This window comes from Gordionus sp. m RMFG-2023, chromosome 1 (genome assembly GCF_954871325.1).
Source record: "Gordionus sp. m RMFG-2023 chromosome 1, tfGorSpeb1-WG-v2, whole genome shotgun sequence".
NCBI lineage: Eukaryota > Metazoa > Nematomorpha > Gordioida > Chordodea > Parachordodidae > Gordionus > Gordionus sp. m RMFG-2023.
Window position 1 is genome coordinate 39,835,831 of NC_088775.1, and position 72,089 is coordinate 39,907,919.

The following is a 72,089-nucleotide window of genomic DNA, read 5'->3' on the forward strand; positions in this document are numbered from 1 at the left end:
TTAGTTAAATATTTTTAAAAGTATATTTATTAAGTAAAAGTTTTATAATCACTTTCTTAATTTTGTTCTTCTCCCTGCCAACCTTTAACATGGTGGCAGCGGAATTTATAATTTTAAAATCTTTTAAATTTTTTTTCCCTACAAAATATAATTTAGATCAAATGGATAAATCAACAATGAGGAAAATTAATAAACTTAATATCAAATGTTGTTATAAATGGAAATTATTACCAAAATTGGTTATATGAACTTATAAGAACCAATATGATAGTTAGACAATAGTTTATGAATTCTATAGAGTAAAACCAATGACGATTTACAAAATATTCTAAATCCAAGTAAAAAGAAAAGAAAAATAAGAGTTGTATAAGATAACTTAATAAATTAAATATAAATCAGTAATAATGTAGATAACCTTAAAAAATATTTGCTTAATAATGAATTAACAGTTAAATTTCTTGATGACCTTGATATTTTTCGTATTTTTGATTTCTGGGATTATGACCAAATGTGGGAATTTGTAGCGTGATTAATTAACTCCCCTTATCACATACCTCTGAGTTAAGAAATCACTATAATAGATTAACTCCCCATTTGATAAATAGATTTAAGGAGGGAGTTGATTAATAACAAAGATCTTAATTACAATGTAAATTGATAGGGAGAGTTATATGATCATGCAGTTTTTTTTTAATATTACTGAAATTCTTGTAAATTTAATTTTTGATATTAAATTTGATTTTCGAATTTAAATTTTGAATTGAATTTTAATTTTCTAATTTGTGAAAACATACATCCTAATTCAAAAAACTCTTTAGCCAACAACAAAAACTTTAACTCTCATTGCATGGAGGATGTGAGACAAATCTCACAGAAATGTCATTATCAGGTCACTTTGGAATCAATATGACATATGATAAACTAGTTGAAAGGTATATTTACACTTGTTTCTAAATTTTTATAAATATTACTGATAAATACAAAGTTCACTTTTGAAGTGTACAAAAGGCAATCAGAAAGATTGGCCTGGAGTTTTCCCTGGTATCGTATTTGCCTACAATGCATCAAGGCACGAATCCTCAAAATTTACGCCATATGAGATGATGTATGGCAGGAAAGCTTTACTGCCGTATGAGGTATGATATATATAAATTATTATACATAATAAATATTTATTTTTATTATTTAAGGATGATAGAGAACCAGAAACAGATCTTGATTATGCTTCTGATACAGACTATGACTGCAATTCCCAAAGAAGGGCAGACAATATGAAAGGCATATTCAAGACTGCAGCAAAAAATATTATAAAGGCTCAGATTAAGCAGCAACGAGATTATAAAACTCATAATGCTGCTAAGAATGCACTTTATCACATAAATGATAAAGTGCTTGTGTGGAATAATCGTCAGGCTGACAGGAAAGGAGGGAAAATGTTGCAGCCTTGGGTAGGTCCTTATACAATTGTTAAAATTGTTAATTGTAAATTTATTATTTTTAACAAAATATTTATACATATTTAGGCAATGTCGAATTATCCTCTTCAACAAGAAAATTTTTACATATTAAGGCTAATATATGTAATTTAAAGCACTATATAGAGGGGAACAAAGGTATTATTTTTTAAATATATGAATATAACTTTTTTTAATGGTAAAGATACAGTCAAAAAAATTGCACATTGTTAAACTATAGAGGGTGTTCAAGATCAAGGTAATATAACCAGTTTATTCATAAGATAAATTCAACAAATAATTAAGTTTGTAGGCTTCTTAAAACTATAGTTGGAGAAGGAGAAGGTAAACAAATGCATTTGAAAAAAAGGAAAATATATTTTTAATTATTATATTTCCATTAGAAGAAGCACTATTTCAAGAAATGTCCTGTGGAATAAAAGTTTCGGGGAAAAGTTGTTTTTTTCAAAAATTGGAAAAATTTTATTTTTAATAAATCTAAAAATAAAATTATTTAATATATTTTTTTGGATACAGATACATTTAGTGAATATCCAATAAGAGCTTTTAAAAGTATAGTGAGAGAGGAAGGATATATAGGTGTACAAGATCAGGGTAGTAATATTTTTTAAAAATATGTTATTATTTAATTATCAAATTTAGATGATGAAATTATTGTGGAAGCAATACCAAAGAAAATTGGTGAACTTTTTCTGCGCACAACAAGGAACTGGAGGGTATACCACTCTAAACGGTTCAATTTCAAAGTAATTTGACGTTATCCCAAGATAAAATGTGGTATATTAAAAGAGATTTTCACAACCGATCATATTGTGGGTGATGGGAACTGTTTTTAGTATCTTTATATAATATTTAATTATTTACCATGTTTATAGGTGTATAAGTCAAGAGATATCAAATAGCCAGAAAAATTATAATTACCTGAGGGAGAAATGCGTTTTTTTTATGAGGAGCGAAGATTCCAAATTGGAAATGGGAAAATTTATAGATCTTGTAGAGGAATACCTAGTTAACAGAAATGTTATGGGAAACGGTGTCTGGGCAACAGAGATAGAAATATTATCAATGGCCACATTGTTTCAGACAAATATATTAATCTATATTATTCGCCCATGAAATTTTTTAATAATAATAAAATATTTAAAGAAAATATTTATTTATGCAATGTAAATAACAATCATTTTGTTAGAATTATATCAATGTGATTATCTATTCTAATATTTTTATTCCATTATATTTATTGCAATTTAGTTGAAAGATGATAATCGGTAAGTATCTTTTTGTTAAATGTTATTGTACTCTATATTTTTATTAATAATTATTTTTATAAAAAGTACAATAGTTTGACATCCTTTTTATAAGTTGAATTCTATTCAATTGCAATTTAAATTATATTTATTGCATTTTATATATTTTTTTTAATACTTCATCTTTTTCTTAAATGTTATTCAATCGCGAATTTATACAATATATTTATTGCATTTATATTTTTTATTAATAGTTATTTTTATAAAAAAAACAACAATAGTTAGCCATCTTCTTGATGAGTTAAGTTCTATTCAATTGCTTATTTATATATATAGCTTTTTATATTTTTTATTAATAGATATTTTTATAAAAAGTACGATATTGAATCATTTGATGAATGATATGTCATTTATGTTATGAATAAATCTAACCTACCATGTGTATATAGATTTCGATCAAACTTTTTTAAAATTAAGCTATTACGTTTTCGACGTTAAATTATTTATAGGTATAAAAAATTTAACAGAATAAAACTTGGATGTTAATATAATTAAATATCAGAAATTAAAATATTATCTATCTCATAAATTACAATATTAGAAAATTTTAATTATTTATCACTCATAAGTGTCAATATGCTAAGCATATAAACTTTAAGCATCACCTGTCAGTCATAAGTGTTAATATTGCAATATATAAACTTTTAACAGTCGACGTCAGTCATTAATGTCAGTATTACTAAATAATAGAAACTTTTTAACATCAATTTATTAAATTAAATAACTGCAAAAAGTCCATTAAAAAACTCTTTAGGATAAAGGAAAGATATTTCAAATGAAATAATATTTAATCACCAAAATCAACTAAGGGACGCTTTTCCAAATTAGGACAGCAAGCTGGATTGGTATGTACTTTATTTCATCTTAATATAAATCTTAACTAAAAATAAGCCATAACCCACCCTTAAAGTAATTAACTTAAACTGTAGTTCTTGGGCATAGGCTCTTTTTTTGTCCCGCTTCTTTTGTTTCTAAGCCTATGGACGTCTGCAAATTCTTCGGAATGTTGAGCGTACAAGTACGTGCGGCTTGCCCGCAAACGTGTGGAGGGCTCCTCATATTTTATTTTTAATTACCCAAATTAACTTTGTTTCCAATTATATGGAATGAGGAAAACCTAGCGTAGCTCTGTTGATACTCAACGTTAGAGGGCATATGTGCTATATATCACGTATCACGTAATTTCACTTAATAGTTTCATTTAAATTATTTAATAGATTTTATTTATATATAAAGAATAAATTTATTGTATTTTTTAGTTAAATATTTTTAAAAATATATTTATTAAATAAAAGTTTTAAAATCACTTTCTTAATTTTGTTCTTCTCCCTGCCAACCCTAACAAGAAATAAAATATCTCACAATAATTTTCTCAATTACTTATCTAGCTTCCATCATATCATTTAAAGAAGCTTTATGGATTGGACTTTTATATTCTCTTCTTAAAGAATTGTGTTAGGCCTATAAATTTTTCCTTATTAATCTATTCTGTAAACATTGTGTAAAAAGGTAACTGAGAGTTATATTAGTTTCATGACCTTTTGTCGTAAGTTGATTTATATTGTCTTATGTGGTTTTCAAAAACCATTATCAATTGTGGCATAATTAACCTTTTTTATCACTTCTAATTATTTAGACGCAAAATTTTTTTATATCAATGAAAATATTTTATACTGTAATAAATAGATTTTGTATTAAAGAATATTATATTTCGAAATGTCCTGTATTGTTCTAATTATTTATATGCTAATTTATTTAGTATTCATAATATGATAAATAACAAAATATGAAATCTATATTACAATTTTCCGATGTCCTCACTACGTCATCGTGACGTTATGTCATCGCTACGTCATGTCATCGCTACGTCATGTCATCGGTACTACAACTTTTTTTTTTATTTGTTGATTTTATTTTATTTTATTCATTCAGATGAATGGAATTGATGGTGTACACTAACCTAACATGGAAGAATTGATAAAAACAATATTCCCTCAAATTTGTAAATATGAATGAAACTTTTTATTTCACTTAATCCTTTCTTTATTTTTTAGATTACCTTATCAATTTTCATCTCATATTATCAATTACACATTAATGAAATATTTTTATACTCATCCTTATAAATAACTCTTTCTTTATTTTTTTCCCCTCCTTTAATGAATTTATTTATCACTAAATTTTATTATCTCATTCTTTTCTTTCTATCTCTATTATCTATTAATATTAACCACTATTTCTCAAAACCTTATCAATTCCTTTAATTTAATTTTTATTATTTTTATAATATAATAATTTATACCTTCTTTTTCCCCCCTTTTTTAATCTTATTTTTTAATTACCTTACAATTAATTAACCTTAATCTTAATAACATTACATTCATCATATTATTTTTTAACTTTTAGAATATGATAATAAGCTTGATAAGTCCCCTAAAAATTTTTTTCTGATGATAGCCAAACCTTATCAATTCCTTTAATTTAATTTTTTTTATTTTTATAATATAATTTATACCTTCCTTTTCCCCCCTTTTTTAATCTTATTTTTTAATTACCTTACAATTAATTAACCTTAATCTTTAACATTACATTCATTATGTTAATTTTTAACTATTAGAATATCATAATAGGCTTGATAAGTCCCCCCAAAATTTTTTTTAATGATAGTCCTCCAACTACTAGAAATATGCATATAATATTGACCCATCTACCGGTTTTACATTATTTTAATGTTTGTTTAATTTCAACAATAGTTTATTTATATTTTTGCCTGATTTCTTTATTTGTCTAGGCTAACCCTAATCCCTCACATTGCTACAAAACATGATGAATCTATTATTAAAGATAAGCAAAGAAAATAATGACGATTAAACAAACGCCTTACTCGTTCTAGAATTACTGGTAGACAAAATAATAAAGAACTACGCTTGAAATGAACTCATCTGGAGGTTTATTTTGTTTTTTTTAATCTTATGTTTTATATCTATGTTTATTTTATTTTCACCCATTTCTCCAAAAGATATTTCTATGACCACTACCACAATTCCTATGCCACCTCCGCCTATTTTTTTAACAAATATAAATATTTAATTCTGTACTATCATTCACTTCACTAGGAGATAATATAAATATTACTTTATCCGATTCTCTGAGAAACTTTCATAAATATTTAGAGGAATGTTCAAACTTGAATGTACAGTACGGCCAATTTCATTATTGTAAAATATGCAGTATTTCTGTCGTGGCCTTTATAACAATACTTACGACCATTTTATGGTTGAGTTAACATTGTTGTTCATGATTATATTTTAGAAGGGGATACCAATTCTGACACTGACAGAAATATCGTTTTGCGTGTTAAAACTTGGATGTACAGTACAGCCAATTTCATGAACTTTATTAATGGAAAAATATGCAGTAGTTCTGTCGTGGCCTTTATAACAATACTTACTACCGTTTTGTGGTTTAGTTAACATTTTCGTTCATGATTCTATTTTAGAGTGCGGACATTGACAGAAATATCGTTTTGCGTTCATAGGCATATCATCTTTATCAGGACGTATTGTGTTTTGTACACTGCTTTGGTAATCCGTCATTACTTTCATCTACAACCCTAAATGAAATGATATAAAATTATACATTAATTATTTCCTCTCAAGACGACCGCTCAGATTATTGTCACTTTTTCCATCAAAAATTAAAATGTCAACAAGGATTTGCTCTTAATTTTATCAAATACATTATAAATATTCCTCATTATTTTTTAAAAAAATTATCCTAAATTTATATGTCAATAAAAAAAAATATCTAGTGTTTAATGGCATTTTTGTAATTTAAATAGACAGCATTTTTTTTACTTAACATAAAAAAATATATAATAAAATTCTTTGACAAATAATTTCAGAAATGCAAGACATACATTAAATTTATATGAAAAACAACAATAACCTTATATAATAAACAACATTTTTTTTAGATATAATTTTAAATGATCATATTACAAAAAGTATAGTCTGTTATTTTTATTTTATTTGTCATGATTCTCTAATAAGTGGTTGCCCAGGCCTTCCCAGTTTCCCTTAATACGGAATTTACATGTTTTTTTTCCATAATAGACTTTGGTAAATCAGATATTTCGCGTTCATGTGATGATATTAAAAATTTAACTATCTCCGAGGCGGGGAAAAATTTTCAAAATTATTATGGGTAGGACTGGACTTGGAACCTCAAAATTAATATTAGCTTGCACCAATGACATATAATTATATGTCATTGGCTTGCATCTGACTTGGGAATATCTTTTACAAATTATTAAGGGTTGAGCTGGGCTTGATAAACTTTTTTAAAATGATAAGATTTTGGATGCTTCCTAATATTGTCAGCTTGAACCTGGCATGAAATATATCGTAAATAATGAATAAAAATCTCATTCCCTGTCATTTTTGACGGGCTTTCTACTAGTTTAGAATAATTGTTCAAGTTATCAAATCTTAAAATGTATTATATATTAATATAAAACCCAGCCCTTAAATTGGTGGTTGGGGGAGTATGGAGGCGAAGTCCCCTTAAAATATTTTTTAGTTGAGCCCCCTGAGATTGTATAGGCTAGCAAGGTATCTAAAATAGAGGTCCAAACCTACACTACTTATATTCCAAAAATATGCAACAACATAATATAAATGCGTTAATCTTGATTTTACATCATCGTACACATACATAAGTAATAATTTTCTATCTTCAGACAGGAATTCCGCCCATGTAATTATAAATGATTTTATAATTTCCTGGATCACTTTACCCCAGTAATAAGAATTTAGATATTTAACTTTCTGTCCGTAGGAAGACGCCGTTAGAATCGTTTAACAAATTTCTCATATGAAATGGCTCTTTTTTGTTTGTCCATAGGTGGGCGCCATTTGATTTGTTTCGTGAATAGGAATAAAAAATGCGGCATTCAATTCATATGCGGACAACATTGAATTAGTTACAAGAATTTCCCAAAAAATGCAGCTTTACAACGAGTTATCATATTTCAGCAAAATGATTAATACATTAGAATAAGAAAAATATATAAACTTATCATATTTCGGAAAAAATTTTATCCTATATGATTTTATTTCATTCCAAATTATATTTTTTCTCGAAAAAACGATTTTGAATAATTTAATGAATATCTTATATTTCGCTATTCCAATAATAATATCCCCAAATATTAGCACTTGAAAGCCTATATGATTTTCCTCTGAATAATATAAAATCGTAATGTAGAAACACGAATTAGCATATCTCAGATGAATGATTATGATTTATTTGAATAATTTCCTATATGAATTTATTTTCCTAGGAAAAAATATATTTGATAATATAGTATTTCCAAATTATGAGATATTTAATTTTTTCCGTTATCCTCTTCTTTATAATTCAAAATTTGTATAATATTTTATACATTTGGATATCATTATAATTTACCTTTGAATAATTTTGATATCAATAATATGAATATCCGTAAAATAACTATTATATCATAGAATAATTTCTTTTCTCAGATTAAATCCTAGTTTTTTTATAAAATCAATGCCATTATTAAATTTTGTTACGAATATGTGAAAAATATAATCGTATCAATTTATATAATGCAACCTCTCTATAGGTATCAGATTTGATCATTTAAAAACAAGATAAACGATACAATAGATGTAATTTAAGATCCAAAATATTAATCAATTAAAAGTTTGTAAAAGAAATGTGATACCGATCACGAACCAGCCTGTCTAATAACAAGGAAACATGACTGGAATTATTAATCCTACATGAGATTTCTTATGATATTTATTAAATTAAAAATAATTATTGTCTTATTAAAACTGTTTAAATAAATGTCTAATCATATTCTTGTTAATAACATAAATTTATTTTATATTGGTGGGAGGGGGGGGGCTGTTTTGTCTACTTCTTCATGAGAGAAATAATATTTCTGCCAACATACCCAGATATGTTCTAAAATTTCCTATTCTATTTTTACACATAAAAGATATGGGGAGTAAGAAGCATTTCTATTTTCAGTTATCTAGCTTTGCTGGGGGAAATCATAAAACTGCGTATGCTTAATTTTACCGAAAAATATTTAATCTTCGTTTCTGTAAAAATATTGACCTAATCTAATTGTGCTCTTAATCACAGATTTAGAAAACTAATTAAATTAAGTAGTTTAACTTGCCCTATGGTCTCTATTTCTTGTTTTATCAAAAATATGATTATATAGCAACGAAATATCATTTAGTACATTTTTCATAATTTTCTTCCTATTAAGGCATTATGTAAGGCATTCGTTCATTCAAATTCCTTGGAATATTCATAGACATAACATGATAATTTAAGCTAGGCCTGGGACGATATCGCGAAGACCGAAACAGCGAAAATCAGGGCATTTTTAAAAATGTTCCCAATATGGCGAAAATTTTTGATATGAGAAAAGTATATAATTAGTTTTAATGAAATATTAATAATTTAATGTGATACAGTAAATAAATTTAATAATTTAGGAACAAATTCAATTCAGTTTACAAGCAACTTTCTCATAAGAGATACTAATGAAAGTATAAATTTTTTAGCAATTGATTTTGAAATTTAGATGATTTTAGTCCCAAATTTAATTCAGCCAGCCTAAAATGCAAAAAGAAGATACAGAGGTCAGGCTTACTTCTGCTGAAGGTATAGATTTTTTTTTTTTATTATATTAAATTAAATTTCTTAGTGGCAAATAATTCAGCTTGCAAATGATGATAAATCAGCAGGAAAAGCAGCTATTGAAGATTATTATTATATGAATATAATATTCCTTTTTTCAACCCTTTAAATAAACATAATCAATAAATCTATTTTAGATGATTGTCATTTTCCAATAGATATACTGTTAATATTTTATGAATGCATATTGTATTATGATTGTGTTATTATAATATATATTATTCAGTGCAAATATAAATGATCAATCTCTCTATGCAGTGTACACTTAAAATTGAATGTAAAAGTTATTATTTAAAATATAAATAATTAAAAAAAACCCTTTATTTACTAATATTATTTAAATTTCTTAGTGGCAAATATTTTAGCTTGCAATAAATATAATATTCCTTTTTTTCAACCCTTTAAATAAACATAATCAATAAATCTATTTTAGATGATTGTCATTTTCCAATAGATATACTGTTAATATTTTATGAATGCATATTGTATTATGATTGTGTTATTATAATATATATTATTCAGTGCAAATATAAATGATCAATCTGTCTATGCAGTGTATACTTAAAATTGAATGTAAAAGTTATTATTTAAAATATAAATAATTAAAAAAAAACCCTTTATTTACATGAATAAATTTTTATAAGAAAGAAAGATATTTTGTTTGCCATGATTTTAAATTAAAATTACAAAAAATCAGTATTTATAAATTGAAAATATATAAATACCATATTTAGGATTTAAAAATGATTCATATTATATTAGGCAAGGCAATAACAATTGTGAAAAAATTAATAACATATTTATTGGTCTATAAGTTATTTTATTTTTATAATATAATTTAAAAAATTAATATTAAACATTTTTTTTTCCTTTATATTCGTCGGGAAGACCCATATTTAATTAAAAATACAATAAATATACAAAATATTAGAATTTTATTGATAATATTTAAAGATAGAGTTTATGTAATAGTCATACATTATTAATGTCATATAAAATTAATATTAAACATTATATTTAATTAAAAATACACTAAATAAACAAAATATTAGTATTTTATAGATAATATTTAAAGAAGATAGAGTTCATATAATGGCCATACATTATTAATGTCATATACAAAAAATTAGTATTTATAAAGGGACAATATATAAATACCATGATAATAAATTAATTTATTTGGAAAAAAATAACATATTTAATCTATATATATTAATAATAGATATAATATTATTTTATGACTTTTTAGTGAAGTTATATATAATGGGAACATTTTTTTATTTTTCGCTATTCTGATTTTCGCTGTTTCGTACCGAATTCATGTCCATGGTAACAATTCTATACCGATTTTTATTTTTAAATTTTTATATTAATATTTGTATTTTTTTATTAAATAAAGATAATTTGATTATATATTATTGAGTTCAAATCTCTTGATTTTAGTTTTATATTTCTTTCCAAAATGGATAATATCTTGTATTAATTATTTATATTCTGGGATATAACTACCTAATATTTTGCACTAACATTACCTCTTTAATTAATACTAATGTGGTACAAACCGATATCACAGATAACCAATACTTGTACCAAAATTAATAATTTAGTAGATTTATATTGAAAGAAGGTAAAGTTATAAAATTGCCAATTTTTTTTTTAAAGTTTTCAAACTTTGTTTATAAATTTTTAAATTCATAAAAATGTAAAGTGTAAGAATTAGCTCAAAATTAGGAATATCAGTAGTATCTTTATTTAATCATATAATGGTAAGATTCCATAACATAATTTTGAAGGTAAAAATTGTAAAATAATTATATTTATATAGTATGTTTAACAAGAAAAAATTTAATATAAGTATTTTCCATTATATTAACAAGAAGTATCTTTATTAACCCTTCAATACTCTGGTGGGGTATATGAAACCCCAGGCATGCTAGAAATGATATTGCATAAAAACAGTTAAATATTATCTGGATTTTTCAATAGCTTCATCAAATATATCTTAGAATCTACATTCCAAATTTCATACATTTCGGTTGAGTAGTTTTTAAGATATAAGCATTTTGTGACTGATTGGGTTTTTGAGACCCCACCAGAGTAAATTTGTATGTTCTATATTTTTTTATATTTGAATGTATTAGTGTAATTTTTTTTTATATCGAAGAATAAAGATCCATGTAATGAATTATCATGATTATATGATATATAAGTTAATTTTTTGATTTAATATTTTAAATTTAAAAAAAGTTAGCTTTTTTTTGAAAATTTTGGGACAAATATATTTCATCATTTTTAATTTAAACTTAAGAAATAAAGATAAATTATTTTACCAGGTTTAAGGTTAGTTCTATCTTATATTCAAATATTAAATCTAAATAATGAATATTGGAGATATATGCATTTGAAATTGGGGTCTATTAAACCCCACCCAAGTATTAACTTGATTTTTTTCACCGGAGTATTGAAGGGTTAAATTTAAATTCAAATAACATAATTTTGAAAGTAAAAATTATATCTCTAATGATGTAAAATAATATCATTTATATAGTATGTTTAATTATTTAACAAGAAGAAAGTTAATATATAAATTTTCCTTTATATTAACTTTTACATTTATTAATTTAAATATGTTTAAATATTTTATTTATAGCCACAAAACAATATAAAATAAATAATGTAAAATTATAATTTTTATATTGTTTTGTGGCTATAAATAAAATATTTAAATTAATAAATGTAAAAGTTAATATAAAAATATAAAATAAATAATGTAAAATTATAATTTTTATATTGTTTTGTGGCTATAAATAAAATATTTAAATTAATAAATGTAAAAGTTAATATAAAGAATTAAACATACTATATAAATGATATTATTTTACATCATTAGAGATATAATTTTTACTTTCAAAATTATGTTATTTGAATTTTAATTTAACCCTTCAATACTCCGGTGAAAAAAATCAAGTTAATACTTGGGTGGGGTTTAATAGACCCCAATTTCAAATGCATATATCTCCAGTTATATTCATTATTTAGATTTAATATTTGGATATAAGATAGAACTAACCTTAAACCTGATAAAATAATTATTTATTTTTATTTCTTAAGTTTAAATTAAAAATGAGGAGTAATATATTTGTCCCAAAATTTTCTAAAAAAAGCTAACTTTTTTTAAATTTAAAATATTAAATCAAAAAGTTAACTTATATATCATATAATCATGATAATTCATTACATGGATCTTTATTCTTCGATATAAAAAAAATTACACTAATACATTCAAATATAAAAAAATATAGAACATACAAATTTACTCTGGTGGGGTCTCACAAACCCCAATCAGTCACAAAATGCTTATATCTTAAAAACTACTCAACCGAAATGTATGAAATTTGGAATGTAGATTCTAAGATATATTTGATGAAGCTATTGAAAAATCCAGATAATATTTAACTGTTTTTATGCAATATCATTTCTAGCATGCCTGGGGTTTCATATACCCCACCAGAGTATTTAAGGGTTAATAAAGATACTTCTTGTTAATATAATGGAAAATACTTATATTAAATTTTTTCTTGTTAAACATACTATATAAATATAATTATTTTACACCATTAGAGATTCCCTTCTTTTAATTATATGTTTTTATATTGATTTTTTTGTTTTTAATATATATTTTTAATTCAATAGTGTATATAAATGTTCATGTTTTAATTTTTTTACCGAATAAAGTTTATCAATTTCAAAAAAAAAAAATTTTTGAGTATCATTTACTGATATGATTACAATCCAATACAGTACATTTCTAGAAAAATATATATACAGGGCTCTAGTCCTAAAATTTTGATAGAGGGCATGTTATTACTCTAGAAATTAGGAGAGGCTAGCTAAAATTGCTAAAAATAGAAATGAATTTTTTTTGTGAGATTTTAGTTAAAATATTTTTTTGGAAATTTTTAATGCATTTTTTAGTTTGTATCTACTAAGCATTTCAGAAAAAATACATTATATTATTTGAAATAGCTATTTAAAAAGTTATATAAAATTGGAATTAGAGATAGAATTCATAACCTACTTACTCTCAGATTTTCTATAATTTTACATGAAATAAAATATTAAGAATTCACTAATCAAGTCACATTTATAAATCATAATATTTATTTTAAAAAATGAAAAATACCAATATTTTTTTAAAATTTTAATTGCATTCGTCTTTCCTTTATTAAATGATTATTCACTATAGAAAATAATTGTTTCACTATAAGCTGAATTGAATTGGCTGGGGTTGACAAATTTTTTCTAATTTCTTGAAAAAAAGGAAGGATTCAAAATTTACAAAATTCAAAAACTTTTATAAATATTTTTTTGTTAAGTTTATGAAAATTATTAAATTAAAAAAAAAGAAATCTGTTTTGAATATAAACTTCTAAAGTAGTTTTATAGGAAAAATTCTTGTTATAATGTAAGGAAAGAGGCCAGGTTTTTAAAGATATTATTTTCTTAACTTTTCTGCTAATCGTGCAAAATTTCCTGTGGTTTTTTGGAAGGGTCCATCATGCCCAATCACTGTTCAAAATTAATCCCACTTATGGGCAGGGATTTTCACAGCCCCCACTCACTTCTAATTGAAATGCATTGCAAAAGTATATATTGCAATTATTATATTGCATAAATGATTTTTAAAATGCATTTCTTAATTATATGGAAATAATTATGATATGATACACAATTCGGATTTGATCAAAAAATTGGCTAAAAACTTAAAATAAAATAAAGAATGATTAAATAAAAGGATGACTTCTAGAATATTCTTCATAGCAAATCTTTTTTAATATTTTAATAACCATAACTAAACGTTTCCTTAATATTTATCATAAGCAGACCTATGACTTGTTTGCCATTTTTTTAATAGGAAAAGAATTCTATTTTACGGGATGAGGCCCATTGATATATATAATCATTAAATTGGAAATATGTTTTATTATAAGACGTATGAAAATTTGACAGTATGCTACATGGAATTGTTAACACAATTTTAAATCATGGTTGCATTTATTACTCTTATTATTATCATCAATATATTCTTGCGAGATCCACATCAAGCTTTAGTTTGCAATAAAGTGGTTATATTTGCTCCCATATCTTATATGATAACTAGATAAAACTGTATAATTTGATATAATATTTTTAATTATAGGAATTAGCATTATTAACTTATTTTTATTTCCTTTGATGCCATAGCATCTTCTTTAATATTATTAATTCAAAATTATTTCCCTAACATCTTGAACTTCATATTTTCTCCTAAATAAATATTTATTTAGAAATTATAAAAGTGATTTAGAACCTAGTGGGCATATCCACCACTGTACAACACGAATTGTTTGCTTTGTTATTTTTTCAGTTTTAGGCAAACTGATTGTTCTTGCCTGAAAGATAGATTAGAAAACTCAAATAGATCATCATACATTGAGGTGAAAATTCACATATCTCTATTCGATTGGATTGCCCATTAAATGGAAAAATATTAAATTCACTTGAACTCAAAATATGTATAAAGAGCCTCATAATTATTTTTACAATATAAAAGCTGATACAACCATCATACATTGAGTACTCTTTCAACCTTTAACAACTGAAATTCAGAAGCTCCCAAAGTTTTTAAATTTTTGTTAGATGAGCTATAAAACTAGATATCATGTCAATATATCTTGAGAGTGCTTAATGCCACTAAAACTTTATAGCATTGGGCACAGCTAATTATAAGACAATTTAAACAATGCCATTATATAATCTTTGGATATAGTACGCATAGGTAAGTTGCCCCAACTTTTTTCATTGATTTTGTTCTCTTGTAAAAATATACAGCTAATTAAAATTGATATAATATCATTCCCTATTTATTTTGGATCCTCTTTTTTTAAGAACCAAGACATTGGGAAAAATTAGATATAGACATTAAAAATATGCTGGTCATAAAATTCGTTTAAAATTTAAAGGGCCACCTAACCTGACTGTAAATTAAAATATCATCACAACAATTTATTTATGTAATAATTTTTTGATCTGAGTTAGAAATTATTTTTTTAACAAATCTGTTTCATCCTATTTTTTAAAATCTGACTTGTTTATGCTGAAGAAATAAAAAAAATCATACATAAAACTCTAAGATAGATTCCAATTCAATAGACTATTTTTTATGAACATATTAAGATGTTTCTAAGATACATTTTACAGAATATCTGGAACAACCTTCAAATTCTCTAAAAGTGGCATAACCATATTAGAGGGAATTTTTTTAAAATATATCAATAATAAAGTAAATCATAATTCAACCTGCTCTCAACTAAAAAATTGAGCTCTTTTATCCTCTTCTTTTATCCTCTTCTTTTATACTCATTTAAATATAAATAATTATCAGGGAGGGGGAGGGAGATGCATTTGATATGCTTAATAACACCACTGTTTGTGATGTTTACTTTACTTTTTAAAGCAAAAAATCAATGAATTACTCATAAATGTTTTAATTTTTTCTTCCAATTTCTCATATGTCTTCATTTATTTTATTAGCCAAGTGATGTAGTAATGTATATCTGACCTTCTCAGTAAATATAATATCTCAATTTATCATCAGATTCATCATGTGATAATAAATTAAAATTCTAATTATCTGCACTGCATGGTACAATTATTTTATTTCAATATATTGATGTTCTTCTATGAATAATTGCAATTTTATATAACTTATTTCTTATTTATTTAATGATGGATGAATAATAAATTTTCCTATTTTTACACAAAACTCATCTAGCAAGAATATATTTTTTATATTATAAATTACAAATACAAATTAATAAAAATTTAGTTTAAAAGATTTTTTATTGTGCACATAAATTTATATAATAACCATATACTTCATAAACAAAATTTATAAAAGTATAAGGAAATTTTTAGAATAACTCCTCATATAAATAAAAATAAATTTTTGAATCACATCTCATAAGATAGGAAAATTTCTGATTCATTCATCATCAAACAAAGGAAAATTTATTATTCATCTATCATTGAATAAAGAAGAAAATCTGATTCCCCATCATTCTTGATAGGCAATCAGCTAGTAACTTATATTTTTGATAACGGGTTCTTAGAAGAAAAATATATGTAAAAGGAAAGGTCGGCATTATTTTTTTTATTAAAAAAGGATTAATATTTCTTCCATTTATACACTTCACAATGGCTTTCTTTATTTCCTTGTATACAACAATTTCTTGAATCCAGCAATTATCAGAAATTTTTTGCAAATGATTAATGATTAAGGCATATCTTTGGTTTGAGTTTTCCTTTAAGTTCAAATAAAGTCAGATGGAAAATGAAATAATTCAGTTATTGAAATTAGAGACCTTTACGGGACTTGATTTTCATCAGCCTCCAGCCCAGGTCAGCAGTAAAAATAATTTGCAGGCCCAGTCCATATTTAATAAAATATTCAAACCCAAGCTCATCATAAGTTTCAAAAATTTTGACCAAGCCTATATCCGAAAATTTAATTTATTGTTTTAAATGAATAAATAAACAATATTTAAGTTTATTTAGGCAATCACTTTGTTTGCAATAATGACATTTAGACATTTAGACATTTATTATTATTAGAAGAAAAAAAATTCAATATATTTTTAAGTTAGGAACAGTTTAATAGGCTAAATTTAAATGAAAAATATTTAGTCTTTTTATCAAAAACCCTGTCCTGCCCCAGGCACGTTAGTAAATATATACCTGACATCCCTCATTGAAATATTTTGTCACCTGAGTTAGAGATTATTCTTTTGTCTATTTTTTTTGATTGATTGATTATTTAAGAATATATTAATCTATTTACATAAAAAAATCTAAGAATTTTAACTTATAAATAAATTATAGCTAGTAATAGATTATTCTATATCCCTATTTTTTCTTACTGATAAGAATATATTATTCTGATTCTTTAAAACATTTTCAAGTATTGAATTAAGAGTTTTTTAACTGATGTATGGTTTCATATAAAGATCCTGATATTACTGGTTCAAAAAACAAAAAATTAAAAAGAATATTATTTGATATTATTTTATAAAATTTTTGGATTTAAAGAGAAGTTGTTTGGAAAATAGAATAATATTTCTTAAAATAAAAAATAAAATTTGGTATTTATTCTATCTCCAATTTTAGAATAATAATAAAAATGATTTTTTTAGAAATATATCATAATCATGGTATTTTATATAATTAAGTGATGAGTAACTATTAAATATACACATGAATTTCATATAAAACCTTCTCTTATCTCAAAAAATCATTTAAATGCTTTTAAGACCTTCATAAATACTTTTTTAAATAAAGACCTCCTAACATAGATTTGAATCAAATATGGGGTCAACCTGATTATATCACAAAAACTATGTGGTGGTATTCATACCATTAGCTATTTAGAAGATTATTAACAAAAATAATTGCTATGGGTCAAAATCCAGAGTCTTAATTTATTAAGTATACATAGCAATTAGGATTGAGTGTTAAGGGAGAAGTCAAAATAGCATGCCATTCGTATTATATTCAGAATCCTCATCCTAACATGGATATTATCAAAGTCTACTTTAAAATGTTTTGATAACAAATTTCAAGAACATTTCATTAATTGTTTTACTCCTAAATTCCTAGAGATATACATAGTAAAATGTGTTAGAGGTAGCTTGTCTTGTCCTTCACTGCGGAAACACACAATTAAGTGGCTTCCTCCACCCAAAAGGGGGCATATGCAGTGCAGTGATCTGCATCCACTCTATGGCAGTAAAATTTACCCTTACCATCAAATATTTTGTTACAATTATGGATTCATGTAATCATTCAAAAATTCACTAATCTATTGAAACAAATACTAAATATTCTATTCTTACCAATGTAATTACTGTCGGGCCCTGACAGTAGGGTAAATTACTGTCAATTATAGGATAAGGTATGATCATCCTTCTTTAATTAAATGGGCCCTGATAGTAGGGTAAATTTTGATGCAAATTCACTGCACTGATGATTAGATGCAATGATATACCTAATTAAATTTTTTATAATCATTCATTAATGTTATTTCTAGATTTACCATCAAATATTTTGTTACAATTATGGATTCATATAATCATTAAAAATTCACTAATCTATTGAAACCAATACTCTAAAAAGATCTTATTTTTAAATTTTTACCAATGTAAATTACTACCGGGCCCTGACAGTAGGGTAAATTACTGTCAATTAGTGGATCAGTTGCCATCATCCTTCTTTAATCAAAGGCTCTGACAGTAGGGCAAATTTTACTCCCAAACAGTGGATGAAAATTCACTTCACTGGATATGCCCCCTTTTGGGTGATAGAAGCCACTTAATTGAGTTTTATTAAATGCAATGACATACCTTAAATTTTTTTATTAAATATTAACAGTTGAGTCTTTAAATCTTCCATCAAGTTTATTCTGAAATCTAGATATTTGAGTCATAATAATATTTTCAGAGTTTCCATATGATTTATAAATAGAACTGACTGAATGAATGTTTAGTTTGTAAGGTGATTACTATTGGACAGATTATGCTACATTTTTATGAACAAATAAATTTTAAAAGAACACTATTGGCTAAATTTGATTGACAGTTTTTGAGGATTATTATAATAGATTATTTTACATATTGTAATTGTAATTTTTCTTGTATTTCCTAGTTAAAGGTTAAATATGAGAAATCTAGTTGGTATATTATATAAAAAGTATTAGTCAAACTATTTTTATTTAAATCGAAAATTTTTTGAAGGTGATATATATATTTATTCGTTTATAAATAAATATTATTTAATAAAAAATTTTTGATAGATACTTTATATTGTGGTAATATAATCATGGTATCGTTATGTTACACTCCCACTTTCTAAAAATTTACCAAACCTGAACCGGGGTCTACCTGGCCCAAAAGTGTTTTAAAAATATCCAAGCCACGACTTTTACCTAACCTTCCCGGGTCTTGGTATACTGTTTTTGTTATTTTATTGTATACTATGTTTTTTTAAAAAAAATTTGATTATATATATTTGGTTAAACGATATATTAGGGCTGCACTGATCTACCTTTTAGCCAACGCTAAAACCGATCCGATAGCAATTTTTACTAATTTATATTCTTATCTTATTTTATGAGAAGCCCCCTCCCTCTCCTTGTTTACACCAATATAGTGAAATATTTTATAAAAATTATATTCCATTATACTACCTTTCATGGTATGTTTTGTAATTAAACATAGTTTATAATTAAGAAGTCCATCGAGCCATCAACATTTAAAAAAAAACTATTTCCACTAGGGGTATACCGATACAACTTTTTGGAGGCCGATCCGATCCGATATTCTCGATATTAAATTGATATCAAGCTTACCGGCGATCCGATATCATATTTAATTATGTATTCTGTAAAGATACAAATGGTTTTAATTTTTTATATACTTTTTATTAGTATAACATCTATTTTGTTAAAAACGCCATTTTTTATAGGGTCGGATTGGAAATTTTATAATATTGGCCGATAACCGATTTTAAAATGGGTGAAATATCGGCCCGATCCGATAAAAAATATAGGTACATCCCTAATTTCTACTCTGCCTTTAAAGAAAAGTGAGCCCACCAGCCGATTCAGACAAGGCTATTAATTTTAATTGGCTTTTATTGCTCTAGCTAAATATTTATTAAAAATGTTGAGATCTCATACAAATTTCTTTGAACACATAAATTAGTTCGGATAAAAATAATTTTATACAAAAATTTATGTGAATTAGCATATTTTTTTTGGCAGGGGCCCGAAATATATACATATAATTATGAAATCATCAAAAATGAGGAAAACGAATATACCAGTATTTATTAAGAAATTTTGATATAATTTTTAAAAAATAGCAAACTAGCTTAAGGGTTTTATGATTTAAATATATTTGCATGATGAAGTAAAATGTTGTTCCCAACCTGCTCACGTTTATGTTAAACTGTTAACTAAGATTAATTCGCGTTTTTTAAAATATTTAGAGCACTTTAAACCTTTAATGTTGTTAAAAGTTTAAAATGATCTTATTAGTTCAATCATGATAACCTCTTTCTTTATATCAAATTAATTTTATACCATAAAAAAAATTATATGTCCATTTGTCCAGCTTTTTATCTAATTTATTTTACGGCATAAATTATTATGAATTATTCTTGTATTTTTTATATCCTTTTTAAATTTTTATATCTTTTTTTTATCTCTTCGTAAACTAAATTGTTGGCATTGACACTTTTTCAAAGATCACCTAAGATAATTATATTTTTTAAGAATTGGCTTAAACCCGAAATTCTATATTTATCTAATATAAAATTAATTTATCAATTGATCTTTAAAATCTTATTTAATTGATCTTTGAAATCTTATTTAGAGGCGTAATAAAAAATCCAAATTTATCTTAATCTTGAATAAGGGAGTGCACTCTCGAGATTAGTTTTTCACGAATTTTATGTAATTCTTATATAATTATAAATTGAAAATCTACTCCCCCCCCCTTATATCTTTTTGACAAAAATGACTAATTTTTCAAATACGTTAAAGTGAGAGCACTAGTAAATTTTCTATCCGGAATAATCTATGAATTTCTTCCTTTTGCCTCTATTTATTAATAAAGATTCTTTAAGAACTAGTAAAATTTTTCTCGGATTTAGCGTTTGGTTACATATATGTAAATATTGGGCTTTTAAGTTATGATATCTTGAAAATAAGTTAATATCTTAAGTAAAGATTTAACCTTTATTTTATTAGGACTTGTTGAATGTTTAACAAGACCACGTCAACAATAATTTGATTTTAAAAAATTTTCTTAAAAATTTTTTTTTACCTTTTTAAATAAAAAAATATATATTATATTTAATCCTATTTTTATTTTTTACAAAACGGGAATAGCTTAAATAATAAATAATAAAAAAATATTAATTCTCAGAATTTTAAATTTAACATCTTAAATTACTTCTTAAGTTTGTGTCATAAATAAAATAAAATCTTTAGAACTTCCGAAAGCTATGAAACATGTTTAAAATCTTCTAATAAAAAATTTTGAAAGTTTTGTTAATGTTGGAATTAATATTGTTTACATTTACATATTATTTTACAAAATAGTTTTGATTTCATTCTTATAAGTAATTAGATATAGAAAGCAAGAAATTTAAAAATTGCAACATTTTAAAGTTGTTAATTTTTTATTTTAATTTTTTTACATTAAAAATGGCTTATTTCTTTTTTCCCATTAAAATTATGTTTCCGAATTCCATTTTTTGATATTTAGGACATATACAGCCTTATTAAATGATAGGTGATGACCAAGGTGATAATAAAATATAAATTTTTTTTTAGTACTTTGATGATAAAAAGAAAAATATGTACTTACCACCTAGAAAAAAAGTTAAAAAAAGAGTCTGATATATTTCTTGTTAAACATTGTGTCTTTAGGTTATTTTACCTTTAACTAAATGAAATCAATAAACAAATTTTTGAATTCAAAATTAAATTTACAGAAATTTTAGCATCATTTTATAATTTTTAAAATATCGGTTTAACTAAACTACAAAATGCCTAGGTAAACTACAAATGTTTAGGTAAAATTTTTTGATATATTCTCTATTAATTGGATTGAGATTCATTCTTTTATGATATAAATAACTTATAAAAATTAAATTATTATATATATTCAATAATAAGGAATATACATTAAAATTATATTAAAAGATTTCAACTATTTATTATAAGATTAAAGGATTTCAACTATTTATTATATCCTAATAATTTAATTTTTATAAGTTATTTATATCATAAGAAAATGAATCTCACTTAAATTAATAGAGTATATATATCAAAAAATTTTACATAGGCATTTGCAGTTTAGTCAAGCCCTATTATTTTCATATATTTTTATATGTTTTTATTGAAAATTTTTAATATAATCAGATATATTTTATAGTATCAAAAACAATTGATTATCTTTCAACATAAAAGTTGTTAATTTATAATGAAAATTAAATGTAAATATAAATTATTAATTATATTTTTACAACTTAAAGTTTCTTAACTTTTTATTTCTAGTTATAGTTATTCATTAAGAATAATTAATTCAAGATATTTTATTAGGTAATAAAAATTAAGTTACAAAATAAATTATTAACTTTATTTGCAACTTTTAATTTTCTAATTTTCTTTATCTAATTATAATTATTTATAATGAAATCAAAACTATTTATGTAAAGTGATATGCTAAATGTAAACTATATAAAAATTTTACATATATATATATAACTGAATCGAATACAAAATTATTATTCATTATATACATATAAATTAAATATATCTCCAACATTACTTGAGGTCTCATGGGATTATGTAAAATTTGGAAGAGGGCGTTATCATGTGAATTAGGGTTGGCCGATTTAAATAATTTTGATTTAAAACGCGATTTAAAACACCCCGATTTTTTTAAAAAAATCATTGATATAATTTAAAATTGAATGATAAGGATTTAGATAAGCAAAATCTAAATTAAATAACCAAATTGCACTAGTAATCATCACTTGTTAGACAAAAAAGTTTATTTTTTATTTCAATTTTTTACATAGTATATAAAAATAACTGCAGATCCTAATCACAATAGTGAAAAATTATTTATATTCTAAATATTAAACGAAACTAATATAAAAAATCTACACATATTTAAAAATTTTTTATATATCTTTATAATAAAATAAATAATCAATTAGTTTGTTAAATTAAGAAAATAACATTATTAAAGATCACAAATAATATCTATCGTCCACATTAGTATTAGAATTTAATTGCTTAAATAAAAAACTAATTCTCCTGCCTTTTCTGTTCCTAACCGATTCCTAAGCTTCGAGTGAGCATCCAAACGATGAAAATACTCTCTCAACTGAAGCTGATGATGAAGATGTAGTTAATAGTTGTTTTATTATTTTTAGAATATTTACATCCTTCATCAAATTTCCTTGGGCCATCCACCATTCAATTGTGTTTCCTTTATTTACTATATTATCCGAAAGAATTTTAGTAAATGGCTCTGATCTTGCTTGAATACCAAGATAGACAAAATGTCAGTGTTTGGATACAGAAGCCCCCCGCATTCCATTGCCGGTTCCACTTTATTGGTTGTTAAATTTGAATGATATTTTGGATTTAATAGGTAGGATGAAAGTGTTAAGGAGTTAAAGCTTAATTGTATCTTTTAGTAAAGGTAGGTTGATTACTACTTATTTTTTTATTAGCAAATAAGGTGGTGAATCCATCAATATACTGTATCTAAAATATTTGATTTATTTATTTCTAAAATTTTTAAACATTTCTCAATTGGTTTTAGGATTTCAATATCTTTAGCACCTCTGTAATATTTTCAATTTTTTTTCTATTTGCAATTATTTTGATTGCTTTCACATATTTTAAATAATTTTGACCTTTCAGTTATATAGACATCGAAACTATCTACAACTGAGTTCCAACGAATATCTTGTGGAGTGACAAGAGATCGCCCTCCCTCTTGTTTGAAATTTGCAAACTGATTATTTTTGAAAAACTTTACCACGCTAACTATTTGTTTTCAGATACTTTTATTTAGTTATTATATAATTTTCATTATTCCTTTTCAAATCATCCGTCATTTTTGTCATATTAGCTGCATTGATCGGCTCTTTATTTGAAAAAAATATCAAATTACAACGTATATCATTTAATTTTTAACAATTTTCTGACGTGTTCCCTTGAGCATTAGTCCACTTGCAAGATAACATTAAACTGAAATATTAAAAAAAACGATATTTTACAATCTTAGCCCAAAATTATTTAATAAAAATTTGAATTATTTATATTTGGTTTAAATCACGATTTAAATCAAAAATACTTATCTTGATTTTTAAAAAAAAATGCAACCATAATGTGAATTGAGTTATACATTTTGAATGACCTCAATATCTATCATAATATTATGTAAAACAGTCTGCATTAACTATTTGTACTGTATTAATAATCAGTCTCTGTACATTAATGTAAGTGCCTAAATTTGGCATTGATTTAGTCATGTTTCATTTCCTTCCAAAATTTACAAAGCTTTAAAAAAAATTATTTGAAGATTTTGGACATGTTTTAAACGAAACTTTTAAAACTTTCGAGCTTTTTTTATTTTATTTAGGACATAGCTAAAAACATAAATAATTTTTAACGAACATAAAATATCCCCCCCCCCTCCCCCTATCTTCATTCGTAAAATTTTATAAAGGTTGTGTTTGCCCCTGTCCAAATTTCATTTTTTTATATAAAATATGGTTAATAAAAAATTGGCTTTGGTGACAAGTAGGGAATTTGGCCGCCCACTAAAATTTAAACATTAAGTTGGTTAAAGGGCGGGTTAGAAAATATTTTAAAACAATGGGTGGATGAGTTTGAAATATTTTTCTAGCTAAGTGTGAGGAATAGACTTATTTCTTAAAAATCATATTTTTATTTCATAAAAATGAACCAAAAATACATCAAAATGAAATAAGTAAGGAGCAAAACCCCATTAAAATAATTTTTAAACATGGGGGGGGGGCGGGTTAAACCAAATCTTTAAACAAATGCGCGGGCGAGTGATTGAATTAAAAAAAACTATGGGAGGGCAGAAGAGTAAGCAGTTAAATTTTTTAAAATAATGGACGAACTGGTGTTTGGGTTAAAACCAAGGTAGCCAGACCTCTCAATTTTGGCCTAATCTTTCGATTTTTTACTTTAATTTACGACGAAATATGCCATCTCTTTAAATTTTCTCCCAATTTTTTTATTAATTTTTTAAAATATGAAATTTATAAAAAGAACTTATATAGAAATTTTTTTTATTCATTTTGATCTTCAAAACTTTCCAATATAAAATATAATATAATATTTAATATCTTTTAATTTTAAAACAAATTATTATGATAAATAATATAATAATTATTACCTCTGATTCTGAAGATAAAAATGATTATTATGCGAATATGATGTGTTTTTTATAACTTTTAAAAATCAATCTAATATAAAATGCTATTTATGGGTCAGAGAAGATAAAGAAATTAGTTAAAATGTAATTTGTATAATTTGCAATACAAAATTTTATATCCATGGAGTGATAAGACGTTCAACAAAGAAAAAACATATATCCAATTTAAAAAAAGGAATTATCATATCCAACCGTGATGATAATACTGCACTAGCCGAAACGACATTCATCTATCACACGATAAACGCTTAGTTATGATTGTACTACAAACTTATTGCCTATTCTCTTACTGATAAAAAAAATAGCCAAAACACATAATGTAAAAGAACAAAATCTTTTAAAAATAGTGTTAAATATATTACGTCATGAAACTAAAAAATTTAGAGGTTTTGAATGAATATAATGTATTTTCTCTATTAATTTATGCATCAAATAATAGAAATACTAAAACATTCTTAATAATGCTGAACTATTTTAATAAAGAAAGAGATTTTTCAAATAAACTTCTAAAATTTTTTTTATCAGACTTGGAGAAATCCAAGGATATTACATCTATGCTTGTGTAGATTGAAAATTCTAACCTTTCACTATCAAATGTAATAGCTGTGATTGCCGATAACGCAAGTGTTAATTTCGGAAAAAGATAAAGTATCACCGAATTATTAGTTTTGAATAAATACTTTATTCACATTAGGGGTGTACCGATACCACTTTTTGGAGGCCGATCCAATCCGATATTTCCGGTATAAAATTGGTATCGGCCGATTACCGATCCGATATCATATCTAATTTTGTATTCTGTAAAGATACCAATGGTTTTAATTTTTAATATACTTTTTATTAGTATAACATCTATAATTTAACTTTACCATAACTTATGTCATTTAAATATATTATAATGATCAGTTAAAGTTAGACCTGTGCGCCGACAAATTATCGGCGGCCGGCGCAATTTTCAAAAAATCCTATAGACGGCCGGCGGCGCCCCGATTTTTAGCCGCCGTCAACAAAATCGGCGTAAATCGGCGCAGTTATAATTTTTTATAACTTAAATATTTTTTAATTGCTTATTATTTAAAAAAAAACGAATATACATTACTCTACAGATATCTCGGCATATTTTTTAAAATTTATTTAATAGAAAACTCATTATAAATCCAAAATCGATTTCGTAATTTTATAATTATCATGTATAAAAATTATTTTATTTAAATTTTCGGGATAATAATGATCCCCTTGAATTTAACGTCAATCCAGCGGTAGAAAAAACTCTTTCAATAGGTGTGCTAGTCACCCAAATGCAAAGAATTTTTTGGCTAGCCTGGAAAGATTGGGAAGTTTACTCTTCTTTTCTCTCTTTAGAACGTCCATATCTTGTGAATATCGTTTTCCAAGAAAACTGTGGCATTCTTGTTCTAAGTCACCTAACTTGGAATCATAATTTATATTTGTTGAATGTTTACTTGTCAATTTTGTCAAATAACTTAAATTTAATAATTCATCTTGATCCTCATTAGCTATATTTACTACCTGATTATCATCATTCTCTATAAGTTTAAGATGTTTTATTATAAATTCTGAAGCTGAACAATTTTTCTCTATTAAATACTTTGACACAATTGTCAATTTTTGAAATCTTTCATCTAAAAGAGAGGCCAATACCTAGATAATTTTAAATAAAAAAAAAGGGAATATACTTATATATTATTACTTGCAGATGATTACACACCGAAAATCGTAACGCAAGTTTTTTTAGCATATTTTCCTTAAGTGAAATGATTTCAGAACTATCACTATCATTTACTATTCAATTTGTTTCAATTTCATTTCTAAAAAGCAACGCCAAGTTTAAAGTAGGCCCTTTTTGTACTGAAAGAAATTCGACAGTTTCTTTAAATTTTGAAAGAAATGCTAATCGTTCTTCTACCTGCTTAGATTCATAATTTGATAATTTGAGAAAGTGCTTCCCAATTCTTTTCAAAACATTATTAATTAAATTCTTACTTAATCCTGATATGCTTTCTAGCTAAATTAATATACTATGCGTGGAATTATTGTTATTATTATCATTGAAATTGCCAATTTGAAAACGGGTACCCGGGTATGGATTAATAATCTAACATGTCTGATGTTAAATCTATTGTACTTAGACATTTTTTTGATCTTCCTCGAATTCAAATTCAACCTCTGCAGTTTTATATCTTAGAGCAGTAATAATTTCTCTAATTCTTTTGCAAAAAAATTTCCAGACTATGGATTTTTTCAGAGTTGTCTAGATACAAGTAGCTATATATAAAAATGTGGTATCTGTATCTAGATAAATTTTTGATTAAAGTATCTGTATCTAGATATTATTTTAGAGGTATCTATATCTGTTTTTAGATACTTTTTAAGATACATTTTGATATACTTCTATTTAACGCTTTTTATATTATAAATAAAAATACTTGAATGTAAAATTTATTTTATTTCATATGAGCATATAACTTAATATTAATATATATTAAAAAATTATATATATATGTAAAATATTAAAACTTATATATGAAAAAGAATATATAAATATTAATTAAATGTTATGTCCAAGTTATCAATAACAAGCAAATTCTGATATTACAATCCATCTCAAGGAATTTGCCATTTTAAATTACAATGGAATTGGTATTTTATTTTATTCTATTATATTAATTATTATATTAATTTTTAAGATTAATATTGATGCGAAAATGACAACATTCTTCCATGGCCAATTTATAGAGCATATTTTAAAATAATATCTCAAAATAAAGAAAACAAATCTCTGTTAGTAAAATTTTTGCCATGTCTACCAAAAAATATGCAAATTTTAGTTAGCATTACCTCAACTTGCTACATTGTAAAACATTTAAGGGTATACATACTAAATAAATGTTTACAATTTTAAATTTTAAGAGAAAACATCAAACACTCTTAATCCAAATAAAAAAGGGGAAGGAGAAAAAATCTATTAAAGAATATTGGACTAGGCTCATCGTCCATTGATTTTTTTCCAAGAGACCTCAGACTTTAACCCAAACCACTTTAGATGATTTAATAACTGATTTTATTATAGATAGCATTCAGCCATTTTCAATTGTTGAAAATACTTCATTTATAAAAATGATCAAAACATTATCTCCACAAAAAAATATAATTTGCCAACAGACAGGGGTTTTACTGAAATCTAATAATTATTTATAATCATTTAATCAATTATATTATTTTATTAATGATATATAATAATTATTTATATTAATCATATATTATATTACAGGGTTTCCCATCCAAAAAAGGAAAATTCCCAATCAAAAAAGGAAAAGGTTCAATCAAGAAAAGAAAAGTGTCAAACAAAAAAGGAAGTGTCAAACAAAAAAGGAAAAAGTTCAATCAAAAAAGGAAAGGGTCCGATCAAAAAAGGAAAATTGTCAATCAAAAAAGGAAAAGTCCCAAAGGTTAAGGAAAAAGTCCATTCAAAAAAGGAAAAGTGTCAAACAAAAAAGGAAAAGGTTCAATCAAAAAAGGAAAAGTGTCAAACAAAAAAGGAAAAGGTCCAATCAAAAAAGAAAAAGTGTCAATCGAAAAAGGAAAATTCCCAAAAGAAAAGGAAAAGGGTCAATCAAAAAAGGAAAATTCCCATTCAAAAAAGGAAAATCGTAATTTTTTTTATAAACTTTTCAATTTTTCTTAAATTTATTTATTTTTGTCATTACTTCTTATTTTATTTCTAACTTTTTGCGATTTCTTTATTTTATTTGTATCTTTTCTTAGTTTTCTTAGTTTTCTTACTATATCTTTTCTCTATTTCTTTTCTTCTCATTTTTGTTAATTCTTTTTTAAAATTATACTATTTTTTTTGGCAGACTATTTTTTACATACATATTTATAATTACAATATTAAATTAATCGTTTGGTTATAATAAATAAGTTTGAACTGTAATACCAAACGATATGTAAATTAATAAAATATTATCATTTTAAAATTCTTATATTTTTAAAATTCTTATATTTTTAAAATTTTAATATATTCAAAACGCATTTATTCTTTTTAGCAAGTAAATAATTATTTTGTAATTTAATTATCTTTTAAACTATTTTGATTTATGAAAAATTAAACGCAAATGAGGTAAATTTTATAATCTTTTTCACTTCCATTTGTTGAGTATATACTTGAAAAATAAATTTTTTTGTTTTAAAAAATAAAATTATGAAGATATGGTAAAAAGGGGAAAAAATATTAACAGTGAAACAAAAGCTCTAATAATTGACGCGTTAAATATAGCATCATGTTTTAAAGTAAGCTATAAGACAGTGACAAATATTAAATACTCTCATTTCAAAAATGGAATAAAATATAGCTTACCCAAAGGAGGTTCACGCGCACACAAGAAATTAAATAAAGAGCAGGAAGAATATATATTAAATTGTATAAATTTGGATTGCACTTTATCCTTAAAAAGGTTATGTGAAATCATTAAAGAAAGATATGATGTGGAAATATCAAAAAATACGGTATCAAGGTTACTCTCAGGATTTAGGTGCAGCTTTAAAAGAGTATCATTACGTTTAGTTAGAGAAAATAACGAATCAAATATAGAGATTCGCAAAGAATACGCGAATTGGTTTGTAGATGTAGCATATATGAAGGAAAAATTTATATTTATCGATGAGAGCGGATTTTCAATATCAATGAGGCGATTATATGGGTATTCCCAAATAAATAAAAAGGCAATTAAAAATGTTCAAGGAATAAAGACAATAAATTACACTATCATTGCGGCTCTCACAATTGCAGGAATATTTTGATTCGAAGTTCTTGATGGCCCTTGCAATGCTATATATTTTAGCAACTTTATAAATGAAATATTAAATCATTTTAAAGAATCTAATATGATTTTTGTGATGAATGTTCCATTTCATCACAATCATTCAATTAGGGAATCGATCGAAAGAAAAGGACATACATTGAAATATTTACCACCCTACAGTCCGTATCTTAATCCTATAGAGAATGTGTTTTTTCAATGGAAGGATTTTGTCAGAAATAAAAATCCTAGTAACGAGGAAGAATTAATTCGTTGTATAGAACATGGAGAAAGAGAAATATCTGAAGAAAATGCAAAAAATTATTTTAGAAATATGGAGACATATATCCCATGTAGAAGGGGAGAAATTATTATTGATTAATATAAATTTTTGTTTTGTACTATATTAAATATATATCGTAATTGTAATTAAATAATTTCATATGTAAAAAATTATAATAAAAAAGTTGTCTGCCAAAAATTTAGTGAAAATTAAATATACTTAAAAGAATTATCAAAAATAAGAAGAAAAAAAATTGAGAAAAGATATAGTGAGAAAAGATACAAATAAAATAAAGAAATGGCAAAAAGTTAGAAATAAAATAAGAAGGAATGACAAAAATAAATAAATTTAAGAAAAATTGTAAAGTTTATATATTTTTTTTAAAAAATTACGATTTTCCTTTTTTGAATGGGAATTTTCCTTTTTTGAATGGGAATTTTCCTTTTTTGATTGACCCTTTTCTTTTGAGAATTTTCCTTTTTCGATTGACACTTTTCCTTTTTTGATTGGACCTTTTCCTTTTTTGTTTGACACTTTTCCTTTTTTGATTGAACCTATTCCTTTTTTGTTTGACACTTTTCCTTTTTTGATTGGACTTTTTCCTTAACCTTTGGGACTTTTCCTTTTTTGATTGACAATTTTCCTTTTTTGATTGGACCCTTTCCTTTTTTGATTGAACTTTTTCCTTTTTTGTTTGACACTTTTCCTTTTTTGTTTGACACTTTTCCTTTTTTTATTGAACCTTTTACTTTTTTGGTTGGGACTTTTCCTTTTTTGGATGGGAAACCCTGTAATATCTAAAAATCATTATTTTAGTTACATTTTGATAAATGTGATACGAGTCAATAAATTTTTTAGATCATTTCATGAATTTTTACAATAGAATCCTAATTTAGGTTTGTTCAAACCTTATCTAGAGTATAATAAAAAATATATCTGTACATAGATACATTTTAAGTTGTATCTGTATCAAGATAACTTTTTAGAAGCTGTATCTAGATAAATTTTTAGACGATGTATCTGTATCTGTATCTAGATCCATTTGAAAAGTATCTTTTAACAACTCTGGATTTTTTATTATCCAGAGTTAGGATACTAAAATTATTTATAGAATTATTAAACGTAGATGCATCCATTTTAAAAACATGTAAAATTATGGTAACTTTTGGAATTTTAGATTTTTGATTGATTGAATTCTATAATGACGTCAATATAATTATGATTTAAAAATAGTAGAAAATAAAAATTCATCAAAATCCTGATTGACATTAAAAAAATTACAACAGTGATGTTGACCAATTATTAGAATAAAAAGGTATGAAATATGAAAGAAATTTCTGCGCCGGCCGTGCGCCGCCAATATGAAAATTGGTGGCGCGCCGGCGTGATTTTCTTAAGCGGCGCACAGGTCTAGTTATAGTTTATATTCAATTCAATTGTAATTCTGAAAGTATATAAAATATTTTTATTGTTAAATTACTATTATATAATAAGTAATAACATTAATCTATAATATACATAATAAGTAATAAACAAATATATTATGAAATTTGAAATAAATATTTAAAATAATATTTAACATTAATATATCGAAGATTAGAAATATTAAATTTCCAATTTATCAGAGGTCAGCCTGCGACGATGGCAACTATCAATATCACCAGCTTCACTAAAAACAGATTCTGAAGAGATTATCGCACACTTTTATAGACAGAATGCGCAAAAAAATAACAATGTGGCAGAATCTTTATTAATTAATTATTATTATAAAAATATTAGCTAATAACCCGTCAAGAATGACGGGGTTGAGGGGTAATTAGTTAGTTTGTGTATATGGTACTAAATATGCTTTATATAAAAATTTAAGGGAAAAAAAGAGGTAAAATTGTTGCAATGTAACCCGTGAGCATTTAAGGTATTAGAAATATCAAAATTTAAATTTGTGATAAGAATCATATTGGGTAAAGTTAAAATTAGAGATTCTTCAAAATTTTTTAATTTTTAATATGGGCTAGACATTGGCCACAAAATTTTGTTTTGCAGACACAGCTAGGCCTGATCAAAAAACCACGTCCCATGCAACTTTCCCAAAATTTTGCCAGTTATTTCTATTGTAATTTAATAATAATAAATCATATTGAATAAAATTTAAAATAGAGATGCTTGGAAATTTTTTAATTTTAAATATGGGGTAAACATTGGCCTGAAATTTTTTTTTGCAGACATAGCCAAGCCTGATCAAAAAACCAATTCCCATGCAACTTTCATAAAATTTTGCCATTTATTTCTATTGTAATTTAATAACAATGTCTTAAACTTAATTTTATATTCCATTTATTTCTATTGTAATTTAATAACAATATCTTAAATTTAATTTTATATTTAGAATAAAATTTAAATTTGTGATAGAAATTATATTGGGTAAAATTTAAAAAAAATATGCTTGAAAATTTTTTAATTTTAAATATGGACCAGACATTGGCCTGAAATTTTTTTTCTCAAACCTGACCAACCCATAATAATTTTGTAATTTTTTCCCAAGCCTGGAGATAGGTAAATATCTGAAAACCATATTGTTGGGAAAATTTTCTCAAGCCCACCAAAGACCATAATAATTTTGTTAGTTGAGAACGGAAATAAAATATATAAAAGTCATAATTCAATTTCTGCAAAAAAAAATTTTCAGGCCAATGTCTAGCCCATACTTAAAATTAAAAAATTTTCAAGCATTTATATTTTATACAATATGATTTCTATCACAAATCTAAATTTTATTCTAAATATAAAATTAAATTTAAGACATTTTTATTAAATTACAATAAAAATAAATGACATTTTATGAAAGTTACATGGGACTTGTTTGATCAGGCCTGACTATGTCTGCAAAAAAAAATTTTCAGGCTAATGTATAACCCATATTTAAAATTCAAAAATCTTAAAGCATCTCTATTTTAAATTTTATCCAATATGATTTCCATCACAAATTTTAATATTTTTAATACATACTCACGGTATATAGTGTAACAATTTTACCTCTTTTTCTCCTAAATTTTAATATTTATATAAAATTTATTAATAAAGTATATTTAGTACCATATACTAGAGATCTGCAAAGTTAGGCCCGACCCGTATACTGCCTGAGTCCGGCCCGGCCCAAACGGGCTTCGGGCCGGGCTTGGGCCTAATTTTATTTAGAATAATCGGGTTCGGGCCGGGCCTAATGTTTTAAAAAAAATTCGGGCCGGGTCGGATCGGACCTTGGAAACTTTCTTAAATATATCTAAATTTATCAATTTTATATTGAATTTTTTATGTAAAATAAAAATATTTGATTTTATTTATTGAAACTAAACGACATATAACATATGTCTTTTATTTTGAGTAATTATAAAAATTAATATTTATATTTAAATAAATTCGGACCGGGCCGGGTCGGTAAATTTTTTACAAAAAATTTCGGGTTCGGGCCGGGCCGGGCCGGCAAAACTTTTTTAAAAAAAATTCGGGCCGGGTCGGGCTTGAAAAAGTAGGCCCGATGCAAATCACTACCATACAACAAACTAAATAATTACCCTTCAACCCCGTCAGCTGGTATGATAATAAACGGCAGAATTTTAAAAATATCAGCTATTAATTAATATATATATAATTAATATTTTAAACTTAATTATATTCAAGTTGATGCATGCTTAAAACATACGATTTTGAAACGGGAGGTTTGTGGTTCGACTCTCGTAGAGAGCAAAAGAATAATATTACACTATATAGTCTCCTTAAATTTTAAATACATTAGGAGGGTACGAAAACGATCATGTTTTGATTATGGATATTATATATATTAGATACATAAAAATGGATTTCGATTTATTTATAAAAATAAATATTTTAGATATAACTTTTTTAATTTTTATAACATTTTATTTTTGTTAAAGACGCCATTTTATATCAGATCGGATCGGAAAATTTTATAATATTGGCTGATAACCGATATTTTAAAATGGGTGAAATATCAGCCCGATCCGATAAAAAATATCGGTACATGCCTAATTCACATTGATTGCCTGTGTCATGTAATTCACAATGCAGGAAGAAGGGGCCATGCATCATTATCACTAGACATAAAAATAGCTATGAAATAATACATTAGATCCACAAACAGGGTTCTGTTTAAAAAAAATAATGGATTTTCAAGATATTAAATGACCCGAACTTCTACTAAGTGTTCCAACAAGACGGCTGTCATTAATACTGGCATACGAAAAGCTTTATTAAAAATATTTTAATATCAAATACTACTTTTTATCCCAAAAAATCTCAATTCAATATTAAAATTATTTCTTGAAAATGAGTTGGCCAAGGCTTATTTAGGCCTAGTTATTAACTTAGGGACAACCTTATACAACGTGGGCTAAAAAATTGCAATCTGAAATTTCAATTACAGTGGAGATGTTTTCAGTAATGGATAAATTGCTACAACTTTAAAAGCTCAAGTTATCAATAACTAATAGCTCGTTTGTAAGACAAAATCTTTAAAATGTGATATTGATAAAATCGTACCATTTCAAAATGAAGTTAATAAACACTAAAACAATCATTTCATATTTAGAAAAAAATATCAATTCGTAAATAATAAATATGAAAATCGAAGTATCATGACACTTGATATAAATTCAAATTTGAGGAAGTGAATAATAATAATCAATTTTAATATAAAGATATTGAATAGATGAATTATTTCAGGAAATAATTGCTTTAAATACATTTATAGAAAGAAAAAAAAATATCAAATTTGGCTCATGAAAACAAATAGGTACCTTTTCCAAAGAATATTTGGCCAAATTTTGAAAAAACATACAATGTTATGTTCTCATTACATTCAAACGCTGATTCAGAGCGCATATTTAATTTTATAAAAAAGTTTTGGAGGAAAGATAGCGGTTATCTTTATCGTCTTTATAAACAAATATAATTTTAATTATACTTTATAAAGATTTTAAGGAATATCTAACAAATAAAATTTTCTGAAAAATATGAATGAAATTAAAAATATGCAGTGATTTTTTAAATATTTTGTCTGTTATCTATTATTTTTATTTAAAAATAAATATACAAAATCTTCCTATATTTTAGTATTGCATATTAGAAGAGATGCGAACCTGGCAAAATTTTTGCCCGTGTTCGGTTTAAGGTAAAAAATAGGTGGGTTCGGTTCAGAGAAATTTTTTTGACCCTGGGTTTGGTTCTGGGTTCAGCTCAGGTTTAAGAATTTTTGAATTGATAATTAAAAAAATTTTATATATAAATCATAAAATAAATTTGGTATAAAAATAAATTTTATTTTATTTATAGGCAAAATATAGTTAAAAATACAAAGCAGTCATGTATCAATTTTAAGAGTGAATTTAAAATGTGAAAAAGATCTTTCAACACTAACCTATATTAAATATATTTATGTGGAAATATGATTAATTAATTGGGTTCCAGGAACAGCAAATAAGATTTTGGATAAAATATATAAATCAGTGTGCTCCAGCTTAGCAGACTCCCAAAAATGCAAAATATTTTCCTTCTTATCTAATCTTTTAAAAGCGCTAAATCCGGTAATTATAGTTCCAATACTTTTCTCTGCAATCGTTGGTCTTCTTTTAAGGATTTTCTCCTGCCTTTCTTTAAGTTATATCAATTTCTCTAGATCATTTTCTTATTCATAACTTCATCGGAAGTAATATTAGATAAAATAGGCTTTGTCAGGCTTTTAATCCGACTCCATAAATTGAAAAGATGCCTTTTCGCACAAATATTACTAGCATCACTAAGTAATACCTGTAATATTTAAGTATTTATATTGTATTTAAATAAATGGAATTCCATAAAATAACAATTTTAATTAAATCCAAAAACTAATTTACTAAGCTTTTAATTAACCTTGTATTTTGGGTCCAGGTCCAGTATATAGCAGCTAAGAGAATGTCATTCTTCATAAACCTTTCTTCTCTGTTTTTAAGACAAGAATATAGTAATTGAGAAAAATGGTTTGAATTTTTTTCTAGTTCAATGCAGCATCTTAGCCATTCTGCATAAAAATCTGTCAGTGTTGGAATCGTTTTGTTGCGATTTCTAGTGGTTTTAAAATTTTAACAATCGTTATTATCTCTTTCCAATCTTCAGTTATTAAATAATCAGATTGCTCTTAAAAAAATCTTCGATATTGGATTGTAAATTTAACTTTCTAACATATCATGGGTTGAATGCCATCGGTGGCAATCTAACACAGGCTTAAAGAGTTTCATATTTTTCAATAACTTTTGATAAGTGAGATGTCTTAATTTTAAATTTAAGCTCCTAGCTTTTGCAAGAGTACCCACAATGGGTGATAATTTTATTGCATCTTGAAGTGAAAGCTGAAGTGTATGAGCTGCACAATGTACACTACGAATCAAAATAAAATAGTTGATAAAAAAGTATTGTGTTGTGTATATCATCGATATCATATTTATATACATTCACATCCATATTTTCATCATGATTCACTCTTTATATCATAATCAATTTAAGGTTGTAAGTGCTTTATAGCTTTGATAAATTTGCACTATTGTCAGAAGTAATTATGTTTTCAATATTAATTTTAAATTTTTGTAAAGTTTTTAGTATTACGCTTTTATATATTCTCCTGTAATTCTTTCTTTCAAGAGTTCTCAAAATTATAATGGATTTTGATATAAATTGAATATTTACACCAAGAATTGACCTGTCTAGTCGTTGAACTGCATCAACTTTTAAACTTATTAGTTTTCCTTCTACCTCTCGTGATATTTTGTCTCTAGTGGAATGACTGTTCCATTAATAGCTCGGGATAAATTTTCTTTGTTATTAACTAAATTGAGCCCAGATAAAAGTGGATTTATGATTCTTTAAATCTCTAATCTTCAATAATTTATAAAGGCCGAGTTCTATGATAGAACTCATCAAATAATTGGATGTTAAATTTATATTTATGGATTCTTTGGAAAAAAGATTTTTTCAAATAACACTTCCTGATATTTTGTTATTTTCATTCAAATAATTTAGATATTCATTGTTGTGATTTCTTTCCAGATGTCTTTTTAAATTTGACAAATAATTACAGACATTTTTTGCAATATGAGCATACTGTTATTTTCTATTGTATCCATCTTAAATCTATATACTAAAATGATGAATTGAGGAACATTTATTAAACTTTCAACTAAAAGAGTTTAAAGAGAATAAATTTTTTAAATAGCAATGATTTCATAGAATTAAAAAACAGATATATAAATTAAATTTCATTTATAATACTTAATTAATATATGGTAAAAAATATATGATTAGCAAATACCTAAAAAATATATGGTAAAAATTAATCTGAACAAAAAATATATGATTACCTTATATAAATTATAAAATAATAATAATAAGTTTACAAAAACTGCCCTACATCTTTGTTTAACCATTTTTAGTTCGATTTTGAGAATTCCTTAAATTAATAATATCCAATATAATAATTTAATTTTTACTTTGACTTGTTCACTTTTTCCTCTAATTAATAATCTTGGAGAATAAGTTAAAAATTAAAAATAATAAATTTAATTGTTTAAAACTTATTAACACTCCAATAGGAATCTTTGAGAATAAATTTAAAAAAATTTAAAAATGGCGTAAATGAATTAAGTTGTTTAAAATTTATTAACACATGACTTAATTGGAAATATGAAAATATTATAAAATCTTAATTAAAATATTAATATATGTATTTACAATTATAAAAATATATTATTTTAAACAATACACTGATCCCAGTTGAACCCTGGTTTAGAAAAATTCCTTCGGTTTCAGATTTTTTCAAAAACCCGGGTTTTCTTCTCCTAGTTCGGGTTATGCATATTACATATATTCATTTAATTAAAGAAATAATCATCGGACAAAAAATTATATTATTTTTTATAAAAAATTTTATTTCCCGCTTTTTGTTTGAATTGGCAACCCTCAGGCGCGTACGCAGTGGGGGGGGCAAGGGGGCAACCCCCCCCCCTCCCCCAAGCCAAAAAATGCAGATGCCGGATTATATTTTTCAAAAATATTATTGTTTATATTTGTTAATATTTACTCCTATCTCATATATATATATTTAATTACATTTTAATCACATTCATCTACTAAGTTATTTTATCAATTAATTTCGATTTTAAGTTTTCCTTGGCGTAATATTTACCTACTGTTTTCAAATTTATAGTAGCGTAATATTTATCTAAATTTCTAGTCAAATAATAATTATCTCTGAAACTTCTTGTCCAACAGGGAGAAAGAAATTGCAAACTTGTCCAACGAGATCGAGTCTCCGCCATCAAGCAGTAATAGCTATTATGAAATTAGAAAACCCGATTATTAATGCTTTTACTGAAATAACATAATGGTTGGAAAGAGATATATCCTCGGAAGCAAGAAAATTATTGGATTCAATATTTATTCCAAATTTTTTTTCTCATTAGTTTTATAGAGCTCAAGGAAATTAGAGCTAATGTTGATGAAGAATTTCATATTTTATATGTTATTGTTGAGTCAAAAGCAGAGCAATACGTGTTTAACATTTGTCTCCCTCGACTTGCAGCAAGACAAGCTCATTGTCAAAACATTAATATAGGATCAGTAGAAGAGAATTATAAAACAAATCACCTCTCTCAGATGTATTTATAACCCAAATAAATGAATGGTTTTTAATTCATTACCAATCTGCAGATATTACATCCACAAAAGCCTTCCCAACCTTTTTCAGATGGTGATAGAAAAAAATGAATATTTGTTAGATTTTTATCTGAAGATGTTAAGGTATCTTATGATACCTTATTAGCTGAATAACTATGATTAAAAGATTAATTATGATATAGTCCTAAAAAAATGCTATGGATGCTTTGCATTATTTCAAACACAATATTCCCAATGTATTAAAATGGTTATATATATTAGCAACTCTTCCCATTTGTAAACGAATGAGAGAACATTCTGTTTTTTTAAGAAGAATAACAGAGTCCTGCAGGCACGGCCCGGATTTTTTTTCAAAATTTTTTTCGGCCCGGTGTAGGATCAATACCGTATTGATATTATCATTGTAGATTCAATACCGTAGTGATATTTTGGTATTGTAGAATCAATACCGTATTGATTTTTAAGAGATGTTTTTTCAAATATATCGGCGACCATTAAAATTGTAAAATATCTATTCATTATATATTTTTCATCGTTTCAAATATATTGGGGGCCTTTAAAATTTTAAAATATTTATTATTATATATGTATTCATCGCTTCAAATATATTGGGGGCCATTAAAATTTTAAAATAAATATTAAATATTTATTCATCGCTTCAAGTATATTGGCGGCCATTAAAATTATAAAATATTTTTTATTATATATATTTTTCATCACTTCAAAAATATTGGCGGCCATTTTCGATTTGTAAAAATTTATTTAAAATAGATTTAAATGATTATATAAATTTTCTATTCTTTTATATAATTTTTTAAGGGAGTTTATTTATTTTACAATTCTTAATATCCTATATAATTTTATTTGTTTAATACATACAAGTTTTCTTCATACATCATATTATTGAAATCTCAAGACTTAAAATTTTAATAGACAAAAGTAAGCTAATCACAAACAAATAAGGGTTTCTATTACGTCAAAGGATCTCAATCACTCACTCTGATCATTTCCTCTTGGCTTCTTAAAATCGTCATTTTGTTTATTAGATGTATATATAATTATTGCAGAAAATTTTAAATAAATAAAATGTATACAAATTTTCTTCATACATTGTATTATTGGAATCTCAAGCCTTAAAATTTTAATAGACAAAAGTAAGCAAATCACAAACAAATAAGGTTTTCTATTATGTCAAAGCATCTCAATCACTATCTATCACTCTGATTAATCATTTCCTCTTGGTTTCTTAAAATCGTCATTTTATTTATTAGATGTATATATAATTATATTTTTAGCTGATTAAAATTTAACACTTATATTTATGAAATACAAAATTTTTTATACAGATATAAAATTAGGTTTAAAATCAAATCTTAATGTTTAAATTATTCTTTTAAACTGAAACAACTATTTTTGTTTGTATATATATATTTTATTTCAATAATATTAAAACTGGCTGATTTCTTAATACTATTTAAATAAAAAGGATATACATAATTTTATTTCAAAAAAACAAGAAAAATATAATAAAAAGAAAATATATCCCAAAAAAGGAAACATAATTATCACAAAAAATTGAGGAGTGTATATTACACTATAATACGATTAAAATGATCTGAAGATGCATATATCAAATATATATTAAAATTTTTTATACAGTCCATTTTTGATAGTGCAGAATATGTAATATATTTCATTTCCATTTTTACAATAAATAATAATTGGAATTTGGAAAAACGTAGCAGATGTTACGATATCTAATTCATACGCCCACGATCCAAGTTGATGTTTTTTTGTATCAACCAAATGTTTTATTATGTTTTTCCCCATCAGTAAAAATATCATTATTTTCCAACAGCATCATATAAGAGATTATAGATCCCCTTATAATTGCATGGTGATCCTCGCTGCCTGTGATCTCCTTGCTCAAGCTGCGATTCGGACATTTTTCCACCCTTTCTATCCGCACGTCGTGAGTTCCAGATCAGGACCTGTTGCCCGACTTCATAAGGGATTTTATCCTTTTGCCTTTTTTGATAATCCCTTTTTTGTCTATCTTGGGCAATAAGTATATTTTCTTTTGCCCTTTTCCATACGACTGATAGGCTCATTATTCTTTCTAATAATTCACTCTTTTCAATCAATATTATTATTGATTTCCTTAACAATATCTGGCTCAATTTTCGAATTTCTGATGGCAGCTTTGCGTTCCGACCATACATCATATAAAATGGGGTGAATCCTGTAGATTTGTGGACACTGGTTTGCATTGCAAATAATACCCCCGGAAGAACCCTAGGCCATAGTGTTTGATCATCACTCAAAACCTTTAACATTAAGTTTTGAATAGTACGATTATTCCTTTCTGTCAACCCATTAGCTTGAGGATGATATGCACTGCAAATGCGTTGCTCCGTCCCTGACATTTTATGTAATCTCGTGGCCATTTCATTCACAAACTCTCTTGATCATTGATTTGTATCTATGTTGTATAAAATCAAAAGTTTATAAATTATCATAAATGCACATTTTTTAACCGATATATATTTATATAATTTGATTTACAGTTGCGCAGCCATGGCGGCAAATCAGACCATAAATAAATTTACAAGTCTCTTCAGCTGTCTTTGATTTCATAGGTTCTGCCTCAACCCATTTTGTGAAATAATCAGAGGCAACTGCAATACATGTGTAGCCTTCTTCTGAAGTGGGCAGGCTGCAAAGATCAGTTCTTATTTGAGCCCATGGAAGAAGTGGTACATCTATTGGATTCAAAGTAGAAGAAATTTTTAAAAATCTTGTATTGGCCTTCTGACATCTATCACATGATTTTATAAAATCAATAGTGTCTTGAAATAATTTTGGCCACCAATATCTATAAACACAAAATTAATAAATTAACACCATAATAAATACCTTTCAGAGAGTTTAAGTTGAGTTTTATTAATGCCTAGGTGGGCACCAATAGCTTTAGATTCTAGGGATATATCTGATCCTTGGTGAATAATAGATATTACCCTTTGTTTCTCTGCTTCATCAATTATTACTAAAGCTAACAAATAAATAGAAATTATTATTTTGTGATCACATTTACCTTCTTTATTCTTTATTTTTCTATAAAGAATATCTTCTTCAATAAAATTGTTTTCCGTACATCTAAAATTACTTTTTTCACCTGGATCATTTTTAAGGAGTAAAGGATATTTTCCTGTTACTAGATATTCTTTTATTGTTTGATATTTATCTGTTATTGCTTGATAAAATTTATAATTATAAATCTAAATGTACCAATTTGATTCATTAAAAATTTTGTGAGCAGTATAATATTTTCCTGTTATAAGTATTAGCAATAAAGGATATTTTTGATATTTATCTGTTCCTGCTTGATATAAAATTATAATTATAAATTTTAATGTACCAATTTGATCATTAAAAAATTGTGATATTTTAAAGCAGTAAAGGAAGGATATTTTCTGTCACTAAGTATTGGCAGCAAATGATATTTTTCTGTTACTTATATTCTCTTATTGTTTGATATTTAATTGTTATTGCTTGATATTATAAATATAAATTAAATGTACCAATTTGATTCATTAAAAATTAGGTGATATTTTAAAGCAAGTATTGGCAGCAATTGATATAAATATAATTATAAATTTAAATGTACCAATTTGATTCATTAAAAATTTTGTGATATTTTAAAGCAAGAAAGAAGAATATTTTCCTGTTATAAGTATTAGTAATAAAGAATATTTTTGACATTTATCTGTACTTGCTTGATATAAAATTATAATTATAAATTTAAGTGTACCATCATTAAAAAAATTGTGATATTTTAAAGCAGTAAAGGAAAGATATTTTCTGTCACTAAGTATTAGCAGCAAATGATATTTTTAGGTTAATCATATTCTCCTATTTTGATATTTAATTGTTATTGCTTGATATAATAAATATAATTATAAATTTAAATGTACCGATTTCATTCATAAATTTTAGGTTTTATTCTTAAAAGTTGAGGTTCGGTCATAAATTATCAATACGGTATTGATTTTACAATATTGTAGTATCAATACCGTATTGAATTTAGATGGTATTGTTTTTACAATACTACATCGGCCCGTGTGTTTTTTTTAAAAAAATTTCGGGCCCGGCCCGAGTATATTTAAAAAAATTAAAATAAGGTCCGGCTCGGAGGTCGGGTCTGCAAGTCTCTGAAAAACAAACCTAAGAAGTACAACTTCTGAAAGTAGATTGAATGGTTTGAATCTTTTGAATATTCATAGGCATTTAACGCCTCAAGGATGAGATAATTGAAAAATTAACACAATCCCAACGAAGATTGGATTTTACATTGTAAATATATAACATACAAAATACAATTATTCCTAAGAAACTTTTTGTGTATTAATTTATATTTCCAAAATTTAATTTTTTTATACTTTATATATAAATTTTAAATCAAAAAATTCAAATTTCTATTTTGAGTCATTTAAGTGATTCATATGGTGATTATATTCACTTTATATTTTATAATTCACATTAATTTTATAGTTTTTCAATGCCGCCAGTTATATCCGTTTAATATTTTTTAATTCACATTTATTTTATAGTTTTTTATATGTCGGTTTATATATATAATTTTTTTATAATTCTTATTTTAAAATAGTGTATTAGAAATAGTTTTTAATCCTAATAAATTTATGCTTAATATTTTTAAATAACGATAATATTTCTTAAAAATTTTATTATCCCCCCTTCCCCCAGACCAAATTCCTGCGTACGCGCCTGGCAACCCTGGTTAAAACTCGTCCATTACAAACTTCTGGAACCAATTACAAACCTTTACCAAAAAGAGAACATATTAATAAAGGATACATTTGCCTCTGTAAATAATTTAATTTCAAAATTAAAATTATCAATCGATTTCGCAACAATTTTTTCTTTTATCTCCTTCAGAAATTCAAAAAAAAAATTAAATCGTTTTATTTTTTTCCTTCATTAAAATCAGGATTAAATTATTAAACTCTATGAAGTAGCTTTAATATTATACTTATATATAATGGATTATAAATTTATATTTTTTAGGAATAGTAATTGGGGGGGGGGGATACCCTTTGCTCTTTCTCTGCAATGGGCGGGGTTTAACCCGAATACCGGTCCACTATTACTATTTTTAGCCCAATCTGCCTATAGATTTTATAAAAATTCTACCCGCCCATTTATACAAAATATTGTTTATCCGACCACTCAATGTTTAAAAATTATTTGTTTATTTTAATGTATTTTTACTTAAACTTATAAAATTTTATTAAACCGCCCTCTCGTCTATCTGTTTTAAAAATTTTAACCTCCTCCCCAACCTCCGCTCGTTGCCTAGTTTCACCCTACCAATAAATGACATATATTTTATATATCTTTTGAACTGTTTCCTAATTTGATGATTTGGGATAACAGGAAGGAAAAGAAGGTTTTAATTAGAGGTCTGCAATGGGCGAGTTGCGAACACCAGCCCACTCGTTGTTTTGACCTTTTTACCCGCTCGCCTGCCCACCATTTTTTTTTATTTTTAAATTCACTTGCCCGTCGCCCAATTACAAAATTTTAATGGCTGGTTTGGCTCTTTATTTGGTTTGATGTATTTTTAATAAATTTATTAAAATATGCTATTTATTAAGTAATAAAATGATTTTTAATAAAATTGAAATCTGTTCTGCACATTTCCCCCTATAAATATTTAAAATACGCCCGCTCATTAGTTTAATATTTTTTATCCCGGCCCGCCACGCTTAATCAGAGAATGGACGGGTGGGCTGAAAACCCTTCAATTGCAGACCTCTAGTTTTAATTAGCTGATTTATCTAAATTCTTATAATTTATCATATTTTTACTTTTTTAGAGAAATGATTAAATCGAAAATTTTATATTTTTTTAAAATATCCTTCCCTTTATTTCTTCGATTACCCAGAGTTTGGAACAGGAACCCTAGAAACTTGATCAAATCTACGAACCAAAACCTCCTCTTAATATTTTTAGAAACTGCAACCAAAATTTTTTTAAAAATTCTCAGAAATCGAGCCCGGTAGCCTTATGTATATTATTAATGAATTTTGTCCGCGATTCTTTTTTTATGTATCTTCCCACGGGTTCGAATTGTTTAAATTGGGCATTTTGCCTTAATAAAAACGGCAAAAGATACTTTTCCTACTGGCTATAATTTTTAAATCTTTTAGTCAAACCAATGTTCTACTTAATTATTATAATTAAAAAGTTATTAAGTTAAATATAAATCTTATTTAATTATAATAAAATTGGTATTTAAAAAAAGTGAATTAATATAATATTCTTAGGTATATATGTATTTATTACTATAAATATGTTTTTTTCAGTGAAGATCCTAAATCTGTGATTTTAAAAAAAGCCATAAACTTTTAAAATATTAGTTTTCTCATAGATTTTTCATAAAATATAATTTATAAATGACTCGATATTTAACAGTCAAATTGTCTGTATACAGGGTAGATATTCTGAACGCGCTTAAAAATGATTTAAAGTTGAAAAAAATAACACATTGACGTTAACATTTATAATTATAAATTTCATATAAATATAATATTATATATAAATAATTCACCCATGCCCCTTTTTTAAAAATAAAAATCGATTTAATAATATTAAAAAAAAATTAATTACGAAAGTTTAAATATACAAATATTTATAATAATTATTGTAATATCCATATAAACAAAATAAAAATTTACAAAACTTTTCTTTATTCTTGGATATTTGAGGTACCCGGTTATTCGTCTTCACCATCGAGCATCAAGTTCTCCCATGCCTGAATCTGCTGGTCTATAGGAGATAAGTAGTTATCATGTTCCTGATCCATGGCCTGGGTTGATCCTTGATATTTATCGTTTTAGCTTATTCGTATCTTGTTCCTTTTTTTTTATCAGGATATCTGTTTTCTTTCTGTCCATTAGCGTCTTATTTCCTTGATTGATCATCGTGGTCCAATTTTTGATAAACTTTTTATTGTTGTTATCCTTTTTCTTACTGTGTTTATGATATGCTGTGCCGGAAGGACACTGTTGAATCAGGTGTTCTTCAGAATTACATTTAGAACACCTTCTTTTATGGATTTCAGTAACGTTGTTCACAGGCATCATTCCTCCCATAGATTGGATGTATCAAACCTCATTCTCATATCCTTGGGAATAATGGTTATTTTTACAAAGTGACTTTTAAAACTTATCAATTGCGATTGAGTCTCCATGATACGATAGGATAATTTTATTTAAGTTAATAGAATATTTTTCAACAAAAAATTTTTTTAAATTAATTTTATTTTAAATTCGTACCTTTTATATTAAAATAAATACTTAAACATATTGTATCAAATATGGTAAAAATTATTAACTTAAATTTCAAAAACAAAAACATTTTTTAATATGACATATTGTAACTATTTAACTCAAAACACACATTTCCCTTTTCTTTTCAATAAAAATAGTCAACAATAAAATAGTCATTTTATTTGTGGTATGCACAATTTATATTTTTTTATGACTGTTATTTTTGATAAATAACATTAAAATTACATTTCAAATCTTCCCTTTTATCCATATCATGAACCGTCATTTTATTATCAGTGGCATAAACAATTTAATTAAATTTTTTTTTAATAACTTTAATTTCAAAAACAAAAACACTTTTTTTAATATGACATATTGTAACTATTTAATTTTTCTTTTCAATAAAAATGGTCAACAATAAAATAGTCATTTTATCCGTGGTATGCACAATTTATATTTTTTTATGACTGTTATTTTTGATAAATAACATTAAAATTACATTTCAAATCTTCCCCTTTATCCATATCATAACCTTCATTTTATTACCAGTGGCATAAACAATTTAATTAATTAATTTTTTTTTGGCCCACATGTTTTTTATTAAAATTTTGATATCCTTTGTTAATTTTTTGATAAAAATCAAGCCACATAAATTTCCAGATGAAAAATGGGAAACTCGTCAAAATTACAACATTAACTAATACTTAAATAAAAGGGTTTAAGGATACCCTCGTTAACAAATCATGTATCCACTCACTATATATATATATATAAGGGTTTAAGAATACCCTCGTTAACATAACCGGTATCAAATCATTTTATATATATATAAGGGTTTAAGAATACCCTCGTTACAATAATACTTATCCATCATTTTCTATATATAAAAGTTTAAGAATACCCTCTTTACAATATCATTATCGAATCATTTTATATATATAAGGGTTTAAGAATACCCTCGTTACAATAATACTTATCCATCATTTTCTATATATAAAAGTTTAAGAATACCCTCGTTACAATACCATGTATCAAATAATTTTATATATATATAAGGGTAGAATACCCTCTTTACAATATCAGGTAGGGGAGTTATATGCTCTTTTAATCTATATATTTTCTTTATACACAAAATGGTGTCTAATCACGAATCCTTAAGTGATCATTGTGTCTTACCATTATAACCCCATTCTCTAGAGTTACCTGACTTAATTTGTGTCCACAATTTTTTAATATTTGTCCCTTTCTCCATTTTTTATGTTTACTATCAAACAATCTGGTCCAAACCTTTTGTCCCACTGGAAACTTTATAGGTATATTATCTAAGGGTATAATATTCATAGTACCTTTTTGCTTTCAACAATCTAAGGGCACTTTGGTTCTTCTACCTAAGAATAGTTCCACAGGTGTTATTCCTTATTTCGAGAATTGAGGTAATATAGCTGAGACATGTAAGCCTCATCTTTGTGGGTTCCAGCCTTTTTAATCCAATTTTTAACAATGGCTACCATCCTCTCAGCTTTTCCATCAGAGCTGGGATGATATGGTGAAGCAAGAATGTGTTTTGTCTGTGACTCAACACAAAACTGTTTAAAATCCTCACTGACGAAGGCTGGACCTCCATCAGATACTATTGTATCAGGTAACCCGAACCGGGCATATAATTCTCTTAATTTTTTAACAACAATTTTTGTAGTATATCCATGTACTTCTGCATATTCTATCCACCTAGGATACGAATCTACCACTAAAAAATATGTTTTTTTTTTTTATCAAGATCAAAGAAATCAATGTGGATACGTTCCCAAGGTTTCTTTGATTTAGGTCAAAATTGCCCCACTTCTTGGAACACATTTCCTTGTAATGTTTTCAATATCATTACTCATACCCGGCCACCATACATATTCACGAGCCCAAGATTTCATTTTATCCCGACCCTGATGTCTGGCATGTAATAGATAAATGATTTTACCCCGTAATTTAGAAGGAATTACGGTTCTATTCCTTCTCATAAGACAATCATCACCACGGATAATTCTTTTTCAATTTTTATACTATTTACAATTATTTCCCCAGGGTTTTTTTCCTGTTAAAAATAATTTGATTCGATTCAATTCCTTATCTTTTAAAGCATTGAATTTCAGGTCCTCCCAATTAGTAGGACCACCATTTAACATATGTGATAAAGCACAAATAATGCTTTTTCTTTATTTACTGTTATATTTTTGTTAAAGTCAAGATCTTTCTCACTGGATTCCAACCTAGATAAAATATCTGGCAAACAATTTTCTTTGCCTCGAAGATATCTAATCTCCACGCCCACCAACAACAACCAACGTTGTAGCCGAGGCGATAGCTTTAACTCCCGATTATCCTTCTTAAATAGATGGATTAACGGCTTGTGATCGGTAAAAATCACAAATTTTTTTTCAATCAGATATTCCCTATACTTTGTTAAACCAAAAATAATAGCCAAGGTTTCCTGTTCAATCACAGAATACCTCGTTTCCACGTCTCGAAAAACTCTTGAGAAAAATATAATTATAATGGGTCTTTTCATACCCTCAACTAAATGCATAATGCCCCTCCAACCCCCTTGTTAGAAGCATCCACTGCCAAGATTATTTCCAAATCATTGTTAAAACAAACTAAAATCGGCTCCTCACCAATTTTTTCTTTTAAAATATCAAAGACCTTTTGTTGTTCCATTTTCCACTCAAAATGAACGCCCTTTTTTAATAGGTCATACAATGGAGATGCCACTTTTGCAAAATTCTCCATGAAACGATGATAATAATTTATCATACTCCAAAATGATTATAACCCCGCTTTATTGTTTGGCGGTTTCATATTTGTTATATTTTTTAAATTTTTCTTAAGAGGTTTCACCTCCATTCCATTTATTTGATGTCTTAAATAGGTAACTTCTGTTACCCCAAGGACACTTTTTTCTTTACTGGTCCTTAGACCTTTATCACTAATTCGCTTCAAAACCTCTTCCAAACGTTGATTATGTTGCTCTTGTGTTATACCAGTGACCAACACACGATCCATATGGTAATAAACTCCTTCAAGGCCTTGGAAAACTGAAGCCACAGTACGCTGAAATATCGGCGCTGACACACTTAATCTAAACGGTAACCTGCAAATGGCAAATAAACCTTTAGGAGTCGTTATTGTAAACAATTTTTGAATTTCTTCTTTCAAAGGTAATTGTAAATACACAGAAGAAAAATAAACTTTGGAAAAATATTTGGCATTTCCTCAATTTTAGGCAATGGATATTTTACCTCTACTACCCATCTATTTAGGGTTACACGGAAATCAGCACATAGCCTAAACTTTCCGTTTGATTTTTTTAACAGGAACTAATAGGGTGGCTCACTCACTATAATCAATTGGAATAATGATGCCATCTTTAACGCATTGATCAAATTCTTCATCAATTTCCTTTTTCCATTCAAAAGGAACTGGGCGACACGCTAGAAAAATAGGCGAAAATCCCTCTTTTAATTTTACATCCACTTGATAATCATTAAGACAGCCTAAAGTGTCTTCGAAAATTATTTCATATTTTTCCATTAAAAGAGATATATCCTCACGCATTTTATGTAATTCATTACCGTTAAAAGCAATCATTTGGTTTTCAATAATTTTAATATTGTCTTCCACCATTAATTCCGTGGAAATTATATACATATCAGAATTAAAAGTTGAATTCCCTTCTTTAACGGTTAAGTTCGTTCTTTCTATTTCACAAACTTTATCTCGAGCATTATTAGCAATATTTTTGTTTTTAGTCTCATTTATGACCGAACCATTCCGTGGCAAAAATATTCCAATAATTATTGAAAGGACCTAACTTGATAATCCAATCCTATCCCATGATGGTTTCCACATCTTTCTTCACTACCCACAAATCTAGGAAAAATGTCGTATCATTGAGAATGATTTCCAATTTAGTTTTTCCCAAAACTACTATTTCGGATCCATCAAACTACCTGACGCACATAGATTCTTTTCTAAGTTTACCCCCAGGCCAATACTTATAAAAATTTCTAGACATTATTGAAATGCTAGCCCCTGTGTCGAACAACATGTCGATATTTTAATTCGTTTTTGTTTTCAAATAAAACATCTTACTATACCACCTCATTTTGCTATATTTTACATACATATAATAAGATTTAATTAGGGATATAAAAATAAAAACATAAAACAAAAAAAATATAAAAAATTGAATAAAACAGCGAAAAAAAAACAAAATAAATTTACATCTAGATAAATTTTTTAAACATTCGCTCAAATTTTTTTCCCTTAATTGCTCAGAATTAAAAATAGCCCAACCCTAAGAATTTTCCTGAATAATACAGATATTTTCTTAAAATATAAGGCGATACTAAATAAAGATTTTCATTTTCTCAGAATTTTTTTATTGAATTTCTCAAAAGATATACTTAAATTTTGAGTACTTTAAATTAGTCAACACTCTAGGTCCTAAGGTGTGGGGGGGGGGAGTTGAAACTTTTTATAATAAAATATCTCGACAAAAGGGTATCAAATAAAAGCTGATAAAAATATTTTTCGATTGCTGTTATAAAAATCACTCTAGGATGGAGGGGGATGTTAAACCTAACTTTTTATAAAAAAATACATCTCGTCAAGTAAGTTAAAAAGACTTTTAAGGGATATTATGATATTATCACTCTAGTTATCTTTTGATTGCTCTGTTAATTATCATTCATCATCTTTGGATCTGTTATGTGGGAGAGGGGGATTTATGACATGTTTTTAAAACAGTAATTATGAATATCGGTATCAAGCGAGATTTATTGAACCAATTGTTAAAAAAATCACTCATCTTTAAAGAAGATTGGTTATTTAAAAAAATTTCAAAGTTATCATTTTTTGATAAATTGTAAATAAAACTGAATCGAAGATTATTTTAGTAAAAAATTCATATATTTTAAAGAAAATTTTCAGAGGATATATAATATTTTTTATGGCGTTTTATAAAATATGTTCTTGTATATAAATTTTTGCTCAAGGGAACCGAAAGGAGACAATATATTTTTTAAATTGATAATCATATACAAATTTTTAAAATCAATAAAAGGTCTTGTCCTAGATCGGCTTAGCTATTTAATATCAACTAAATTAGCCAAAAAAAGCAGAAGAAAATTCTTTTTTTTATAAAACGAGGAAAAATATTAAAAATAACAATGTCACCAATTACTTAAATCAAAATAAAATAGGGTGCCTCATTGGAAAACTTTTTAGCCTGCAAAAGTATCAAATTAAGCGTTTTAGTTTTATATCTAACCAATTATTATTCTGGGCAATTTAGATTTTTTATCCAAACCTTAAGTTCTTTTTCTGAACATTTCAGTTTTTACTGAGCGATTAAATAGGAGTCATTTTGAAAATTAAATTTTTCAAAAAACATAAATTTAACAAAAGGAGCTAATTTGCTTATATTTAATAGAAACCTCCGGGCCTAAAATTTTTTGTGGGTGGACCTGAATTTTTTTTAAAAAAAAATACCCAGGCCATATATTTTAAATCGTCACTATTAGTTACAAAAATTAAAAGAAAATGTAATAAATTTAAAAAATAAGGGCCGGGCCAAAAATTTATTTTTAAAAATAAAACCCGGGTCAGACTAAAAAAAAAATTTTACAGGCCGGGCCATGAAAATGGTGCCTCTGCAGGCCTCTGATATTTTAGATTGTAATTAGAGGTTGACGCAGTTAGAAAACCCGGCCCACAAAAAGATTTTCAGAATGGGCAAAGCAAATTATGCAAAAAATTTTTATTAACTGGTCCGAAGTTTTGAAAATGTTTTTAAAGATAATTGGTGTCTTTTTCCTTTACAAAAAATTATTACGGACAGGGCCCGACAACTTGTACAAAATATATTCGGTCCGAGTAAAAATAATAGGGCCGGAAAATTTACACGGTTGTCCTAATTATGATAATGAAAAATTTGGAATAAAATGTTTGTATATTGTATTTTCCATTAGGATTATAGAATATAAAATTTTTTTATGAAAAAACAGTTTTTTTTAATCCTTACTATATTTTATTGAAATTATTTCCTTCGTATAATAAACTCCTTTCTTTCTTTCTTTCTTTCTTTCTTTCTTTCTTTCTTTCTTAAATCATTTCAATATTGTTAAAATTAATTGAGACAACAAAAATTTCTAAGTATATTTACCCACTTTAATAAATATGTATTCTATGATTTGTTGATAAGATTACATTATACAGTAAATATTAATTATAATATATTTAATTATTTTATAGAATAATGAGGTTATTTATTAGTTATTTGCGAAGGCTTGGTCTGGGTTAGTTTATTTTGTATTATTTGCTGTAATCGGACAAAATTCCATGGGCATAATTATCCTAAACAAGACAAAAATTCCTTAAAAATAAAAAAATAAGAACAAAAATCCATACAATTTTGTTATCATTTTTTTATGGTTAAGATGATTTTGCAAAAGATATCTCTTTTTTTTCAAATGGCTCAGCTGAGGAACAACCAGTTAAAGAAGGGCCGTTCCTTATTAAATTGTTATTACGGTTTTTTCCAATCAAGGAATTTTTATATAGATAATTTTAATCCTTTTTTTTCAATTTCTGGAGAAATTTATATGCAAAATGCATATGAGAACATTTTAAAATATTATATGTAAGTTGGACAAGTTACATATTTTATATAATTTTATTTTACATTTAACTTGTATTAATATATGGCTCAGAGGCATGATAAATCCCCGCAACCCTGCGTCACCGGTGGTCTCAAGACAAAATTTTACTTTTGCGTTTTGTCTCTAATATCGTTTCAAATATTTTGGAGACAAAATTGGCTGCGATTTTAGCATATTTATTTTATATTTTGATTTAAAATTCGAATTTGCGGGTATAAATCCAGAACTGTCTGAATAGGGTCGAATCAAAAACACATTTCTTAAATTAGAAACCGGATGTTATATTAATTAAAGAATCAATTTTAATAATATTACATATATCATATTAGAAAAAATGCCCTCGATTAAAATAGCATCATATTCAAAACATTTATGATACCTTGAGGCCGTGCCGATGAAATGGGAAATCAAACATCTCCGCTTTATTTTAAAAATAAATAGTTCTGCTCTCGCATGTCTTCAGGAAACGTCGTAACTAAAGCCTATAACCGTACTCCCAATTCTCCCCGAATACTCGTATCTAACACACCCCCGGTAAGATCATTCTACGAGCCCGAAAAATTTTTTTTTACCGATTCTCCCACCCTCAGAAACCGATCCACTGTAATCCATAAATTTGTCAAATCATCTACCGCTAATGGTGTTGTCAACGGGGAAGCCGCCCATCAAAGTGTGGCTGATGAAGTTTATCCGCTCACCGAGCCCTCCCTTTCCGATTTAGTACAAGCTGATCCCCCTCCAAAATTACGGCGAAAACGTCGCGCGGCCGTCAAACACCGTCTATCCGTGCTTCGGCCTGTGTTTGGTATATCACTCGCGCTGCTGCAGTGTGCAGCAATGGCCTTTGTATACCTCATGGTTTCGTTCGTGCGCAAGAAAGGAGGGAAGAATAACGACAACAACCAATACAACGACGAACCGAGTGTCTCGCCTCTCCTCATAAGCAACATGCGCATGTTCCTACAGCTACTGGTGACTGCACCGCTTGCGGTATTTCACGGTGATCCCTTAATTCCTCCACGTCGCTACGCGTTGGCAGTTTTTATCAGATGCATGGCGGGTTCCCTGGGTGTAGTTTCACTTATGTTTGCCATGTCTTATGCCCCTATCTCTGATGCAAGCTCCATCGTATACACTTCACCCATTTTCGTGGCCATATTAGCTCGCCTGTTCCTTGGGGAGAGGCTATCCTTTTTGGACTCAGCTCTTCTGAGCGTCACTGTCGTGGGCGTCATTTTTATCACACGGCCTGCCTTTATTTTTAAGCACTTGCTCCCCAGGGATGAGCCAGCTGAGTTCCTTGACCAGAAGTACCCCAATCACTATCTTGGCCTGGCATTCGCTGTTGCTTCCGCTTTCACTAGCTCTGCCGCCATAGTAGCCATTCGCAAAGTCCGGTCATTACCTTTCTCACTCATCCTCGTGGACTTTAGCCTAGTGGGCATCGTCGTGACAACGGCCCTGTGCTTAGGCATGCAGGCTTACTCCTTGCCACCTTGCGACTCCTGGGATCGTCATCTCCTCATTGGAAGTGCCCTGCTCGGCACCCTGGGACAGTTCTTTTTATATGGCGCTCTTCGGTTTGAGAATGCTGGCATAATTTCTGCCACCGCTAGCATGGGAATTGTTTTCACATTTATACTGCAAATCGTGTTTCGTGGCGAAAATCCACCTTGGACCAGCGTTTTGGGCGCCTCACTCGTCACCTTCAGTATAACCTGCCTAGGACTACGCAAGTGGCTAGCAAGCCGGCGCGACGCTAAACGTGGAAGCCTCAAATCCAAAAAAGACACTGCAGCTATTGATATCACCAGTCCTGTCGCCATCAAGACCCAACCAGTGCTATCCCTGCCTTCTCAGCCTCTCGCTTTACCTGTGCTAGCCAAGAGTGATACATCTCTTTTTTCCCAGACAGGTTCTATTAAACCGTCTAAAAAGGTGAGCGATACTTCATTCAAGGCTGGAAGCTTCGCAAGTTGGATAGAGGGTCTAGAACGGATTAGTCTAGGCTGCCGTGATTCGAGTAGGTCCTCTTCCAAGTATTCCCACTACAACGTGTTCGAGAACAAAGGGGTTGCATCCTCCGTCGAAGGTGTGCTCGATCTAGAAGAAAAGAATAAGAAAAATCAATCCGAGCAAGAAAACCGCGAGATAAGCCATGGAGAAGAAAGCGAAATTGAGGAGAACTGTTACGATAGCGAAGAGAGCGTTGCCTACGGTACGGTATCTCCCGCTCCTGACTAAGGCATGGTTTTATTGGTTCAAGATAAATATTTGTTTTAATGATAAATGTTATCTAAAACATTTTTTTACTAGTTATATTCCCATGTTACCTACTTTTTACGGGTTATTTTATAATCCATAGAACTTTATAGCAAAAATTGTTTAACCCATTCATATACTTTAAATGGCTTAATTCCCATGATATCCCTCCAAAAAAAGATTTTTATTGTTGTTTTTTAATTTAAAAAATATCGTTAAAGTATGAATATTGTTATATTAAGATTTCTTGATGAATATCTATACTATCAATCAATTATTACATACAAAAAATGCACATTATATTAATTTTTTATTAATATTATTTTTTATATGTTTTTAACCCCCTCCCCCCACTCAATTTTATCTTTTTGATTCAATCAAACTCAATATCCCATCTATCAGTTGTCTGTATAATTGGAATGATATTTTGTATAACCTCACCTTACTAAGTAACCTGATCGTGACTTATCCCATCTTAGCACATTATATACACCCTCCCACTTTTTTTGTCAATTGTATGATTTTATTCATTGGTTTTAAAAAAATATTTAAAAACGTGTGTAGTAAAGGATTAGCTCAAAAATTTACAACTTTTTTCCTCCTCCAGTTTACCATTTTGTCCCTACCAAAGATTGACTGACTTCATATATTATTAATTTTGACATTTCCGGGTTTTCCCGCTAAAAAACCTCATGATCGGGCTAACTTGACTAACACTTACCCAAACAATAATGATAATATGTTCTATTTATAATAGCGTTGTCATCTCATTTAACAAATACAAACTAGTCAATTGAATATATTTTTTTTCTTATTTGAAAATTATATTATATAAATAACAAATTTTATATTTAAATTTATAGTAATATTGTTTTAAAATCAAATATAATTTATTTAGTCAAATTTTATAATATTATATAATCCCCCTATATCTATCATAATATACAATAACTATCCCGTTTTGTATAAATATATTAATTAGTTAAAAAAAATAATAGTTCATATATATTCTTTTTTTATTTATTTTAATTTTTTAAACGCTATTTCTTCTTTGCTAAGGGGTTTACAATTTACGCAATGTGATATCTTTTACAAAAATCTTTATATATTATCTTACATTATAATAATATATTTTCTTTTCTACCTTTTTTTATCTCTTTATGATTTTTATTTGTAATCAATTTTAAGTTTGAATTAAAAAATCTCGTTTTTAGAAGTAAATACCTTTAAAACTTTACAAAGAACGGATAATCCTGAACTTTACGAATTTTGCATCACCTATCTATGATTTATTAATTTTAAATTTGAGTTATTATATCTCATTTTCAAATTTATTTTGATATTTAAAATGGTATCTATTGTTTTTTTAAACTTTATTATTCTCCTTTGACAAAATTTTATTCGCCAATATGCGTTTTAAATACATTAAATATTTTAGTAGCGCCATAAAAATACTCCTTTTATTATAGTTAATTCAAGAAAGATTTACTACTATTTAGATATATAAAAATACTTTTTAAAAGCATTTTATTTATGATGAATACAATCACATTATTATTGTAAATTTTATATAAAAAAATATCTTATTTAAAATCATAGGTTATAACTGGGCAATTGTTGTATATTCTTCCAATTTCTTTTTCCTTGACATCCAGCCCCACAATATTTATAATTATTTTAAAATGAAGACGTTTGTTATACAATATAATTATTATAATTTTTGCAGTGAAATCGACATGAATCTAAATTCATTTTAATAATAAAAAAAATAAAATAGAAATTCAGGGAGATACGTTTCAGTAATATTTGTGCATTACTTTATTATTTTTGAAAAATTTTATTAAAATCAATAATACGTATATATATATCAGAGATCTACCGGCCCGGATAGTGAAATTTTAGAAATTCGAGCCGAGCTTAAAATATAAACCAGAGACTAAAAGTATTTTAGATAACGTAGGCGGAACCGATTAAAATTTTTTTTTTTTAATTGTATCGATTAACTGTTGTAGAATCATATTTGAATTGTTTAGCATTCATTTTATCTGCTCCTATTTTCAATTTTCCTTCGAAATAATTTAGAAAATACAGGCAAATTATTTAAAATAACGAAATTTTAAAAAATCCGAGGTGCGCAAAAATAATTAAAATTTAAAAAATCTGAATTGGGCTTAAATATTAAAAAATATACCCTGAGGACCAAAAATATTTTTTTCTAAATACCTTTTTCATTTTGTAAGGTATTCATATCACGGATAGCTCCAAGGAAAAATTTAATGTTGACACAAAATAAATAATTAAAGGATTTGTTAGTATAATTCACAAAAGTCTAGCGTTAATCATTCAAAATTAGAATTGAATAAAATTATCGTAAATTAGATTAAAAATATATCTAAATAATTGCACCTTTGGAATCAGGTTATCCTTGAAACCTAGGCATTGAGATTAGCTATCGGCCAAAAGAAGAAACTTTCATGAGGCTCTTCAATAAGTTTTCATATGTAGGGCCTAATCCTTTGAAGCACTATAAAGCTAAATTGCCAAAAGTTGTTAATAGAAATTGGGATAAAAATATGGTCAGAGATTTCCTAGTGACAATTATTCTTTTTGTTCCAGAATGTTGGGAGTTTGGTTGGAGTCATGGATCAATTTGAGATGCTCCAATCTAGAGGTTTAGAAAATCAAATTAGCCTATTACCGACTGTCTAAAGCAACCGGGGAATTCTATATTAGTGGCATTTATCCTAAATTTATTGCCCGTTGGAGGTCGAGTTAAACTGGTTATTTATGGAACGACATTGTAGATGTGTTCTTTATTGCTGCTAATGGGAGAGCGGCAACCCGAGTAGGTATGAGAGAGGGGGACTAAGCAGTTAAGGATAATATCGATGGTGTGAGCCAGTTCATTATTGTAACTAAAGATTTGTGGAAAATTAATGGTTGTTTATATTGAGTGGTCATTTGATTGTATGCTAGATCGGATGTGAAACTGATACCTAATACATTATTTTTGGTGAGTAACTAGTAGTGTTGTTAAACGGCTCTTTTTGTGCCGATTTTTATAAACGGATAACTCAATATTTTATTCAGAAAAATATTACGCAAACCTGAAGATTTTGCTCATATCAAAATCTCAAGGCTTAGGCAATATTTTTCTGGCTAAAATATTGAGTAAGTCGTTCTGAAAAATCGGCTCTAAACGAGCCGTTTAACATCACTAGTAACTACAGTGAAAGGGGGGATATTTTTTACCAGATGTTAAGACAAAATAAAATGATAATATTATATTGTTATTTTAATCATACTTAAACATTAATCTATGTTAAAAAAATATTAAACAACTTTTTTAAATGTCACACTTAAAAAAATTTTTTTATAAAAAAATATAAAAAGTTTTGTCATCACTATTTTCTCTTACTTAGTTAACGATATTTTATGTAGAATAATTTTAAAAATAACGATAAATTATTCATCTTAGTTATTAGATCTTAGTCAAAATCTTTTATTTCTGAAAATAGTTTTTTTTCACTCTATTTTATCATGTTTGAAATATAAATTTAATTCAATATTTTATTCAATTCATATATTACATATAAACAATATATAATAAGAAATATATTCGTAATTACACTAATACATTAATATCGATTATATACGATATTTAAATGGTAGTTCATGGTCATCCCAAATTTCTTGTTAAGTAGTATCTATTTAATTAAAATATTAAAAGTTAATCGTAATTTATTATATAATTAGACTACTTTAGTCAATTGGTAGTCTACGATAGCCCAGCTCCAAATAATAATTTGTTTTTCAATGTTTGATGTATTCTTTATTTTTCTCCCTCTTTGTTTAAGAGTGAGTTCTTTTAAGGGATTCACCAATAATTTCTGGGAATGTATCCCGTTTTATTTTATGAATCGAGACCTTCGACATATTAACAAATTTCGCTATGTCCTTAATCTTCATCTGTTCCTCCTCTGAGCTAAGATTTTTATTACCATGTCAATCTTTCCTTTGTTACAACAATGGTATGTTCTTTTGGTTTTAGGAATAATGGAGAAGAGGATGATTTGTATTTTCATTAATGGTAGCTAAAGAATTATATTTGTGGAAATGTTAGAATATGATTGATAATTTTCCATCTCATTCTCATCTGAGATGGGCAAAGAATAATTTACAGAAGTAATTGGGAATAAAGGAGAATTATTAATATGTGAAATATATTATACATCATTAATTAAATTAAATATGAAAATATTAAAAAAATATTGTAAATACCCTTTTTATGCAAAATTAATTTTTTTTTAATTGTACAAACTTCAAGTGCGACATTTTTTAAAAAAGTTGTTTAATATTTTTTTAACATAGATTAATGTTTAAGTATGATTAAAATAAAAATATAATATTATCATTTTATTTTGTTATAACATCTGGTAAAAAATATCCCCCCTGTTGTGTTTTGTACTTTTACAATTACGCATATATTCGTTCCCAAAGTAGTTTGTTCCCAAAATAATTATGAAAATCCAAGAGATTAATGCTAAATCGCAACAATTATCAATAAGAAAATTGTAAAGTATATATTATTTAATTTGCATATAATAATTAATTTTTTTAGAAAACTAGGCAAAACAAAGAGTGCATATAAACAAAGCTATTATTCAAATTCTAATAATCAAATGGTTCAATATAGTTTGATCAAATCAAAATACAACAATAATATTATCTATTCTAACAAAAATTTAATTCAATTTATACATTATCATGCAAAAAAAAGAGATTACATTTTTATATATTAACTAAAAATTTTATTATGAGATATTTCATATAAATTTTAATAATGTTATATCAAAGATATATTTATAATAAAGAGTTTGCTAAAATATTGTAAATTATCTGCTATTTATATCATTTTTAAACAAAGCTATTATACAAATTCTAATAATCAAATGGTTAGCAATAATATTATCTATTCTAAGAAAAATTTAATTCAATTTATACATTATCATGCAAAAAAAAGAGATTGCATTTTTATATATTAATTAAAAATTTTATTATGAGATATTTCATATAAATTTTAATGATGTTATATCAAAGATATATTTATAATACAATTGTGCTGTCTATTATATATTAATGGATCTAGAGCATTAAGAGTTTGCTAAAATATTGTAAATTATCTGCTATTTATTTTTTAATATATACTGTTCTTGTATTAATATAAATATTAATTACCATTTAGCCATTTAAATTTAATTTAAAATAAAAAGCATTTTTTAATTTATTTGCCAAATCTGTTACAACGTTTCAAAATTATACAATTTTATAATCGCTTCAAATATATTTGTGGCCATTTTAGGTCATTTGACGTTTTTTCACAAATGTTCATACGATCTAGTGGACCCTAACCTAATTTTAGATACGAGATGTCAGTTAACTTCTACATTATATGTAGACATACATATATATTTATATATAGGAGATGTCAGTTATTTTCAACGTTATTTGTATTCATACATATATTTATAATATTATATATGAAATGTTTATACATATATTGCTCGTGGAGCAATTATTAATTATCATTGTCTTGGATTTTCTTTTGTTTTGTATTCGGTATAATCATCTGGTAATATTCAGAAAATAAAGTAGTGCAAATCAAATATTCTTTTCCGGAAGGTTTGAAAGTAAGTAAGATAAGGAGGTGGAGAGGTAAGGGAAGGTTTTTTTACAGTTTACAGATATTGGAAGTGTGGCAGCAATAATGATCAAGAGCTATGACTCGGAAGAAAATTATTATCAAGAGCTATGACTCGAACGTAATGATGGAACGATGTGAGGATGATCAAATAAACGATGAGAGATGAAGCAAAGGGGCAAAATTACATGAAAATGAATCGAACGTATACAATAAATTTTAAAAAAATAATAATAATACTTTTGGGATAATGTAACACCGGGTTTTTTGAAGGGCGGGCATGTTGTGTTTTGTACTTTTACAATTACGCATATATATAATTTTAGATACGAGATGTCAGTTAACTTCTACATTATATGTAGTCATACATATATATATATATATATATTTATATATAGGAGATGTCAGTTATTTTCAACGTTATTTGTATTCATACATATATTTATAATATTATATATAAAATGTTTATACATATATTGCTCGTGGAGCAATTATTAATTATCATTGTCTTGGATTTTCTTTTGTTTTTGTATTCGGTAAAATCATCTGGTAATATTCAGAAAATAAAGTAGTGCAAATCAAGAAAGTAAGTAAGATAAGGAGGTGGAGAGGTAAGGGAATGTTGATTTTTACACCCCCTTTCACTGTAGTATTGTTTAAGAATTTCTCTGAGTTATAATTTTTTAATAAAAATCGAGATGTTTTATTTAGAATTTAAAAATAATAGCATAAATTATATACAAAAAATATATTATATACAGATTAGAGATTTGTAAAACCACGCCGGGTTTGGAAATTTATAATAAATTATAACGAACCAGGCTGGGGAAGAGATTTAATAAGGCGAACAATTCGTAATTAAAAAAATAAACGAGTCGGACAATGCATTCATTAGAAATATGGGGCCATGCCATGAGGCATTAAAGTTTTGATATAATATCCAATATGCTTACTTCTCTCTCTTTTAAAAGGTATACTAAAATACTAAATCTATAAATAAAATATTAGATTTATATGTTATTATATGATCAGGGCGCCTACGCAGGAATTCGCTAAGGGGGGGGGGGTGATAATTTTTAGAATTATTCCGAGTTATTTAAGAATATCTTGAGTTTCAAAAATTTAATAGGAATAGTGGGTACAAAATATGACAATTTCTACAAATTCAAATATAGTTAAGGATAAAATATTAAATATTTATAACCTTTGTAAAAAAATAGAAATGTTTTAACCATTTAAAATATATATTTTTTTATAAAATATGATGGAAATATAGGGTTTGACTAAACTGCAAATGCTAAGGTAAACTGCAAATGCTTAGGTAAAAATTTTGATATATATTCTATTAATTGGAGTAAAATTCATTTTCTTATGATATATATAACTTATATAAATTAGATATAATCAATAAAAAATGAATAGATATTAATAGTTGTAATTCCTTATCTCATAATAAATAGTTTAAATCCTTTAAAAATAATTATAATTACATTTTAAATTTCATTAATATTAAATCCGTAAGTTGGCGTATTATTATTTTAAGAAAAAAAAATTACCAATTTTTTTGTTTAGTATATTTTAAAATCATATTATATTATTATTAAAAAAGGTGTTTGACGTGTTTCACAAATTTTACTAAACTGCAAATGCCAAGGTAAATTGCAAATGCTAAGGTAAATTTGACATATTCTCTATTAATTGGAGTGAGATTTATTTTCTTATGATATGAATAACTTATAAAAATTTTATTATTAGATATAATCAATAATAAATGAATAGACATAAATAGTTGTATTTTCTTTTATCTCATAATAAATAGCAGAGACCTGCAGAGGTACCATTTGCCCGGCCCGGTTTTAAATTTTTTAGGCCCGGCCCGGATTTAAAAAAAAATTTTTTTACGGCCTGGCCCGGCCCGGATTTAAAAATTTAAGGCCCGGCCCGGATATTTTTTATAAAAAAAATTTCAGGCCCGGCTCGGAATTTTTTAAAATTATATTCGACCTGGTATATACAAAAATTCACCTATGAGGTATTTTACCATATTTTTCAGCGAGTATTATCGCTTATTATTTAAAAAATGCATGTAAAAAGCTAATATTTTGAGAATATTATATTGAATTTATAAAAATTATAAAACTGTTATTTATAAAAATGGATATTTTGAGCATATACTATATTTTATATTGCATTTATAAAAATAAAACTAATATTCATAAAAATGGTAATAATATTTGTCATATACTATATTTTATATTACATTTAAAAAAAATAAAACTAATATTTAATTTATAAAAATGGAAAATATTTTGAGAATATAATATATTGTATTTAATTTACTATTTAATTTATAAAATAAAAATAAATCGCTATTTAAAAAAATGCATGTATAATAAATAGTATTTTGAAAATATTAATTGCACAATATTAATATAATTTATTTTATAATATAAATTTTTAACAAAAGAAGATAATTGTATTATATAATATTGTAAAAAAAAATAATGAAAAATGTTGGATTAAAAACTTTCATGACTCAAGGTAAATATAATAAATGCAATAAATATTTGACAGTTTGCAAAGTAAAAAACCAGCATGATTGACGAAACCCTATACTCAAGAAAGATATTAAAAATTCACAAATTATCATGAAGAAAGAGAAGCATATCTACCTTTTCAGGTTAAAGATTACTTCTTCTTTCTTCAAGAATTCTCCCAGTAGTGGAAAAATTCCGCTCATAGCTTGCACTTAAAGCAGGAATTGCCAATTTTGCTAAAATTGGAAATTCGCTTTGATGAGCCGCCCACCACTCTAACAAATTATCCACCTTAAATGTTTTATCTATTATTTATGTAATTATAATATTCATTATCGGGTATTGACATATTACCAGAATTACCATCGCCCCATTTATCATAAAACGATTCAGTTTGTTTAACAACAGTCGTAATTTGACTGGTCGATGGTATTTCATTTACTTCCTGAGCCTCTTGTAATTTAATATAATCTTTTATATAGTTTTCCGTCATTTTGCGATCTGTCCCTGACTACATACGTAATTGCTTGAATTTGGGACAGAGAAAAAGAGAAATAAAATGATACTTGTGTAAAACAAATTTTTCAATTAAAAAATGCTTTATATTAAGTAAAATCAATTACAAACTTTAAGAAGTGATAATCCTTTATTTGATTGTTTTGGTAAAATATATTCTAAAAATTTAGATATGAATTATAAAAAAATATATTAATAATACTTGAATATTGGGGGCTTATTTAAGATATTCCTTTATTTGATTGTTTTGGTAAAATATGTTGTAAAAATTTAGATATGAATTATAAAAAAATATATTAATACTTTGAATAAATTTGCAAATTAATAATTAGATCGATCTGTGTGTTGTTAGGTAGTGTTAACCATCACCCAATATTATATTAATCATAACTATAATATAATATAATCTTATAACCATTAACTCATAATGTAAAAATTTTTATAAAAAATATTAAGGCCCGGCCCGGCCCGGGTTTAACAATCTTAAGCCCGGCCCGGATATACTTTATAAAAAATTTTTTAGGCCCGGCCCGGCCCGGATATGTTTAAAAAATTTTTTAGGCCCAGCCCCGCCCGGGTATATTTAAAAAATTTAAAATACGGCTCGGCCCTGCCCGGGCCGGGTTTTGGGCCGGGCCTGCAGGTCTCTGTAAATAGTTTAAATCTATTAATACAATTATCTTAAAAAAGTAATATAATAACATTTTAAATTACATAATATAAAATTCGCCAGTTGGCGTATTATTATTTAATTTTTTTCAGACGTGGAATGAGAATTTTCTTCTTACTTTTATGATAGTTGTTACCTGTTATTTGAAAATAATATCCAATTTTTATTCTTTTTACCACCTCCCCCTTCAGGAATCCATTAAAACTTAATGTAAATATAAATACTATGGTTTGAGTAAAATAAATTTAAAGCTTTTACTTGATAATACCAATATTATATGTTAAATATTACTGATCACTTATACCTAGTGCTGTAAACGTTATAAAAAAGAAACGCGTTACCGTTATTCGTTACATCTGAAAAAGGAACGCGTTACCGTTACTCGTTACCTTTTCAAAAAAGGAACGCGCGTTACCAACTTTTCAAAAAAGTAAAGGGCTACTCGTTACTTAAAAAAAATTAAATATATACAAAAATAATATTTATTTTTTTCCTACAATATAATAAAATAAAATTATGCAAAAATAATATATTATAAGATAACATCTTTAATTTTTTATTTATTTTTAGCAACAATTGATTTCAAAATTTTGATCAGACAAACAAGAGCGCTTAGTGCTCAACACAGCTGGATAAATAATGGGATGTTATATATAGTATTTTAATAATAAATAAAATCTATAATGAAATTCTCTTTAAAATTTTATTATTGGATAAATCCTGGCTACGCCACTATTCCATATATATATTATTTAAACAAAGTTTTTAAATTATTCTTAAAATTTATTAACAATTATAGTCAAACCAATAGCAATACTAAAACAAGAAATGGAAGATATTGTTTAAAAAACTCAATATAATACATGAACCAAAACCAATATTTGTTAATCTGTTTTTAATGTTGGTTCCCACCCCAATACTGTAGTTTAATTTAATTGCCTATATTTAGATCTGTGCCGATCCACATATTTTCACCGATCTGATCCGATATTGCTTTAAAACCGATCCGATAGTGATACCAATCCGATATTTATATTGATTTTTCACCACCCCCCTTTGAGCCAAATGTAATTCTCTTCAATTGTATAACCTTCCATATTCCAAACTTCCTTCTTTTTATCCAATTTTATTTCTACATTTTTCACCTTCATTTATTTAACCTTTTTTAAAAATTAATTATTTGCTACTACATTTTGACAACATATCATATCAGTAAATATTCAAATAAAGTAACCCATGACCTGAAAAATTTTTTAAGAAATCAATATTTTTTATGCAAATATTTAATTTAATTTCTTTATTTATACTTAAGACTATAATTAAAAAAACATATATTTGATAATATATCCATTTTATGTTGGTATGAATTATAAAATTGTAATATTAATATGTAAAATTATAATATATTAGATTTTTAAAATAAATATGAGAACCTCTAGATTTTCTGGCAATAAGCTTCTACGATATGGACTATCTATATCCCCTTCCATACCGAAGGCAGACTCATATGATTCCGCAGATAATGCATTTTGCAATATTATCTTTGTAAAATATTTCCATAATTCAGATACCATATTTAAAAATTTTTTTTTATTAAAGTAAAAATAATAAAATTGGCGTTATTATTTAAAAAGATTTAAAATAAATAAAACTTTGGCTGTTCCTTTCTATTTTTATAAAAAAACTTTTAAAATACTATAAATCTATTTTAAAAAAGAAATAAAATTTAGAGTTTGTTGTGCTTTTGCATTGTTTAAAAAAATTATTTAGAAAATATTATAATAACATAAAATAAATATACATACAAAAAAAAGAAAAGTTAAAAGATCGAATCGATTTTTTTACAGGTATCGGCCCGATCCGATATTTTTGGAAAACGCTATTTAATATCGGCACAGCACTACTTATATTTTAATTCCATGATTAAGCTTTTCAAATTATGAAAGAATATTATACTATTATTAAAGTAATGTTTAAAATAAGGATATATTGATTCATCTTTTTACCTATGCTTTTTAAGTTTGAACTGCTGGATATTGAGGTTGAAATATTTGCGTTGGGATATAATTTACATTTACAAAGTGTAGACTTCCATTAATTTTCTTTATTGGTTTAAAATATATCAAATTGGGGCCCAAGGAAGGGTTAGATCATCTTCATCTGAAGAAGTAAGTACTATGGACATAATATTAAAATAAATTATAAGAATAATAGTATCATTATTAACATTTACTTTGAATTTTGATTGATTATTAATTTCGACAGAAAATTTAACAACGAGAATTTAAAATAAAAATGAAGGAAGTGGTTGAAATGAATTAAACAGCTTAAATTAATATTAAGAATCAAAAAATAAATAAAACTAATTTTATAATACAATAGAATATATTTTTCTTGTTGATATTTTTAAGAAAAAATATAAAGTAACAGTAACGTTTTGCGTTACCGTTACTCAAAAAAAAGAAACGCGTTACCATTACTCGTTACCTCATGAAAAAGGTAACGAATGGCGTTCCCTTTCTTCAAAAAAAGTAACGTCGTTAGTGTTGTAAATTTTAGATTAGTTAAATTTGTATTTTATATTTAATTTGCATAAAGAATTCTTTTGGATTTATTATTATAACGCGTGATAAAAATATTATATTTGAATAGTTATGAATATTAGTTATAAAGAAGATTGAAAAAAGTATAAAAAGGCCAATTTTTACCATACAAGATGATCTTTTATAATTATTAATTTTTTTGAATTTTATTTATTTATTTTTTTTATTAATCTTTTTTTATTATTTTGACTTTTATAATTTTGTTAATTTGATATTGTTATAATTTTGAATAAAGGTTTAAATTATGATTTTACGAACTTAATTTTTTTTAATCTTTAATTTTTAATTTTAATTTATATTAATTTATTTTGATTATGTTTTTATCTTATTATTTAATAAAGATTTAGTATCATTTTAGTTCTAACCTTTCTTATTTGACGAATATTATAGAAAAGTATATATAATCAAGGATATTAGTCTGATTTAGTATCATTTTAGTTCTAACCTTTCTTTATTTGACAACGGTTCTAATCACCCAATCCTTCTAAAAACATCCAAATGTTACATTGGTGTTGGAGAGTGGAGGAGACCGGCCCTTTACAATAATTCAGTCTAATTAACTCTGAAAGGAGATTCTAAATAAAGGGGGAAGGGGATGTATGAAATGACGATCGACACAAAGACAAAGAATTAGGTCAATGAAACATGGTGTCAATATCAATGGTCGTAATTCGAAAAAGAATAGAATTATTCGTTTATTTAAAAGGAATTCGTCACAAGATATCGTTATACGTACAAGTGATCAATGTAGCTAAAAGAAATTCGTTATAAATTTTTATTAAAGATATACGGTTAACTGTTATTTAAGTTGATAATATTTAGCAAAATATCAGGTTGTTGATTAACCAAAATCTTCATAAAGAGAAACGGCTTTTCGTCATTAGAAAATTTATGCCGCAATCGAGCTCAATTAGAGATCGGATTTTTTATTTTGGATCAAAAGATACAAGAAATCATTATCGTATAAGAGATCTTAAGACAACGTGGATATCTGGACAAGCGACTAGGTAGAACAAGTGGTCAAGACGTTATGCTACAATCGTTAATCGTTGACCAATATAGCCAATTATTACCGAGACTTTAGTCTAAGATACGGAAATCGACAATCATAGGAACAAGAATTCGTGAAAACAATCGTTTATCGCAGACCAATCAATTGTTTATCGAGATAAAGAGCTAATCGTGGATTACAAGAGAATGATAGAAAACAAGCTACGATAAATTGTAAAAAAATTAAGACAGACTAGCAAAAAACAAGAGATGAAAAAGAAACTGGATGTCATCGATAATCGTTCATCAATCGTGGATAGTGGAAGACAGGCGTGTATCAAGTTCGTCAATGGCCTACAGAGATAAAAAACTGATCGTTGCACAGGGTGACAAGCGACAGAAGATAGAATTCAAAAATTTCAAGCGACAATCGGATACAAACGGTCGTTCGAAACTAAGAATACTAGACAAGAGTCAGCCTTCGTTAGAACTTAGAAGACAGCAAAGATTAAGAAGAATAAGTCGAGATCGAAAGAAGATTGATTATTCGCGGAATGTTGGGTCTAATTTAAGTAGGGAGGTGTTGTAAATTTTAGATTAGTAATTTGTACTTTATATTTAATTTGCATAAAGAATTCTTTTGGATTTATTATTATAACGCGTGATAAAAATATTATATTTGAATAGTTATGAATATTAGTTATAAAGAAGATTGAAAATATATAAAAAGGCCAATTTTTACCATACAAGATGATCTTTTATAATTATTAACTTTTTTGTATTTTATTTTATTTTTTTTTATTAATCTTTTTTATTATTTTGACTTTTATAATTTTGTTAATTTGATAATGTTATAATTTTGAATAAAGGATTAAATTATGATTTTACGAACTTAGTTTTTTTTAATCTTTAATTTTTAATTTTAATTTACATTAATTTATTTTGATTATGTTTTTATCTTATAGTATCATAGTTCTAACCTTTCTTATTTGACGAATATTATAGAAAAGTATATATAATCGAGGATATTAGTCTGATTTAGTATCATTTTAGTTCTAACCTTTCTTTATTTGACGAATATTATAGAAAAGTATATATAATCGAGGATATTAGTCTGATTTAGTATCATTTTAGTTCTAACCTTTCTTTATTTGACAACGGTTCTAATCACTCAATCCTAAAAATTTCTTCAAAATGTTACAGTTAGTAACGCCGTTCCTTTTTTGACGTTACTTCACAGCACTACTTATACCAAAATTTAATATTAAAAAAAATTCCCAGGCAAAGTACAAATCCAATAATTTTAAAAAAATTCTTTCAAGCCCAATGAAAGATCATAATAATTTTGGTAGTTGAGAACTGAAATAAAATATTTAAATATTATAATGAATTTAAAATACAATCAAAATCAGATTTTCATGGGCCTTTGTTTTTTGATCAGGCCGAGCCCAGGCCTGCAAAAAAATTTGTTTTAGGCCAATGTCTGACACATAGTTAATAATAAAAAAATTCACAAGCATCCATGCTCATAATAATTTTGCAAGCCCAGCCCAATATAATTTATAAAATTATTTTCCAAGCTCAGCCCAACCTATAATAATTTTATAAAAAAATTTTCTCAAGCCTAGCCAACCCATAGTAATTTTCAAAATTTTTTCCCAAACCTGGAGATAAGTAAATCTCTAAAAACCATATCTATTTTTTATTCTATTTTAATCCAGTTCATCCCTACTTCAGACAAAGGTCAAACCATTAAGACTAAGAGTGAATACTATTTTTTTGAATAAAAATATATTTAAATTAGCTTTTACCTGAGGGCCATATAAATATTCTTTGTTAAATATTACACCTATGTCTAATATTAAAAAAAATTCCCAAGCCAGGTCCACGCACTTGGGAAATTTTTCTCAAACCTGCCAAAGACAATAATAATTTTGATAGTTGAGAACTAAAATAAAATATATAAAAAGTCACAAATATGAAAGTTTCATGGGCCTGATCAGGCCTTCTGTTATATAACGATAACTATGGATTCGGTACTAAAAATTCATTATAATAAAATGTATTTTTTATTATATTATCTAACTAATAAAAAACAAAAACAAGGTTACAGGCTAAAATAATCGTAACATATTAAATAGGTTATGTTCAAATAATACCAATTAAAGTTATATAAAATATTAATACAAATTTAAATATATATAAAAAAATCAACCTCAATTAACATTCTCCCTCTTCTAAAAAGCCTTCCCATAATTCATCTAAGTCATAGAAAGTCGTTCAAATGGTTGTTCATTATGATTGTTCAAGTCGTTCATAAGTCATTGTAATCGTTGGCTTGTCCCAAACGTCGGTTTGTTTAAATCGTAAGCTTGATATCCTTATCGAAAGTTGTCCTCATGTATCGTAATTTTGTCATGTAGCTTGCTTGTAATACTCAGTTGTTATTATTATCAATTCTCAAAATTGTTATTATCATTAGTCAGACACGAATAATTATAAATAATAATTCATCAAGTTGGATATAAGAATGGGTGAAGAATGATAAATCAACAAGATTGTTATATAATATTTTTAGCGTTTTCATTTTTTTTTATATTTGTGTTTTCGCGTTTTAGTGTCCAATTTATTTTTTTTAAGTATTTAATTTATTTTTACATATTTTAATATTTTAAGTTATATAATCTTTTAAAAACACAGGTTTTTGTTTAACTCGTATCGGTCTAGAAATCGGTGTTACAATATTTTTATCATTAGTTTTTATATTTTTGTCCACACTTCCCTCCTTCTTAGGAGAGTCGTGGTATACAAATGTGTTATAGCATTCTCTTTTTCTTAATTGATTCAGATGTTTTCTTGTAAAACCTTTATCTGTATTAACTTGGAACATGATGTCACTTTCCTTCAAAATGATTGTCCCTTTGTCCCATGTATCATTCCCTTGTATTTTATACCACACAAAATCCCCTTAAAAGTTCTATTAAATGGTAAAGTTTTATCAATTCCAATTTCCTTTTCTTCTATCGGTTTAAATAAGTCCCATTTAGTTTCAATATCACGATTAAACATTCTTTTAGAAGGTGCAACTCCTGTTGTTCATTTAGTGTATTTCTGTAGTTGAATAAGAATTTATCGAGTGAAGTGTCTAAATCAATCTTAATATTTCTTTTCATATGTGTCTTAAACGTCCTCACCTTACGTTCTACCTGGCCATTGGACTGCTGGTGGTACGCGGATGTTAGTATATGTCTTATGACGTAATCATTGCAAAAATCTTTACTCGTAAAATTAGTACCACTGT

The 72,089-nt window shown here is 26.3% G+C and overlaps 2 protein-coding genes and 2 long non-coding RNA genes across 6 annotated transcripts in view; 2 read left to right on the forward strand and 2 right to left on the reverse strand.

Annotated features, from left to right (window-relative positions):
• The first annotated feature begins 9,095 nt into the window (after nucleotides 1-9,095).
• LOC135922230 (uncharacterized) lies at nucleotides 9,096-9,919 on the forward strand. Of its 2 annotated transcripts, none has more exons than XR_010570799.1 (4): nucleotides 9,096-9,256; nucleotides 9,304-9,378; nucleotides 9,424-9,493; nucleotides 9,537-9,919. It is a non-coding gene; the product is annotated as an uncharacterized LOC135922230 (long non-coding RNA). The 2 variants fall into 2 exon arrangements; XR_010570800.1 differs by having other exon boundaries at nucleotides 9,325-9,378.
• A 900-nt stretch (nucleotides 9,920-10,819) lies between these two features.
• LOC135922806 (uncharacterized) lies at nucleotides 10,820-56,554 on the forward strand. Of its 2 annotated transcripts, none has more exons than XM_065457283.1 (2): nucleotides 10,820-10,858; nucleotides 53,839-56,554. In XM_065457283.1, the coding sequence occupies exon 2, from the start codon at nucleotides 53,963-53,965 to the stop codon at nucleotides 55,751-55,753; it is 1,791 nt and encodes a 596-aa protein (XP_065313355.1). In that variant the 5' UTR covers nucleotides 10,820-10,858; nucleotides 53,839-53,962; the 3' UTR covers nucleotides 55,754-56,554. The 2 variants fall into 2 exon arrangements, with proteins under 2 accessions (XP_065313355.1, XP_065313356.1); XM_065457284.1 differs by lacking the exon at nucleotides 10,820-10,858 and adding an exon at nucleotides 49,187-49,204.
• On the reverse strand, nucleotides 14,666-15,001 carry LOC135931342 (uncharacterized). Its single transcript, XR_010573017.1, has 3 exons — nucleotides 14,880-15,001; nucleotides 14,747-14,836; nucleotides 14,666-14,696 (listed from the first exon to the last, which is right to left on the reverse strand). It is a non-coding gene; the product is annotated as an uncharacterized LOC135931342 (long non-coding RNA).
• Nucleotides 56,555-71,808: 15,254 nt separating the features above from the next.
• Nucleotides 71,809-72,089, reverse strand: part of LOC135925419 (uncharacterized) — a 1,352-nt gene continuing 1,071 nt past the window's right edge. Inside the window, exon 3 of the mRNA XM_065460727.1 lies at nucleotides 71,809-72,089. This exon is cut by the window's right edge and continues 331 nt beyond it. Within this exon, the coding sequence (XP_065316799.1) occupies nucleotides 71,809-72,089 (281 nt within the window).

Coding starts and splice junctions, on each gene's coding strand:
- LOC135922806 (XM_065457283.1), top strand. CDS start 53,963: ATGTCTTCAGGAAACGTCGTAACTAAAGCCTATAACCGTACTCCCAAT.